The 63935-nt window shown below is 40.8% G+C and overlaps 4 protein-coding genes across 7 annotated transcripts in view; 2 read left to right on the forward strand and 2 right to left on the reverse strand.

Moving 5' to 3' along the window:
- The window catches only part of polr3e (polymerase (RNA) III (DNA directed) polypeptide E), a 16588-nt gene extending 9007 nt beyond the window's left edge, over positions 1–7581 (forward strand). For both annotated transcript variants that reach the window (XM_028568550.1, XM_028568551.1), the window contains exons 19-21: positions 2909–2986; positions 5912–6034; positions 6132–7581. In XM_028568550.1, the coding sequence (XP_028424351.1) occupies positions 2909–2986; positions 5912–6034; positions 6132–6188 (258 nt within the window). In that variant the 3' untranslated portion in view covers positions 6189–7581. The remainder of the gene's footprint in view (positions 1–2908; positions 2987–5911; positions 6035–6131) is intronic.
- Positions 7582–10683: 3102 nt separating this feature from the next.
- Positions 10684–20840, reverse strand: LOC114548278 (cerebellar degeneration-related protein 2). Its single transcript, XM_028568121.1, has 6 exons — positions 20577–20840; positions 19008–19120; positions 16788–16936; positions 16513–16683; positions 12461–12674; positions 10684–11337 (listed from the first exon to the last, which is right to left on the reverse strand). Exons 1-6 carry the CDS (start codon positions 20656–20658, stop codon positions 10714–10716), a joined length of 1353 nt encoding a protein of 450 aa, XP_028423922.1. The 5' UTR covers positions 20659–20840; the 3' UTR covers positions 10684–10713.
- Positions 20841–30769: 9929 nt separating this feature from the next.
- LOC114548270 (neurotrypsin) lies at positions 30770–58303 on the forward strand. 2 transcript variants are annotated; one of them, XM_028568112.1, is made up of 14 exons: positions 30770–30833; positions 34402–34444; positions 45891–46133; positions 47788–47926; positions 48007–48185; positions 48436–48583; positions 51018–51196; positions 51686–51827; positions 52335–52555; positions 53793–53934; positions 54015–54293; positions 56089–56211; positions 56328–56596; positions 56814–58303. In XM_028568112.1, the coding sequence occupies exons 1-14, from the start codon at positions 30783–30785 to the stop codon at positions 57410–57412; spliced, it is 2757 nt and encodes a 918-aa protein (XP_028423913.1). In that variant the 5' UTR covers positions 30770–30782; the 3' UTR covers positions 57413–58303. The 2 variants fall into 2 exon arrangements, with proteins under 2 accessions (XP_028423913.1, XP_028423914.1); XM_028568113.1 differs by lacking the exons at positions 30770–30833; positions 34402–34444 and adding an exon at positions 41967–42091.
- On the reverse strand, positions 37933–44404 carry LOC114548272 (E3 ubiquitin-protein ligase TRIM39). 2 transcript variants are annotated; one of them, XM_028568114.1, is made up of 2 exons: positions 44137–44404; positions 37933–39706 (listed from the first exon to the last, which is right to left on the reverse strand). In XM_028568114.1, the coding sequence occupies exons 1-2, from the start codon at positions 44225–44227 to the stop codon at positions 38022–38024; spliced, it is 1776 nt and encodes a 591-aa protein (XP_028423915.1). In that variant the 5' UTR covers positions 44228–44404; the 3' UTR covers positions 37933–38021. The 2 variants fall into 2 exon arrangements, with proteins under 2 accessions (XP_028423915.1, XP_028423916.1); XM_028568115.1 differs by having other exon boundaries at positions 44133–44213.
- Positions 58304–63935: the final 5632 nt, after the last annotated feature.

Genomic DNA, 63935 nt, shown 5'->3' on the forward strand with positions numbered 1-63935 from the left:
ACTGTCTTTTGGATCTAAAACTCCAATTCATTTTCACTGGATGCTCCTATTATTCTTACTTCTCTAAATCTTTCTTTGTTGTATCATTTGGGTGCAATAGTATTGTCGCTGGCTGTGTACAGGCTTACAATAGTCTTGCAAAACACAAGTGTTTTGCAAGCGGCTGTTGCACTAATGTGAGCATGTTGCAAAATGTATCGGTAAGGATATATGAACCAAAAAATGAAGTTTGAAGGATTATCAGGCGTCAAAACATCGCACAATGGTTACTGTTGCTTTTAGGCAGGAATTTACAACTCTGAATGGCAGCAACAGTTTTTTTTTTTACATTTTGACACTTGCTCATTAAACTGCAGTTGGCGCTAGTGATTAGATGATTGAGGGATAAAAATAATCGGCAAACTATTTCTGTAAAATTTAAGCAATTGTTTTTTAAGGAAAAAAGACAAAATTTACATCCTCAAATACGAATATTTTCTGTTTTTATTAACGTTATATGATAGTAAACAGGAACATTTTGGGTTGTTGGTCAGATGAAACGACGGCATGAAAACATCATCAAGGGCTTAGGGAGATTTGGCATGAATAAAACAATTAATAGGAAAATAATTTGTGTATTGATTATTGGAAAATAAGTTCCAGCCCTAGCACAATGCTGCACAGTAAACTCTACAATGTCTTTCTATCACAATTAGAGTTGAAATGAGAAGTTGATTAATCAATATGCTGATCAACAGAAAATTAATTGGCAGCTATTAATTGATATATCATTTCAGTCTTCTTTTTTCTTTTTTAAAGCAAAAATTACAAAAACTTGATGGCTTTACAATAGGGCTGGGCGATATGGAGAAAATCAGATATCGCGATATTCTTGAACAAATACCTCTATTGATATGGCAGCGATATTCTAGGGTTAACAATTAGTGCTTTAACAAAATATCTTCACACTTAGATTTTAGATAAATAATCATCAGTAATGTAGATATAATGACTAAGTGGGGAAAAGGCAAATAATAGAAGAGCTAGAAAAGTCTGGTAAGTTCAGAAAAGTACATCACTTTACTGTCATGCAGCCTTTAAAACCAGTAAAAGACAACACTTATGTCATGACAATATCCAAAATCTGAGACGATATCTAGTCTCGTATCACGTTATCGATATAATATTGATATATTGCCCAGCCCTACTTTACAGTGTGATGATTTAATGCTTTCCCCCCTTCATATATAAAAGCAAGTTGAATATCTTTGGTTTTTTTTAAGTGTTGGGTGCACAAAACGAGCCGTTAAAAGACGTCACTTTGGGCTCTGAGAAATTATAATAAGCATTTTTACTATTTTCTGACATTTCATAGACGTAAGGCAAATCAATAATGAGCAAGAATAAGAAAGCTGTTTTTTTTTTTTTTTTTTTTTTTTAGCCACTGCAAGATAATTTGATATAATTCTTTTTATGACTGGTTTAGCTGTGAGTTTTCAAACATTAGTAGTTATTAGCAGTTTTATTAGATTTCTGCTAAAATCAACTCTGATCAAAGGCCTGCACTTCAGGAACAAGCACAACTGAGTGGTCCTCTGTTTCACCTGCACATCAGGTTTAGAAATGCTGAGATGACTCCCCCCTTTTGTCTTGGGTTAAGAGCTGCTGCTACTCTGGTTCCTGTCTAGTTAGAACTGCCTGTGGCAGCTGAATAAAGGGGGTTCTCATCTTGAATGCAGCTATCAGTTTTCTCACATAGAATAACGACATTAACGGTCATTTTGCCATTGAGTGCTTTGTTGCTTGTAAAGCAGTACATGCACTGAAGCGACGCAAACCTGCTTCTCAAGTTCCCATTAAGTTCCAGGGGCCACCTGATACCTCAGTGTGTTTGCAGTGTAGTGATCTGTCCTCTGAGTTTGGACTAAGTCTTGATGTATAGATGGGTGTAATCGGTTGTCACTGTTTTTGTAGCTGTGTTTTTCTTGATGTAGTGTTTGCTCGTAGGGCGGGGCCACATCCTTTGTTTCATTAAGCAGCCAGGCCTCCTGCCAGGACCAGCCCTGTCCTGGCTTAGCTTTTATCCAATCTGTATCGTTGACATTAGAGGATTTTAACTGTCGTAGAGGAGAATATGGCTGGACGCCATCTTTGTTATGCAATGCATATTAGCCTCAAAGCGAAGCTCATTACTGCTCAGCAAGGGACTAAGCCAGTTTGTTTTGAAACGCAGGCAGATCTGGAATCAGGCGAGTCGCCTTCCACACCCCTGTGAAAATGATTGTTCCAAAGTCTGAATGTTCATAGATCAGTTTTGAGTCAGTAAATTGTGTCTGGATTGTAATCCTCCTTACTGTTGGTCCTTCTGGTCACAGCAGTGCTCGGCCTCTTTTTGTTTTTGGCTTGGCATTTTGTCAACAGACCAAATTAAAAGACAAATGAAGTGTCTGAAAGAAAAGAAAAGCCATGCTGTATAAAATTGCTCTTGAGTCAAGGTTTTGATGAAAGTACAGTGCCCGTTTGGAGCGCGTGCCTGTTCGGAACAGGCCGATTGCTTAGTTCCCAGTATTTTTTCCCACCACAATTTTGTCTGTCTTAACCGTCACACATCCAGTTAGTGATGTGGACTGGGTCACCCTTCAGCGTCTTTATGGGACACACCCGACATAGCAGCAGCTCGACCGCACAGCTGTACGATAGATGGATAGATGGATGGATGGATGGATGGATGGATAAAAATTTGAGCCAATCCAAACGCAATCTTCTAGTTTCTGACTGCTGCTGAGAACCTTTACTGACGTGTGTTTTGCTCCATTGTGCATGTTGAGAGAGGAAGGAGCATGGCTTAGCTTTAGCAGGTTCAGGGATTTGAACTTGTAACCTCCTGGTTAAATGCTTTTCTCACATGGCTGTTTCCCTCTAACTTTAGTTTCCTGCTCAGACCACAGCAGCCCCTGATGAACAGAAGGTGTTTGGTTTGTGGGAGACTGGAGAGGAATTCGACAAGGTAAACACTTTTTGGAACAAGTTAACAGCAGTTTTACAGCATCCTTCTTGTCACTCGTCTCTGCGTGTCGACTTTTGCAGCTGAAACGAGCCCCAAACCGTCGAAAAGTCGAAGCCTTCAGTGAGCACTGAATTTCACATGAATTTTAGAAACCACATGCAGTATATTTCAACGTGTGCCATGCTCTACTAGTTGCATTACTGCAAGTCAACATCAAAGAGAAAAGTAGGGCACGGTTCTATTTGTCAGCCACCATGTGTTTCTTTCTTCTTTTACTTCATCAGGAAATGGTAGGAAATGGCGGTTGAAGCTTTGTGGTAATAAATGCATTTTAGCTGCAAATGTCTGCACTAGACTTCCTCTGTTAAAAGATGACTTCAGACAAAACATGGTACTGTTTGGTCGTCCCTTTGTGTTGCTTGTTTCCTGTAAGGATTAGTACCACATTTTAGGAAATAGGTCTATTTGTTTTCTTGCAGGGAGTTAGATGAGAAGATTGATACCTCTCTTATACCTGTACGCCAAGTATGAAGCTTGAGTTTGTAGACAGCTTTAGGGATGCACCGAATCCAGATTTTTGGGCTTTGGCCAAATACTGAATCCACTGGTTAAGATTCTGCCGAATACCTCATCCTACTCCCATCCTCAGTCCATTAACACAGTAAACGCATTAATGAAGTAAACAACGTCCACAGCCTAGGGCTGGGCGATATGGACCAAAAGTCATATCCCGATATATTTTGGCTGAATATCGATATACGATATATATCCCGATATTTTTTTCCGCAAAGTGAGAGCAAATGTTCAGTCAAAGCCAAAATCAAATGACATGTCACAAGTAGTTTCATAGAAACAGTTGCAAAATCAAATAAATAATAAACCGGTTTCGTCACCTGGTTCATGATTAAATGCTCAGCTGTTCAAATAACAATAAAATGTAAACCTAAATACTGTATAACAGGAGTACCTTTTTTGAAATCAAAGCTCCATATTTGTGATTCGTTCCAAAGGTCAATTAAGCTTTTGATATTAATATAATCTACTTTGTTCAAAATGTAATGCCTCATGCCTGTAAGCCTAGGTTTATAGTCCCATTCTTCCACTTGATACTGCTTCCACTTAAGTAAACTAAAAGATGAACTATCGACTACAAAACAAAGAAACTAATTAATGTGTTAATACAAAGAATATTTATTATGATCGGTTCACAGATCTGAGTCCAAACGGAAACTTCACCCTTCTGAACTAAGAGTTTCTGCTTCAAGGTGAAGTTTAAAACAGACTGAAATGTCCAGGCTCATTCCTCCACTATTTATTTCTGTATGTATTTATGCGTTACGTGTAATTTTAACGGGCACTGAGCTCCAGATCCTGCAGCCGCAGACGGTCTCTGCTGCCCGCTGTAGCTTCTCTCCGTCCGCCTGCCGCCCGGCAAACTTAGTGGAACTTTCCGCCCGATATCGACATACAGGTCGTCCTGGACTACGTGTAAGATCCTACCGATCACCACTCTGTCTTTGGCTGGTCCGATCTGGATCAGCGGGGACCCAGCGCAGCAGCGAGGCAAAGCTGTGTTTTTCCCGGGAAGAGACGCTGCGGCCGCCACGGAGCTCTCCGCCTCCCGCTGCCGCCGGAGCTCAGATTGCTGGTCGGGCGGCATACATAATCATAAAACACATTGTCACCTGTTAAATGTTATTCATTGCTGTTTGTTCTTTTCATTTCCTCTATCGAACATAATTAAGCAGTACAAAAGTCCGGCATCTTTAGCGTTGATCTGAATGCTTCGGACCCCTGTTCCAAGATGGCGGCGGTTTTGACGTATGTTTAGAACCTCAAGGCGACATCTGTGTATATATCTATGGGAGCAAGGATCACATTTGAACTATATCGATATATGCGATATGGTCTAATTCCATATTTCATTTAAAAATATATCGATATATTTTTTATATCGATATATCGCCCAGCCCTACCACAGCCTCTAAAATGGTTAAATGTAACAACTTAATGTTGAATTCACATCACTGTCGGTAGTTGAGTGACAATTTTGTTAGGCAAATTTTCGCTAACCAGTGTATGATGAAGGCATGTTGGGTGGGTGAAATTAGAAAGCTAACGAGCAGCAGCCGGCCGTTCGGTCGCTCCGCTCCCGCTGTAGGAAGACTGATTTACCGAGAGAACAGCTGACAGCCCGGGAGAGGAACTGTCTGGTTAACACCAGTTTTTAGCTGAGACTGTCCTTCCTTTGCCGTACCTGAAGTTGCTGTCTGGAGATTCCTTCATCCACAACTCGTATTCTTTTGGATGTTTCATACGCAAATGTCTTAACAGCGGCGATGTTGTGTATTGTCTAGGGTCCTCGCCACCACGAGACTAATCAGCATTGCAAATTGAACATGTAGCTGGACTTGAATGGCCTTCTGACTGAAAGTACTGCCAAACAACACTTTTTCTGCTCACAAGTTCTATTTTCACTTTCTCACAGCCTACTGCATTGAACGCTCCACCTACGTGAACACCTTCCCGTAATCAACGGCGGCGTCATTACCTCGACCAGCGTAGCGCAAGCGTAGGGTTCGGTTCGGTGGAAAAATATTCTACCCCGTCAAAAAGCCTAATATTCGGCCGAAGCCGAATCCTGGATTCCATGCATCCCTATTCATCTTAAAGACTGGAGACCACCACCACCTCTAAAGCTCGCTAGTTTACAACTTGTTTGTTTAATCTGTACAAAAACGAGGAGTGAAAAAAATTTAAATAAAAAGGTTATGGACTGTGGGTAGTGCCAGGCTATCTCTAACCCTAACCCTGCTGGCTGAGATGTATCCATCTTCTTACCTAACTCTTGGCAGGAAAGCAAATAAGTGTATTTCCCAAACGGGCGTACTATTCCTTTTAAATTAATTGTTTTTCCTCCTGCAGCAACGTCGGCTGCTATATGACCTCTTCACCAAGAACTACAAGGTCAGGAGGAACGCGATACAAACCAGACTGGCCCAGGAGTTTGGAGACGCCCCTAAGGCGGACGTCGACCGGCTGCTCCATGTGAGATGAGACTGAACATGCACCTTTTTTTATTTTTTTTAAGAAGGTTTGTTTTTTATTTTTAACACTGCTCTAACCTGTCATCTGTTGGTTCCAGGAGTGCTGCATTAGCCACGCAGGGATGTGGTACCTCAAGGGAACAATACCGTCCTGACCTTGAGAGCCTGCTCCCCTGCGGTCACCGTCAGCCAATCAAATCCTCTCCCGGGTGTCCAGTGGGAGGGCAGCCAGAGAGATGAGAGCCAATCACAATCACAGCTCGCCAAGCTCTAAGAGTGGGCGATTGGAGGACAATAGATGTCAGCCGTCGGCTCAGAACAAGAAGCTTTTCTCGTTTTCAACCGAAGCATTTCTGGCATAGACAGGAGCACTCTGATGCAGCGCGGAGGATAGAAACTCCTCACATACCCACACTGAGAGCTGGAGTGTCTGAGGAGGAGTATATCAATATAAAAGAATGAAGAAACAGCGAAATATATACGGTTTTTGGACCTCATGTTTGGTTATTTTTGAATTAAACTTTTACCAGATCAGGATGGTGTTTACTATTGAAAGCAAACGTGGCTCAAAGTGCTTTCATTTTTACTCCTGATTTGTACATTTTGCCAGGGAAAACAATTGACTTTATCCTACCATCAACAAAGCAAACCTAGTTTAGAAAATCTGATTTGTTTGTCATCCATTAATTTAACACATTTTCTCTTTACCTGACTTAAAAAATATCAACTGAGTCGAGTATTTATTCCACCTTCAGTAAACGGATGAAAGGGCTGAGCTTTAAGGTCAGATGATACAGTTGCTTAATTAAAACGTGTTGCGACACTTGAAGAAACGTTGCCAAATTCATGAGTCAGCAAACCTGAAACAAAAAGAAGAAGAAAAAAATTTAAAAAGTCCCTGAGGTCATTTTGCTCATGTACAACTGAAATCACTTCATATTTTTGGCAATCATAGACCTGGAAACTGCTACATCTAATGTGGCTTTTCCCACATTTGGAAAGTTTACTAAAATATAAAGTTTGAGGAAAAAGTGGATTAAATGGCTGATGTTGAGGTATTATTCTTTTTTTTTTTTTTTTGGTTGAATGTACAGTTTCAAATAGTTTTTCTTTCATGAGAGACAGATTTTGATGATAGCCAATAAAGATGCAATTTCGAATAAGATTATTGTTGTCATATTTTGATCAAAAATCTGTTAGGACTTTAATCCATTTGTACAAACAAAGTGGAACGGATGTGTTGATGGACCGGATTGTCGGTCTGGTATAAACGCTGGACTACCATCTATGGGAGTGATGGGGGAGTTGTTGCTATGGATACGCTGGTGTATCACCATGTGCTGCTATCTTGAGCCTCCATATAAAAAGTGCCTCACAAGACAAAGTCCCTCCCATTCATACACACAACAGGAACATTAATGCTTTGATCCTCATTGAAATACTTCTAAACCTTCAAGAGTGGAAATGTAGTAGTACATCGTCAATGGCTGCTGTATTTCTTTTTCATTGGCTTGTTACAGTGCTCAATAAACATTGTCACCTGTCTGATTTTTCTTCTTTTGTTATTATAGTCGCCAGTTGGAGTTGGGTATGGGACCCTCCAAATGTCAGATCCTGGATAAGTAAGGTTATTCATTTATTTTTGAAGACATAATAAAGTGTAAAATTCATGTTTGGTGAAAACTGTTCCTTATGCTTAAAGAAATATGGTCTCATGATGTTTGATTCAAACCAAAACGTGTTGAAGTTCAATTTTCCTCTCCGTACTTATTACTAACGTTTTTTTAGTTTAGTTTTCATTGTTTCACAGGACATAAACAAATTACATTGAAGAAATACAAAAATACATGAGGGTGTGCTAGAAACCTGTAACGTCTTATAAAAAAAAAAAAAAAAAACCAAAGTACATACACAAATGTAGACGTACAAAATCAGAAATACATTTTAAGTGTTGGTGTGCAATTGCCATGTTCACAGTAAAAACACTTCACTAAGAGTTGGATTTCTGCTTATTTTGAAAAGGCTGGTAACATTTACATAACCTCACGTTTGTTTTTTTATTTTTTATATGCTATAATTTTGTATAATTTTTAAGATAATTTTTTGGGCATTTTAGGCCTTTATTTGGATAGGACAGCTTAGACTTGAAAGAGAGAGAAGGGGAATGACATGCAGCAAAGGGCCGCAGGTTGGAGTCGAACCCGCGGCTGCTGCGTCAAGGAGTAAACCTCTATATATGGGCACCTGCTCCACCAGGTGAGCTAACCAGGCGCCCACATCTCTAATTTGAACTGTTAATGATTCTTTTTTGTTGCCGTAGTTTTCTATTCAGGCTGACGTGTTGAGTTTGTTTAAAGTGCAATAGTGTGTCTGGATGGCTGACATCAAAGCAGTTTTATTACATCAGATTATAAACTGTATCATATCATTCTAGAAGTGGTTTATGATGTCCAAGTGGCATAGTCTATAAATGACGTTTAATAAAATTTTCCAACAGACTGACTCGGCAAAAAAAAAAAGACACAATGCTGCTGTCTCGGCTTGCTTCATGTTTTATGGCTCAGACATAAACCACGAGGTCCAATCATGAAACAGGTGAAAACACATCGTACATGCTGCAGATTATTCAGGACACTTGTTTATAACTACACAATGACAATCATGTAAAGTGTCAAAAGAGTATTGATAATGTGCGATTTCTAAAGTGCATCTCAATGTGATTTTATAGACAAATCGTGTGCACGGTCTTAAGCTTAAGGACACGCAAACGTCAGGCAGCAAAAAGCAACAGAAGTGCTGCTGAGAAAAAGCTTCTAATCAAACGTGACATATGATATATCAGGAGGCAGCTACATTGTCAAGTACATGGAGTTAATCTTTTGGTAAACCTCAATTTTTCCCTTTAATATAACATTCACTCACAGTCATCTAACCTAATCGTACAATAATCAAGTATCATTTTTGAGAAATAAATGTTACAATTACAAAAACAATCCTATATATATATATATATTTGAGCACCTTGAATCCCAAACTTGTAATGATATAAACTCCTTCACCAATATAACAAGTTGCATTTATCGCTCTTATAGGCGCAGGCAAAACTATCACCAAGAAAGGTACTTTTTTTTTTTTTTTTTTTTTTTTTAACATAGTTGCAAACAAAAAAATAAATTAAAAAGTTAAATAAGTTCAGTAAACAAATCAAAAAGCAGATACAGTAATAACATTTTATTTTATGGATCTGTAATTTCCTGATAACTTTCGAGGAGGTGACAACGTTAATTAGAGCTGAAATAGTTGGTGATTAGGTGATTGGCTGATCAACACAAAATAAATCAGTAAAAATTTAGATAATCAATGAATCATTTAAGACACTTCTTTCATCAGATATGCAACAACAAAAAATACTGGTTGCAGCTTATAAAATGTGAATATTTGCTTCTTTTCTTAGTATTGAATACGTGTTGTAAATTGAATGCACGTTTGGGTTTTGGACTGATGCTGGGCTTTTTTTTTTCTTTTCTTTTTTATTCCCTGACATTTTATAGAATTAATGATCAATTTAAAAGAAAAGAGACAGGTTAATCAGTAATGGAAAAGTTTCAACCCTAAATTAGTTTGACTTCCAGAGGACTTGAATTGGAAACTAGTATTTGTTAGTAGTCTGGCTGATACCAGACCCTTCTCAGTTGTAACAGAGTGGGTCTGGGCAAGCTTCATTCACAGCCCATTTCCAAAGGGGGCGTCACCAACGGACGCCGCTCAAATACCTCTGGGCGCAATTGGATAGTCCTTCAACCAATCAGACCAACGATCGTGGTGACGTAGCAGCGACAGCGGCATCAACGGGTTGCTGCGCTTCGGTGGCCGTCATGTTGAATGTAAACAAAAAGCTGCTCGCCATCGCTGCGCTATCGTCATCGTATAAAGCCCGCCTCAACGGTTGTGATTGGTGCCTCGATTTGGAAAAAAATGGGTTTGAATGGGCTCTTGGCCAGACTGACTTGCAGAGCAAATCCCAAATTTGCCGGGAAGTTCGTCAGGGTTTTCCCAGGCTAATTTGTTAACTAATTGTATTCCAATTTTTTTTTTAATGTTCAACTGACCTGCTGTGCATGGACTAAAACACTTTCTAGGTTACACCAGCAATGAAATGAATTATTATTTGGAAGTTTACTAATTGGACGGTCTCCATTTTCTCACTGCATGCACCAAATTACATCTTTACGTCTTTTCCAGGAACCTTTCTGTAAATTGACATCCTTTTAGTGAACTACAGGAAATGTTGGGACCCGTAGAATAAAACGTTACTGATGCAGCTTATGAAAAGGAGACCCAGAAATGATTTCCTCGGGAGCTTGTTTGTGCAAAGTGAGGTAGAGTGAGTGCACAGTAGAGACGGCTGGGTCAGGCACTGGTGTTTCTGTGCAAAAATGAGCCACATCTGAGACACGAGCTGGTGCTTCTTGTTCCTGCATTGCTCCCATCTCTTAACCCCATTGCATGGCGATCACCATTTCTGGGCGAAAAACAACATACGTGTAAAGTATAGAGTTAGTTAGCTTCATGTGCTGCTGTAAGTAGTCTTTCCAAAGACTCGCTCTTGAACTTGGAAGACAATAATTCATCTTGCAGCAGTTTCTTTTTTTTTTTTTTTTTTTTTTTTTTGAGAAGCTACTAATGCAAAATAGGCAGCACTTCACCAGCTGAGAGTCGCCCTCGGTTTTCAATCAGGTCCTCTTTGGTTTTCTGAATGCGGGAGAAGATTTCCCTAAAAAGTTCCTTATACTCCGGCTGGTGAAAGTCCTCCTCAAAGTCCTCCATGTCTGTCAGAGCAGTGGCGGCCATAGAGGCAGTCTGGTCCGACTTGTGGGTGGGCCCATCCTGCTCCTCCTCCTCCTCCTCCTTCTCCTCTTGCGGCCCTAGGTGGCAGCGCCGCAGCAGCTCGTCGTACTTCACCTGCAAGGCACTGTACTGAGCGTCGACCTCGTTGAGCAGCGAGATGCCGCGATACTTCACCACCTCGGCTCGGCGTACGCAGGAGCACTCGTGGTCGTAGATCCTGTCGGGAGAGTCGGGCACCTGCGTGGCCTTCATCAGCCGCTCGCTGTCCGAGCGCCTCCGGACCCAGGGGCTTTTCGCGGCAGCTGCATCCCCCTCGTTCTCCTCCTCGGGGCTGAGGAACACCGAGTTGGGCAGCAGGCTGTGGAGGACGTGCGGGTTGATGGATCTCGTGGAGGAATCGGATTTCCAGAGCTGACGAAGCTCCTCGGCCTCACGCTCCAGCTCAGCCGCTCTGGCCTGAAGCAGAGAGAGAGAGAGAGAGAGAGAGAGAGAGAGAGGAGAGAGAAAAAAAAAGAGGTGATTTCAGAGAGGACCAATGTAGTGATAAACCGATTTTATCGGCCGGCCGATATTTGTGTTTTTAGCAGCAGCAGCCGTGTATCGATACACAGCATGCTTACCCGGCATTATTTACAGACAGGCGTCCACAGGCAGCTCTGTATTGCTGGAGACGCTGCAGTTCACATGCAGACCATGCACTGCCCCTCCCCCACTAGCAGAGTGCTAGCAGTCTACAAATCAAGCACTTTATTTCAATGGCTACTTTTCAGGTTTATTGTTTTCTTAAATTATTTAAATGTGTTGACAAAGGACATTTTGTGAGGACCTGATTATATCTGTCTTATAATATAACAGCATCATCAAGGCTGTGTTGTAGATGTTGATGAAAGCCTTTTACCCTTGCACAGTTATTAACCATATGCAGTGCACTCCATCCATATGATGCACATTGCACACACAGTTTGGGTGATATGAATGTAAGAGGATTGCAGAAGTGACACTGATCTGTGTTTTTGTTCATTATTTTTAAAGAAATGGCAGAGCAGATTCCGAAAACAAATCCAGTGTGGCAGGGTTTACATTTTTATGATGTAAATTGAGGGAGCAAAAGCAGTGTCGGCTCCAAATATCGGCTCAAGAAAATCGGCAGCCCGTATTGGTTATTGGCTAAGGCTGATGAAAAAAAAATCCATATTGGTCAATCCATAGACCAACACAACTGAGCACATCACTGTCACGTTGTTTCAGAAAGACCGAGCGTGAGTCTGTGATGCTTTGTGACAGTGATGTAGGAGCATCCTTGCGCTGCCACTGTTGCTTTACTTCATTTTCGAGGAATATAAGTTGACAGAACAAAGAGCAACACAGCAGCTATTTTCTCTCCCGTTAAGATGTTGAATCACCCTTTATTCTGACAGTGTTAATATATATTTTAGTCATTGTCTCTATTCATTTTGTGTCCCCGAACTTTCCGGAAACCGAAATTCAAGAACTCCAGACCGGTTTGTTAATGTGTTCTGTGTGCGCGCGCACACGCACACACGCACACACACACACACGATTTATCTGTCAGACATACCTGGCAGCCCTCCATCCCCGCCAGCTGCTGCTCCAGCGCTGCATTTTCACGGGCGAGCAGCTCGGCCTCTCGCTCCGACTCCTCCCTCCGAGCGCGCTCACTGGCGAACTGAGTCTGGAGGCTGCGGAGCGATTGTCGTAGCGAAGCCTGCTCCTCCTCGTGCCACGACATGTCCAAAGACTCAAGGCCATCTGAGGGTTCGTCGTAGTCGTACCTGCACAGAGACACAGACAGTTATAACTTTTTGCATTTTTATCATATTTCTTTGTCGTCGTTGATTTCAGATTTCCAGAAATACATTCATCGTCTTTCTTGCTGGGAGTTAGAGGAGAAGAACCACTCGCTATGTCTGTATAGTGAACGTGAAGCTAGAGCCAGCAAACGACTAGCTTAGCTTAGCATAAAGACTGTAAACAACTAGCCTGGCTCTGTTCAATGGTAACCAAACCATCTACCAGCTCCCAAATCAACACGTTATATCTCGTTTTATCATCTCTTTAAAAAAAGCGTAAAAGTTGTGGTTTTAAGGGGGGGGGTTATGTGCTTGACTATTTCTTGGCAGGGTGCAGTGACTTCCTTCCAAATAAGTGTAATTGTGTCCCAAATTGTGGAACTATTCCTTAAAAGGAGCTGTAGGTAGGGTTGTGAAGATCCAGGACTTAGCCAAAGAACTTGAACATCAACAACTTCTCAGTCCCTCCCCCCTTTCTGCTAAAGCCCTCCTAAGCCCCTCCCCCCACAAGGGAGAATGAATGCATGTAAGTATTGATTGACACGCAGTTAGTCACCCCGGCCCTGATTGGTGGATCTGAACCGGGAGCTGTGGATTTTTGCAAATCGCACTACAGGCTGTAGGTGGTGCCAGAGGAGCTGGATTTTCTTTTTTAAAGGGGTGATAGAATGATTATATTGAGTATTTCACACTGTTCCTTATGGTCTCCTAATTGGGTATGTAACATTGGTTGGGCTGAAAATGGCCTGGTTGATATTTTATTGGACCTTATGCATCCCTGTGTTTTGGCCCTATTTGTAACAAGAGCTTTTCTTCCAAATATGGTATGCTCGTGAATATTTAGATGAGCTGCGCGCTGATTGGTTGAGCGAATTGCCATAGGCAGACCAAGGGGGTAAGCTTCGCTTCAGAACGCGAACCTCCGATGGCGCCATTTTGTTGCTACGAAGCGATCACCTCTTGTTAGCATTACACTGACCGCCTTTTTTTTTTTACGTCACTTGACTGCGAATAACTTCACGATCGGTGAAATACACGCCTCTTGTCCGCGAGTCTCATTGATAGCTGCGGCTGGATGGAGCTATAGCTAGAAGAGGCTAGCTATAGCTAGCCTCTTCTTAGAATTCCTCTGGAATTCACAAAAATTCATTAACTTGAAATCGGACACCGTTGTTAGCTTTATAAGACATTTAGTTAGATGTTGTATAACTGGCGTGACGAAATTCAAACCGTAAATATACTTGGAATTACGCCGAAAATGAAGCTAACTATCCGTGATTTGTAGCTACACACAGCTAGGATTGAAGGGACAGTTACAGCTAACGAAACTTGAAATCGGACACTGTTGTTAGCTTTATAAGACATTTAGGTATATGTGTGTAACATGTGGTAAGAGATTGCTGGTGTAACAAGCGCGCTGACCGCGCTCTCACTCTCACACAACGGGCCATTTAGCTAGCAGGAAGAGGGGAGTTGCAGGCCCTGGAGCTCTGTCAGGGCTGCACGCCTAACGGAGCTCACAGCAGGCCGGGCTCTGTGGAGGAAGGCATGCCAGGCAGCGAGGCAGCAGCACCGCCGCCGAAGTCCGACACACAGTCTTACCAAATTTGCAATTAGCCATCAATTTTCGTAAAACGGCCCATATTTGAGCTTTATATAGTTGATTTCTCGCATAAAAAAGTTTCAGAAGTGAATTTTGTAATGGAATAGCAGAGATCAGCGCGACCTAGATTCGGAAGACTACATGATCTCAGGTCAGTTGTGTAGCCGATGTAAATGTTTGGGCGTGACTGTTCTCTTTAGGTTCCGGATTTTGAGATGCTTGCGTAAGCAACTAGCTTTGTTGAGATTCGCCCGTTTTCAGCGGCAGTTTCAAAATATGAGATTTTCATAGTAAAGGGGTGTCAGTGGGATTTTGAGCTTCTATTTATGTCCTATTTACCCACCGAACTGTCGTTATTCAACTATGACAGAGTAAAATCGGTTTTGCATTCTATCACCCCTTTAAATTACCTGCTTCATGTAGTTCTACTGGAACATAGGGTCAGTTTCAGCAAATATGACAGAAAGTTAGTTTTATAAGTCTTACCTACTGCATCTTTAAAGCAACACTAACTTTTCCTGCTTTGGTCCACCTACAGGTTGTCTCATTGGAACTACAGCTCGCACTAAAAGTTACATAGTGTTGCTTTAAGATTATTCCAAAAAGCTTTTCAGGACATGAGGTGCTTCTCATGTCGCTTAAATTGCCTCTACGACTTCACCACTTGCCTTCCTTCCTCAGTTCTTAGTCCCTCCCACCGAGGAGACACGGGAGAGACGCGAGGAAATCATTGGAGAGAGGAAACAAGCAAATTTGTTTTTAGAGGGAGGAGACGTCCTTTCCTCTGAAGCGTCACATGAATTCGTCAGCTGTTTGGGCCGAGTTAACAACTCCTTGAGCTGCACGGCTTCCGGGAAGGCCGCTCTCATGTATCCTTGCCTATAGCTCCTAGATGATCCCTCCTCGATGCTTGCTGCTCGTGCAATAATAAGAGCTTTGAGACGGCCTTCTCCGAAGAGGGACGGAAAAACTTTCACCGAGGAGTCGAGGAGCTTTCAAATAAGTGACATGAGATTCAGCGATTTTCATCACCGTTTCCCACAGTCACACTTGTTCAAACGGTTTCTACTACTTATGTCATATTGTCAAACCTCCAGAGCAGGCGAGTACTGCAAGTGGACCTTGAGTGGATATTGCTCTGTCACCTGTTTCTATAGAACCTTTATCAAACCACGCAGGCTGATAATTTGTCTTCTCTTTCACAACTGACTTTGAGTAGTTTATATTTTGCTTGTGTGGTTCATAGTTAGGCACCAAGTGGCGACGTGTACCAAAGCTCATGAGCCAGGGTCAGATAAGACCAAGAAAAGCACACTAAGTGAGAAATCAAGAACTTATCAGTAGGACCGAGTAGATTAGAAATCAGCTGAAGAATCAAATCAGAGATATGGACACATGTCCGCACCCTCAAGCTCAGAATTTGACCTCTTTCCTTCCAACCTCATCCACCACAGTTTAGACCTGTCTCGCGGCTCCCTGGCATGTTTATCAGTGAGATTTACATCCACCTGACCTGGATGTTTTGAGGGAGCAGTCCTAACACGATCACGCACATATGAGACTAAACTCGGGCAGGTAATGAACTTGTCACACCACCGCGGGACAAGAGGAAGTGACCGCAGCATGAAACATTGGGAGTAAGACTTGCCAGCGAGAAGGATTAGCCCACAGGGCTAAAACCAGGAGGACTCCGTGGAGGATTTGCTGCTTCCCTCCTTGAAGCTTACAAAGAGCTTATGGATCAGTGACAAGGCATTTAAGATTTGTAGTTTTTACCAGGTAGCTTCATATTCAGGGTGCAGACATGAGAGGGGTATCGATCTTTTCATTTGACTCAACTTACACTTATATAAAAGTAGAAAAGTAGCAAATCCTCACACTGAAGAAGCTGAAAGCAGAGAATGCTTGTCATCTTTGTTCGATAAATAACCTAAAAATATGGATAAATTATCAAATTTATTGTCAATTAATTAATTAATTCAAATTTTTATTTTATTTAGTTTGATCTATAAAACTTAAAACAAATAGTGAAAAGTGTCCATCAGTAGTTCAATGAGCCCAAGGTGACTAATTCAAATTGCCTGTTTTGTCTGACTAACAATCCCAAACCCCAAAATATTAAATCTATGATGATATAGAACGGAGGAGAGCAGCAGTCTGCCCACTAACTGATGAACTGACTGAACTGATACAGGTGCAGTATTCGAGTCTCCTCACCTGAGTGTGTTTTGCAGCTCTTTCAGGCAGGACACACTCTGAGTGCTGCGAGGTGGCCACTTCTCTCGGTGTGGAGGCTTCCGAGGCGGAGAAGGACTGAGCTTCAGCTCTTCCACCTGATGCTGCAGCTCCTCCACCTGCGTCTGCAGCAGCTCCACCGTCTCCGTCAGCCTGAACAGAGAAAACAGAGCTCGGTTATGAGTGACACTTGACAGGTCCAAGACTTTCTATAAAAACGGGGGCGATCTGTCCATAATCCACATGTCCAGTCCTACCCCTGGATCTTCTGCTGCGCCGCCCTGTTGTCCAGAACAAGTTTTTGGTTGCTGTGCTCCAGCTCTCGGGCCGACACGTCCAGCTGCTCGTACACTTTAGCGTGCTGGTCGTTGACCTGCCTGAGGAGGTCCACCTGCTTCGTCAGGTACTGGAGGAGAGAGGACAGAGGGACACATGACTGACGGGACAGTTTGTTGTACGTCATCTGCTGAGAATAACGAGTAGGGGTCGACCGATACTTGTTTCTCAAGGCCGATACCGATTATTAGTAGTTAATGAAGCCGATAACCGATATTTGGAACCGATATGCATTTACAGTAAAGATGTGTGGGAATTTCTCCCATCTAGCGTTGAGATCATATATCACAATCAACTCTCTCACGCCACTCAGTTCAAAACACGTATTACAGCTTCGGTAGCCTTCCGGCTTCAAAAAGCCGGTCTCTTGCTCTTTTCAATATCCTGCCAAAAAACGGGCCGATAATCGGCAAGGGCAATAATCGGTCCATCCCTAATAACGACACATCCAGTCTGTTATTGCTATTATTATATTAGTTAAATTGAAATTATATATCACACCATAACAAAATACAATACAAAATTCATTGCATAGCATTTATCACACAGAAAGAAACAGGGACAGAATCAATAGTTTGTAATTATTAAAATGGTCTCATATGAGAATCAGGGTAACGGAAAAACTACTGGCCTAATTTTTATTAAACTTGGTAAAAGGGTGTAGCATTGGCTGAGGAAAGAAACCCATTACATTTGGAACAGATCCGAATAACAGGGCGGATACGCAAATTATTTTTCACTTTAGTTTACGTGCTGCATTCATGTGATGTCAGAATAATCAGAAAAAAATGAGTTCCCGGCTGGAAAAAGTCACACTGCGTCAACATTGTGATAAAGGGCATGCCTTTGACCGAGGTCTGCGCTCTCCAAGTGCCCTTCTAGTTAATTAGATGTTTTAGCTGCATCATAACAGCCAATAAATATGCGTTTGTTTTGTTCTCAGTAACACCTGAAGGTCTCCAAAAGCTCTATCAAAATAATAATTCCCTTAAGAACAAGTTATCTTATCAGCTGTTGCAGCGAGGACACTTTGAACCTTACCTCGTCTAATCTGCCCGCTGAAACTTAACAGACATAAAACATAAACTTCACAAGACACAATAGACCGGCAACAGGCTCACTGGACATAAACAGTCAAAAGTCAATGAGTAACATGTATGTACAGTATGTTAAAGTCTAACAGGTTAGTTCCGTTTTAAAAGATTGGTGTTTCTGCTTTATTATTAGATGCCTTTTTATTCCAGTAAAGGGTGACAGTAACACAGAGAGCTAATGAATTGTAACACAGTTCATGAGCTGGAATCAGACCTGTGACGTCAGAAGGATCCAGTAGAGGTCTTAAGAGATTAACTCTGAGTGTCAGCTGTGACATGTAGGGAAGGATTTAGTGCCAGACGGACCTTACTCAACTAAATTAAAACTAGGACTGAAGTCCGGAAAATCTGCAAAAGCTAAACATTGTATTTCTGTAAACTTTTGCATGAATTAAGACCTTAAACTAATCATTTTGGTCAAAGATCTACTGGAAATTCAGCATAAACCTTTCCTAAATCTGTAGACAAGAAGAGACAGAGAGAGGCCATTCATTTATACCCATGTATATTATCTGACAAATACAATTTTTATTTCTGTCTTTACTACAAAGAGCACTGCATTTACTGCAATGTCATGGATTGATGACAGTTCTAGCATCTTTTTAGGAGAATTATCTATAAATATAAGCAGTTAAGTTGTTGTTTTTTAACCCCAAAAAATGCAGAGAAGTTGGGTTAGTGTTGGAGTTGTGTCTGCAGGTTGTCCTCATAAGCTGCTGACAGCCCCCAAAAAGGTCCACCAAGAAGATAACAGCTTATATGATGCCTGAGAAGCATGTGAGGTGGACATGTCCTCCCCATCCCCAGTGGAAATTATGCTTATTTGTCTTTTTGTCTAATGGGAGGCCTTTGTAATGCAATATAAACCTGTGATGGTACAATTTAATACTGTATTTAGGAGGAAATCAGTGCTTCATGAAGGAAGCAGGTAAGTCAATGTCACTTTTCCGAGGCCGACCTTCTTATACATTTACAGTATATCCTGGTCCTTGGATAAAAAGGTAAAAAGTCAGCCAGGTAAGACAGGTGACGCTCTCATCTCTTTACCTCAATTTCCTGCAGTTGTTCCTGGTTGGTGGAGTACATCTGCTGCAGCCCTTGCTCCAGCTCCCTGTTTCGCTCCAGAAGAGTCTTCCCGAGCTCGGCTGCCAGCTGTAGGTCTGTAGGAGAGAGAGTGAGAACCCATCAGTATTTCAGCGCTCACAGTTTAGTCTCACTGATGGAGACATGAGGACTTTACTGTAGAAGCAGCTTTGGGAGGTTTTGTTGTTGGTTGGCAGGAGTTGTGCCGCAGGGTTTATCCACCTTAACAAAACTGAATACTCAAGTCTTCTGATAAATCAGGACTGCTGGAGATTTCTTATGTACCTATTCATTTACCTGACCCAGACAATTACCCCAGTCCCTTATTATTTACTCTTCTTTCATTTCACATTTAAAAGAATCCCAAATAAAAATAGTACATATGACACAATTTGGAGGGAAAGGAATTACACTCAAACACACACACAGCCATGGGTGATTTTAGACCCTTTTTAGGGGGGCTCAATTTAATCTCAGCCCCCCTAAAAAAAACAAATTTTAAATCAATTTTGGTGATTCAAGGGAGAGTTTGAGAACTTGTCTGTTAGTGACAGAGGACAAACAATAACAGGTTTAAAGGGCTTTAAAAGGGTTTAATATCCCGTGTGTCTGCCAATTCTATGCACCTGTTAACCCGTCAAGGAAAGGGTTAACAGAAAGGTAGTGTTGGCCAATCGGAGGAGGTTGTGGTCAGACTCCCGCCTTTGGCTGAGTCTCTATCTGATCTGTCAGAGGTAGAGCAGGAGACGGTTGTGAAGTTTAACATTGGTAGTCCCCAGAGAGAAGAGAAGAAGTTGGTAATTTCATGGCGCAGATTAGAACCCAAATTGTAAGCAACTAAAATTGCTAAACTAAACAACTAAAATGTTAGAACATTGTGCCAAACTGGTCGTTTACTGGACTTACAAAGTGTCAGGTTTAGTTCCATCATAGTGTTAATAGTGTCAAAAAAACGTTAGCTGATGTTGTTGTTCAGTAGCTTGCTCAGGGATTACCGGCTAATGAAATTAGCATGGGGGGTTAACACTTTTGCAAGGAACTGTATCCTCACGTTCTCATCAGGGGTTGAGCCCCCCTAAAGGTCTGATCCTAGAATCGCCTCTGCCATAAGCTTAAGTGCAAAAGCATAACAAAGGATCAATTAAGTCAAAACCCACTTCTTTATTTCAGACAACCTTTTTTTTTTGCCGCATATGTTTGTGTCCTTCTGACTCCTGCCTTTTCCTCCAGCCTGTCAATGTGCTTTCATATACACTAAAACACCTTGTAGACTAAATAAAACACCCTAAATGAAAATATTCAATATGCATGTTCAGAAAATCACATTCTTAATTTTCCTTAAAAAAATCCTACAAATGTAACCTTCTGTGCAGCTGCAGGGCTTTGACTTTGTAATGTGGCACATATATTAACTGTCCTATATTACAGCTGTAATGCCCCTATTTCTTTTTTTATTATTATTATTGTTAATAATATAAAATGATGAATGTGGTTCAAAAGGGTTCGGAGACAAAGACTGAAAGAAAATTGTACCATGTTCAAGGTCTTGCTTGTCGTACCACGGTTCCTCCTCCTTGATCTCAAATTCTTGCTCCACAATCATGTCTGTCAACATCTTCACGGTTAAAATCAGTCACACAGTTTGAGGATTAATCCGCTTTTTAAACATGTCAAAGAAAGACTAAAATAAACGGTGAGAAAAGCTTCAGTCCGCGTCCAGCTGCTGTCTGCACGCCTGCTGCAACCCGGTACCGGTGTGTGCATGCATGTATGTGTGTGTGTGTGTGTGTGTGTGTGTGTGTGTGTGTGCGCATCTCCGGACAGACACCTGACGAATCTGCTGCGTTAAAGACATGTTTCCGGTTTTGAATTTCTAAATAAAAGCAGCAGCCTTTGCGGCCAGCGACATTTCGTTCCTACTATGGCCACGCCAAGGCCCGCCCTTCAATAGCATTCACACACTACTATTGGCCAGGCGTCCATGATTACGCAAGGTAACGTAACCCGATTTGTACAGGTCCTATCCCATGACCAATCAGCTATCCTAACCTTAACCACCAACCAATCGAGCTGCTAAGCAATTGATGGGCGGGTCTTGGTGTGGCCATAGTAGGAAAAACATTTAGCTTGCGGCCAACTTCTCTTAACAGGAGTAGTTCCCTTTATATAGGGGGCATTAAACAGGAGAAGAAGCGAGCGCCACCTGCTGGTAGTAGATCGTTACCCCCTACCCTACCTAACCTTAACCCTAGGCTACCCTCGACACAACAGCCCTGCTTTCAGGATCTCAAGCATCTTTCTGAGAGGATTACAAAACATGAAAGCAGCAGGACAAGCGTATACAAACAAGGAACTGAGCAGTAGCCTATAACTTCAAATTGAGAAGAACAGGTAACGTTAGGTCTATATGTGCCTGGTTAGATTATCACACTGTGTTAAACTGTGTGGGAAATGTGAAATAGTTATGTCAAATTGTAAAAGTATACTATAACATAATAGCTTATTACTATAATAGTTTAACTCAACATATCGAACAACTCCAATGTTTGGATTTTAAACGTGCAGTTTGTGCTTTTAATTTGAAGGTTACACCGCGTAGTTTCCATGGTTTGACCGTCATTTCTTTTACTGGCTACGGTCATGGTCATTTCACCACACCTGCTCCTCCCTTGAAAACCGCAGCGCAAAGAGTGTGGGTGACCACACGGGGGCGCTGCAGCCGCGGGATTTCCACCATCGTACATTTCAAAGGAAAAATTGCACTCTACACATTTGTGTATCTGAGGCCTGGAGTAAACTGTGACTTTGGCCAAATCAGATTATAATTTTGAATGTATAAATATGATATCATGACGCTAAAATACTTTTTTAGCAGTGAGAATGAAGCCATGGGAGCCTGGCCTGCTTGTATAGGCTACCTGTACTTAACCAGTTTTACTCTATAATCTAATAATTTCTAAAGTTGCTATAAATAATAAGCACAAACAGATTTGTGATCTCACAAAACTGCTTTTGTTTTCAGTCTTATTTTCTGGAGCTGGTCGCACTTCAACAGGCTGCATCTCAGGGAAGCTGTTGACTCACAGACAGTAGTTGATTATTGTTTAGAGACATATATGTCTCTAAACAATAATCACTATATATAGAGTAAGAGGGGATGTTTTTGACTTCTCTGCTGTAGCTGAACCAACCTGAAAGTTGTAGTGGGACATCAGAGAGCAGCAAACTGAAAGATAAAGCAACACAAAGCTCCTCCAGACAGGGGGAACATGTGAATTGAATTGAATTGAATTGAATTTATTTCAGGATAATCCCTTGAGATGTAGCATCTCATTTTCAAGGGGGTCCTGCACATATATACAAACACAAAAGTTAATCATACAGTACATATACAAACAAGACACAGATACAAACATATACAAAACAATAACTCGCTCACCTGCCCTTGACCCCATAATTAACATAGCACACATATTAAAGTATATTGACAAAATAATCAGCCAAAGGCATTAAACAACTAATGCATCATATATCAATATGCCTTATGACAAAATATAACATATCTGATAACATCACATCTCGCATATAAGTATAAAAAAAAAACAAATACATAAACCATTTATATTTAATATATTTGGTATCCCTAATTACAAGAACACATGTCAATAGTTGACTCATCTTTCAGAGATTTTTTTTTTTTACTGTGAGTAGTCGAGGTCTCTGGGAAGGGACAAAGAGGGTGACGTCCAGAGATGGAGAATGAGCTGCTCAAATAACAGAAATGTTCGGGTCTTGAATTCTCTGGCAGTGAGACATTTGTTCTTTCAGGAGCAAACAGAAGTAAACCATTTGCATTTGCCTAAGATACATAGTGCCATTTATTTAAAGCCCTTTTCATTTAAAGCCCCATTTAGATGAAAAGGACTTGTAAACTGCATTATGATGATGTGTATTTCCATCTGTAGATGGCACTGTAGTCTCATAATTTGGGCTGAATTCCCTGTTCAGCTCACCATAAAAGTTTTTTTTTCAAACAGAACAGATTTACAGTAAATTATTCATTTGAACACACAAAAAAGAAACATAAAATCGTTTTTATTAGAATAAATTAATATGATCAGATAGATTAACAGAGTTGTGTTGATCCACTCTAGAGATAAGATATAGCATTTGATAAGCCATCATCTTTCATTGTCTGATGCAGACAGATGAATACATTCTCCATGGTGTTTTCTCTGAGAAACATCCTGCCAGCTGATGATAAATGATGTGCTGCTCTGGAACCCAGAGGAGGATGATGAGTACAGCAACAACCTCTCCACCCTCTCTTTCTTCTTCCATCGCTTTCTTTTTCCCTTAAATTCAAAACATGCGTCTGCTAGCTGCTGAGCAGAGATGTAGTGCATGTTTGTGTGTGTTGTGAGGGTGTTTATTTGTAATGAGTGAGGTAGTTTAATAATTTCTACATTCATTCGTGTATCTCTCTTTGTATCATTTCCATGTCCAAAGGTATGTGTTAACTTGAACAGTACACCAGATTGTTAAACATCTCATTTCAATATCATTGGCATTCATTTGCTGCTATAACCGCCTTCATTCGTCTGGGAAAGCTTTCCACAAGATTTTGGAACCTAGCTGCAGGGATTCTTTTCCCCATTCAGCCACAAGAGCATTAGTGAGTTTGGGCACTGAGATAAGGGTTAGGGGGTTAAGGTTAAGGTCAGGGCTCTGTGCCGGCCAGTCATGTTCTGTTGCGCCAAATTGTCATGTTGAAACAGAAAAGAGTTTTCCCAAAATGTTGCCACAAAATTGGAAGCATGCTTTTATCTTAAATATAATTGTATGCTGTAACATTAAGAATGATCTTAAGTGTATTCATGGGCTTAGACCATAAAAACAGCCACAGTTGATAAAAGTGTGTGGACAGGCATAAATATATGAGTCCATTTACTCATTCGCCGTAGAGTATACATGTAAAAAAAATCCTGTTTACAATACAGAAACGCCAATAATCAGGATACAGGGATACTATTAGCCTCCATGACCTTTCTAAAAAGAAAAAAAAAGATACCACAAAAAAGCTATTTGAACAATTCATCTTCAAACAACCAACACAAACCGGGTTCTGTATTTGTATTTTTTTTCCAATAAGTGGACTCCTTCGGTACATGGAACAATAAAATACTAAATAAACATATTGCTCTTTGTGCTGCCAACGAGCTTCAGTTGCCAGGGGCAAGGTACCCGCTCTCAACTAAGGACACAAGAACCTTTGTCTTCCCTCTAAGTAATAACACATGGTTCTGTGTAGTGTTCTTTGATGTGAATGTATTTTTAAGGACTTAATAGTGTTAATCAATAGCAATGATTCAAAGATTACTCAGCTGGAACCTTTGGATTTTTGGTCCTCCATCTAATTGCATTTTTAGCCGAGCTAATACAGTAGAGTGGCTCTACAGGTGGTGTTGATTTGTCTGTCTGCCACTTTATCTTTTCATCTGCAATATTTTGTGACATTCCCATAATCCTCAGCTGTACTTTGTTGTGAACATTATAAGTATTATACCTGCTAAACATCAGCATGTTAGCACTATCATTGTGAGCAAGGTGACATTGCAGCATTTAGTTCAAAGCACTGCTGTGCCAAAGTCTCCCATAACCTCACAGCCTCCCCACAGAGCCGCTCTTATTGTTGCTATAGTTCAGCAGAGGAAATGAGGTTGTGAGACATTTTTACTAAGAAGCCTAAAAGCCTCAAGGCAATTACGATTAAAAAAAAACAAAAAACAGTGTAAATCTTTCAGTGTTTGTCACAGAAAGGTTTGGCTCTTATTTCCTTAAGAGAGTATTCTGTTAGCAAACCAATTTCATCATAACGTATCATTACTATAAATCATCATTACCACTCATGAATTAAAGTCTTGGATTACCAAGTGTCCATAACCAGGAATCACAACAGAATTTCACAAACAGGTTGTGTAAGTGTTTGTGAGGCCACAGTTACATCTCATTAACTTACTAACCCCGGGTGAAATGATTCAACCAGGTTGAGGATTAGCTGCTGTAACATCACAAGCTTTTCCTGCCTCTTAACTCCAGCCCTTTCATCTCATACAGTATGTGCGCTCCTCTTTTTTTGTATGTGTGCTCCACCCTCTGTGTGTTCCCTGTCTCCCCATGCTGTCCTACGCCGTCCTCCTGATTTTGTCCGTCTGTGTTTTGCGGCTGTCAGCGAGATGAGAGAAAAGGCAAAGCAGGAAGCGAGCGCTCTCTGCAGGGATTTGGCTTCTCATAGTGATAACATAGCTGTGATCTTTTTTTTGCGGAATCAACACTCTGTTTGTGTCCGTCCCCCCCCTCCCGACTATCTTTACTTACACCCATGGCATTTTTTTGCTTTTATTGATGCTGTATTGCCTTTTCATTTTGGATTTCATGGGGTGTGAAATGTCAAATGACGGAATGGGACCCAATGCTCTCCTTTAGGCCTGCTGTTATTTTATCACTAGAAGTGACAGATGCAAAGGCAACATATCCATTAATGTTTTCTCTGTGGAAAGAAAGGCATCTTGAAGCAGCACAATAAAAGCTCTGCATGTAAAAGGAAGTCAGATAAACCAAGAGAGGAAATTGAAATATAAGACAGGGGAGGGGGGGTCAAGCAAACAGGATGATTACCACTGTGCTCACATACCCATTCACACATTCCTCCTCTTCCCTGCAGCGATTTAGGTTAGTGATGGTGTTTCTTGCTACCATAGCATGGACGCAGGGACATTAATGGGCGACAGCGTCTGATAATGAGTCGTTAAAAAAGGCATTTGGAGCTTTACTGATCTGTTTCCACACCAACTGTCTTGGGGGGTGTGGCAGCTGGATCCTCTCGATGTTTGGGGGGGGACGAGGAGGAGCAGGGGATGGGTGTAATGGGATTTGAGGAAGTGCTTCTGGGTAGAACTTCAACACACACACACACACACACACACACACACACACACACACACACACACACACACACACACACACGCTTGTTTTAAGTTAATCTTCAAAGCTCTTACATTTGGCAGAAATCCATTGTGACAGTCAGAGAGCAGCGAGCCTGCAGCAATTCTAATTTGTGATTTTTATTTGACTGATTTGCGTTCTCTTCTATGTTTCTTTTCCTCCACCGCCTTTTGTTCTGGACATGGACACAACAAACAGTCAAGAATGGGGAGATATACTCGTATTGAGAGGAGCCGCTGTGTTGCCGTGACAACCAGCCGTTTGCAAAAATCAGCGTGATGCCAACTCACATATGGGCTTGTGTGGGGAATACAAAGACGCTGGCAGAAGCAAACAGGCACACATGCTGTTTACTGTATGCGCATGCATGATATTACTTTATTATTGCACCGGTCCATATATGTGGTTTACACACTGAATGCAATAAACAGAAAATTAGAAATGAAAGATATTGCAAAACAGAGGCACAGAGATAACCAGAGAGAGAAAGATGATGATGATAACAGAAATTGGATTTGGGTTAAAGATAAAAAACTGTTATCACTAAACACCAACATCAAAGGCCTCATTGGCAGGGGAAACCATGAAAGTTACACAAAAAAAGTTTAATTTCCCAAGTAATCTCCCACCCTGGGGCCCGTGGGTAAAACAAAACTCTGTGAAGTAGATGAATTTAGCTAATCTCTCTCGCACAGCTTCAGGGGATCACAGAGGCACAGAGATAGAAAATTACACTGGTGCCTAGTTTGGCACTTATATTTTATGAAACAGAGACATCTTATTGCTGTGATATACTGAGCATAGATGGATGAATGTCCCTGCTGCCAAACACAAGAAAAAAAACATGCTTTTACCATCATCCAAGAGGAAAATTAGTCTGAGGGGGTGAAAGGCATCTGCATTTACAGGTTAAAAAGTGACCGACAGCTGTCTCCTGCCCAGGTGTTTTCTCTTGTGTGTGTGTGGATGAGAAGAGACGTGGCTGATGTTGCATCGAAACACAGTGCTGACCCAGCCGACAGGAGGGATGATGGATGCTCTGTGTGTGTGTGTGTGTGTGTGTGTGTGTGTGTGTGTGTGTGTGTGTGTGTGTGAGAGAGAGAGAGAGAGAGAGAGAGAGAGAGAGAAGAGAGAGAGAGAGAGGTGATGCTAAACTGAATGTTTTACAAAAGCAATAGTCAACCAACAAAATAAAGATATTTTATGGATAACAATGTTGGTCAGTCCACCACTTTGCTCTAGACTCAACAACGATTGGATGGATTGCCATGATTTTTTCTTTCTTTCTTACTTCGTCCATCCATCCATCCATCTTCTGCCTCTTATCTTGGGCCGGGTCACTGTGGCAGCAGGCTAAGCAAGATAGTCCAGATGTCCCTCTCCCCAGGAACATTTTCCAACTCCTCCTGGGGGATCCCAAGGCGTTCCCACGCCAGATGAGATATATTATCCCCTCAGCGTATTCTAGGTCTACATCGAGTTCGCCTATCAGTTGGATGTGTCTGGAAAACCTCTAGTGGAAGGCGCCCAGGTGGCCTCGTGATCAGATACCTGAACCACCTCCACCAAGCTTCTGACCATAGGTGAGGATTGGAACATAGATTGACTGGTAAATCGAAAGCTTTGCCTTCAGGCTCAGCTCCCTCTGCACCACAACGGTACAGTACAACGCCCGCATTACTGCTGACAGCGCACCAATCCGCCTGGCCATCTCACGCTCCATTGTACCCTCATTCACGAACAAGACCCTGAGAAACTTGAACACCTTCATTTGGGAGCAGCAACTCACTCCCAACTAGGGTAGGGCATCGTTTTGATTTAATCAATTCTGATTCCAATTCTGATTCTTCCTTTCAATTGCGGTTCATATCGATTCTCGATTCCGAATTTTTGAGGGGTGGAGTTAAAACAGATCACGTGCTTATTTCACAGATAAGAGGAGGATTTTTTATTTTGGTTCAATGGAGATTACAGTTTTAGCTGGCTTTTTCAATACAAAATAAAGCCACACTTTAAAACGCCCCTTACTGTGCTTCACAGCTGCAACACAACAAGCGCCTGGAAGTACGGTGGCCGCTATGAAAAAAAACAACCTGTGTGTGTTAAATTTGGAAGCAATGATCGGATTCGAAAAGGTTCAAAACAATTCCAATAAAGAAACTATTCCATTAGAATCGTAATTTTTGGAGGCCCAATCCTGCTCCCAACCCAGCGGGAGCAATCCATCGTTTTCTTGCAGAGAACCACGGCCTCAGACTTGGAGGTGCTGACTCTCAAACTAACTGCTTCACACTCGACTGCTATCAGAACCACACCCGCAAAGAACAGAAAGGCAAATCTAAGGTCCCCAAACCGGACACTGTCCTCCCCCCTAGGTCCCTGCCTTTATCCTGCCGTCGGCTGCCAGGCACCTGACATGTGGTGTGCCCACAGTGCTGTACTTTGTATTTAGTGTTAATTAACAAATGTTAGCATGCTGAACTTTAAATTAAGATAGTAAGCATGATATACATGACTATATCTGCTAAACATCAGCATATTAGCACGTTAGCTCAAAGCACTGCTGTGCCCATACATGTCGACAGAGCTGCCATGGCTGTAGGAAAGTGTCTTGTTAAGTATACATTAGAAACATTACCCAGGTCCAGCTTCTTAAATAAGAGTATTTGTTGCTTTAAGTTTGTCTTATGTGATAGTCGACCCTCACATTTTATTACATGTGATAGAACAAATGTTCAGGAAAATAAATCTGGTGTTTTTGCTTAACACTGCACTTTGGCGGGATTGCATTTTTTGGGGATCTGATAAATTTAAGGACACACAAAAGCTGGAAAAAGCTGAGCTGACCACTTCTCTCCAGCAGTACAGTCCAACTGCTGAGTGAAGACAAAACGTCCTGGCAGCTAGCTCTGTTATCTGTACTGAATCTGAAATGCTTCTCCTTGGATCAGCTTCAAATATACCATTTTGAAGCAAAGCACTCAGGCAATTTTGTCAACAGCTATAATCAAAATGTGTGTTTTTGGATGAGTTTTTGTCACCATCAGCCAAAATCTTTGCTGTGCTGATTTTATTTCACAGCCAGTTCCTGTTTTGGATGTTTCCTCACAAAGCAGATTATGTTTAGCAGTTATACAAACAGGAGCTGCAGCAATAAGAATATAACTGATAAATGGGTAACAGCAGAAATGTTTATCCACAGCAGTTTCAACTTTTCCCTTTGAAAACGTAGGCCTTCTTGTTTTGCAAGTCACAAATAAGTCTTTAGTGTTGGCTACGAAGTCCAGGTTGGAAACTTTGTGTTGGAATCCTAAACCTTTCGAGTCGTAATGAGTCAGTCACAAAATTTAAAGGGCAATTGCACCCAGTCTACAATATTCTGCTTGCCCTGTCAGCATTACACTATAGTCACAGACCACACCTGACAACACCCAGCTGCTGTGCAGTTCAAGAGACCTATACCTTTTTACCCCTAGAGGCCAGTGCAGATGTGTTTTTCTCATTCCGTTTTCTGTTCATCCGCTGCGCTGCATAATCTTTACATCTGAATGTGATAATCTGCTGTATCATCTGTCTGTCTGCTGCCAAAGGCTTCCTCATCGTGCAAAATGATTGGTACTCTACTGTTATTTGTGCTTTTTACTCCTCATTTTCTACCACATATCGTATGTTTTGGGCTAAATTATATCAATGCTCTGATTGCCTGTGGTCTCTTAAACTGCTGTGTTCTGTATTTGCACAAGCATGATTGAGCTAAAGAGAAGGTAGTTTATTTATTCAACTGGAAAAAGATGCAACCTCTTATATCTTGGAAAAAAAACTGTTTATCATCACCATGAGCATCAAAGGGATGTTTAATTTGTCCAAAAGCCACAAAACAGACTGGATTATTGAATGCTGACATGGTGAAGATAAATACAATCCCGTTTATTCATTTGACTGTGTGAGTAGGCCAGATGAATTTAGTGACAGTCATTTATCAGCTGAAGAGGTCATTTGCAAATACTAAACCTAAATAGGCTATACAAGTAATTAACCTGCAGAAAACAAAGTCAAATTCAACTATTCATCAATAATTAATCACGCAGCTGACAGCCTATAGAGAGAAATTGTGTGTGTGTGTGTGTGTGTGTGTGAGAGAGAGAGAGAAGGTGTGTGTGTGTGTGTGTGTGTGTGTGTGTGTGTGTGTGTGTGTGTGTGTGTGTGTGTGAGAGAGAGAGAGGTGTGTGTGTGTGTGTGTGTGTGTGTGTGTGAGAGAGAGAGAGAGGTGTGTGTGTGTGTGTGTGTGTGTGTGTGAGAGAGAGAGAGAGAGGTGTGTGTGTGTGTGTGTGTGTGAGAGAGAGAGAGAGAGAGAGAGAGAGAGAGAGAGAGAGAGGAGAGAGGGAGAGGAGATGCTTGTGGCATCAGGATTTTGCAGAGCTCAACACTATTTCAGGATTAGATCGGTGTGTGTGTGTGTGTGTGTGTGTGTGTGTGTGTGTGTGTGTTCCATCCCGTGAAGCGTTTATAGTGCCGCACCCTGTCCTCTGTGCGTAAAACCTCCCACGTACATCATCATCATCATCATCATCATCATCACACAACACGTTTTATTCTTCCAGCAGCTCGGGACGAGTGGAGGATAACGGTTCACCTCGCGGACAGGTTGGACACAGAGATGGGAGTGGAGCGGCGGCTTCTCTGGCTATGACACGGACACACCGGGCGGCAAGGATGGCTCTAACCAGCCGGGAAATGTTGTGCTTGATCGGATCCGCCTGCCTCTGGCTGCCGTTGTGGGCGGAGGTACGTACTCCTGTCTAATGATTATGATGATGATTGGGTTGATTTTGCTATGTGGCCTGATTTTTTTTTTTCATCCCTTTTTTTCTTCTGTCCCGTGACAGTCACGCTTTGATGACCTGAGCTGCATTTTTACAATACAAACTTAGGCTAATTAGGTCGATAATTAGATTGATAAGATCACACCATAATTCAGGGCAATGCAACCCATATTTAAGGACCGGCTCGTGTGTGCTTTCATACTTCACAACAAAACCACCATTGATTTATTCAGGGTGAATTCTTCAACAAAGCAGGTGCAGGTCGGGGCGGTAAAAGAGCACCAAACACCTCTAATCTGTCTTTTAGCCAATTAATGGTGCAATCAAAGCGCATTGTACAATTAAGCACACACACACACACACACACACACACACACACACACACACACTCACACTCTCTCTGTCTCTCTCTCTCTCTCTCTCTCTCTCTCTCTCTCACACACACACACACACACACACACACACACACACACACACACACACACACACACACATGCCTGGTCTCCATCACAACCCCTCCACCCTCCTCCAGTCCCCGCGGCGGGATATCATGAGAGGAACCCGTCGGTGTCTCCTCTCACCCCCCGCGGTGTAGAGGGAGTGAACCCTGTACGGGCTGTTGAAGCTTGTCACAGCATATCGGTCAGCTCAGACATGCTGAAGCCGAAAACTAGTGGAGCAGGTGGGGTTGTCAGGTTTTGGTCGGTCAGAGCGAGCCTCAGCTGGAAGTCAGGTTCAAAAGACATAATTGGTAAAAGAAAATGTCTTATTAATGTCGCAAAACAATCGATCTAATGAATGCTGAATAAATCCATGAATCATTACATTTATTATTTTTCTTTTTTCCTCTTCTCTACTGCAGTAGGTGTGTGTTGTGCTAATGTGCAGCATATGAGCTGTGTAGTCTGTGTAGAAGTCATTAGAGAACAGTGGTGTGCAGGATTTAATTAGACCCACTAACACTGGAAGCAGCCATGCATGCAGCACAAATAGCACACTGCAGATGAGTTTCAGCTTCTTCTTTTTTACATTTCAACTTCATTAGACAAATCGTTTAATCGCGAGAATCCTGAAAGCAGAAGGAGGCTGCATAACATCTTAACAAAACATCAAAGATGTTCACAAGTAAACACAAAGGAACCAAACCAACCTATGGCAGCAGTCCTCTGTAACCTGCAAACTCTGAATCACCTCCAACATCACTTTATTTTATTTTACAGATCAAAAGTTGTTAGTTATAGCTCCATGTTAAAACAGTGTAGTTGTGGGATCAAGTTCCCAACACGGCCGATCAACCATCAGGGTGTCCTGTGGTCCCATTCAGGAGCCTGCATGCCAGTGCACCCTGTGTAAGGAAAATATATATATATATATATATATATATATATATATATAACTAAATTGGCATAAATACTGTAGGTAAACCAAACAGTCCCCTAAATTAAAGACAAAATAAAATGTTTGTCCATGTTCTTACAAACCATTACAAATTATTGTTAAAAAAATAAATCTGTTTTATGATGTGACAACATGGTTACGGTTTGGTTAGGTTTAGAGAAAGATGATGGTTAGGGTTCTTTGTAGACAAACAAAACCATACCAGCAGCAACCAGTCAAGTTAACAGTTTTTATCATTTAGGATGCAAAGTCTGGACTAAAACATCACTTTGGTGTCCAGCAGTAATGTGTTTTCACCCAGAGCACTAATGACTCCTGGTTCTGCATTTCTTCCTGTCTGTTGTGTGTGTGTGTGTGTGTGTGTGTGTGTGTGTGTGTGTGTGTGTGTGTGTGTGTGTGTGTGTGTGTTTGCATGGCCAAGCACTGGACGCAGCTGTGAGAGCATCATAACTGATTTGCGCTGTAATCGAGCCGTGTGATTGATGCAAATGGAGATATCAGCACCCATGTTCACTACCACAGGTCACCTGTTCCTGCTGTAATATCATTAGACTGAGCTGAGACTTCTGGGAGGTGTTTGTGTGTGTGTGTGTGTGTGTGTGTGTGTGTGTGTGTATATGTTAGAGAGAAACAACTAGACAGCAGAACTCACCTGTGTGAAGGTGAAATGTGTTGTATTTCACTGCCCTCACTCCAGTTATTCCACAGCGGCAGCACCGTGAGCGTGTGTGTGTGTCCTCTCCTCATCTGCAAGGTGCCCGGCTATGCAGAGGTGTGACTTGATTTCTGAAAATTAAACCGACACTCCTGTCTGTTACTATTACAAATAAACAAAGTCAAATTCAACTATTCATCAATGATTAATCACACAGCTGACAGATACAGTAGAGAGAGAAAGTGTGTGTGTGTGTGTGTGTGTGTGTGTGTGTGTGTGTGTGTGTGTGTAAAATATGTTTACACTGTGCGCTCCCATACCTAGGTGACTAGTTATGTTTTTCCTTTGACTGGTGCTCCCTGCCATTAATGAATAAACTCATCCACAAGTGAGAGTAGATTGTGAAAGTTCTCTACAGACTTTGCTTTGTTCATGGTTTCTGGCTTTGACCTGAGAGTTTGTCATATTCAAGAATAGGCAGAAACACGTCCGCCAAAGTGGAAGCATAATCCTGTAATAGAAAATGGTATGAAAGTATTACCGTACTGTTTGTACAAGAATGAGTCAGGTTCCTCCTTCAGGTGGCCAGTGAGAGAGTTAGGATAAGAGTTGTGATTGTTTATGTCAAATGTACGATGCCCACAACAAGAATGTAGCACTCAGTAACAGAGTAAACAATATGGAATATTCAAAAGCTATTTTTGGACAAACATTTCTTATTTGGTTGACGTAAAATTACTACTGCATACTAGTAGTTGTCTGTACACCTCATGGTTCAGGAGTTATGAGTCAAATTGATAAAGAAATAGTTCAACATTTACGCTAATTTAGATAAGAAGATCGGTACCACTCTTATGTTTTATGTACTTTAAATATGAAGCTACCTCCAAGAGATGATTATCTTAGGTTAGCAAGACTGGAAACGGGGAATAAGCTACCCTTGTTCTGTTCAAAGGCAACAAAATCTAGGAGTAAAAATAAGACTCCAGGAAGTCAAAATGAATGACAAAAAAGAAAGCAATTAGGACAATTTGTGAATATATGATGGGGATGAGATTAATAAACATGAAGTAATATGTGTACTGTATAGAAAACATAACATTAACTCAATCATGTTTGGTTGTATTTTTTGTGATGTTAATCGATCACTATAATTCATTCACATACATTCTAAAGCTTGTTTTATTTGAGCATCAGTAAATGCATTTGTCACTAATATTGAGACTTATTTCTCTCCACATACTGCTTAAATGACTGTATGTTCCTGGACCCGATGCCTAATTTTTCCACCAAAGTTTCTGAGATATTCTGCTAATTAACAGCAAAAGGAACATAAATCATAACCTCGTGACCTCGGCAGTCTGTCTCGTTGTTATTCTGATCTTGTATCAATAATAACAAGCATTAGAATTATGAGATTATCAACTGAAATTCTGGTCTTCTGTCTAACTGGCTGCATCTCTCTACCCGTCTGCAGGTGGTGGCTGAGGACAGTTACTTAAACGAGGTGCAGAACTCAGGTGAGTGGGAGGTGAAACTCTGAACACAGCACACTCATCCTGTCTGGACTCTTACCTATAAATCATAAAAATCTATAAATCCGGCCTCTCCTCCTACACCATCTCTTCCTTTCTGTTCTGTCTGTTTTTTCCTTCCAGTTTAACCCACATTCTGACTCAGACACTTATGAAACCACTCTGTTGATGCCTCTTCTCCTCTTTTATTTATCCACCTGCCTCAGCCCTGCTCCCACACTCTGTCTTACCTCTCCTCTTCCCCCTGGCCTGCACCCCTCTGCATTTCATTTCCCTTTATCCTCTTCTTTCTCTACATCCCTGAGAGGAGTGGAGGCCATGTTGGGGGGTGGGGCGAGGAACTCCTCCTTGTCAGGCTCATTTCCAGAGCTGAAATATCTGTGCTTTAACAGCCGTGCATTGACAATGACATGCATTAAAAACATACCTCGCACCTATCTGCAAAAACCAGCTAAACCAGCTAGATTATGTGGAAACCTCCTCAAGGCTCTCTAAAAAAAAAAAAAGTATAAGAATTCAGATAATGGTGCATAAGATGCTTGTCTGTTCCGTCCAGCTCTCCTTTGTCAACATTGTATATTAAACTGGTTAAACAGTGGAAAAAAGAGAGGCCATTTTCCCATATTCCACATTTAATATAATGTGTGTGTTTTGTGTAGATGATGTCGTTTCCACACATCACCCACCCCCCATACAGCAAGCCTCAGAGTGTGAACCGTGTCAAATACTCATTGTGGCTGGGAAATGGATTATGGGTAGCTGGGAGACTGAGTGTTCCCATGGCAATGGGCAGAGTACCGTTGTCGTGGCAATGAGGATGGTGTTAGCAGCGAGTGGTGTGTGGGTGTGTGTGTGTGTGCGCTGCGGGTGTTGAGATGAATACAAGAACATGAATGAGGAATACGCAACGAGGTAGGAAGTGAAATTGATAACCTCAAAACATAAAGAGACAATTTATGATGTCTTGCTTTTACTGAAGATGGAAATGAGAGAGTGAAAATGTTGCCTGGTTTTGTTATGTAATGCTTTTTTACTTTATTAAAATTTAATCAAGCTTTTAAAGTTTCATTACCATTACACAGACCGTAAACAGGTTTAAAAATAGTTTAATTACAGCAACACATAGATATTGTGTTATCATTAAAAAAACATCAACGTAAGAACTCCGGTGGGTCCGGTAGGAAGAGCCCAGGTGTTAATAATTAATCAAATTAATGGCGGAGAGTCCCAGTGCGTCATGATAGTGAGCAATACCAGGACCCTGAAATTGAAGCAGCTAAATGGAGTTCAGCCATCATTTTTAGTATTTACACCTGTGCTTTTCCTACAAAATGTCTTCTGTGAGAACGATGAACTGATGAGTTAGAACATGGCCAACGCTGGACCCTTACAGACTTAATGTCAACAACATAAGTGCCTCAATATAGGAGCTCGAAACGCTCTCTGAGGACTAGAATAGCACTTTATGAAATCACAAAGACCGTTAATTAGAAAGATTTCAGACAGAAAATCAACAGTAAATTAAGTATGTAGTATCAAATCAAGTAATTTTGATTTGATTAATTATTTGAGACAGTTTTCAAGCAAAACTGTCAGACATTTGTGACTAATGAGGTTTTGATATGATAGATTTTCAACTGCTGCTCGGACAACTTTTTTCTGACACTTTATAGACACTTTATTTACAGTGGGCAAATTGCACCGTTATTGTCATTTTAACATTTGCATTGTGGGTTATTCCCTTTTGCAAAATATGCAGTGTTGCAGACTTACAGAACGTGTGCATACAGAACCAGAGCGCCCTCTTACACGAGCCCTCAGGTCATAGTCTGGAAGGGTGGACATTGGAACTGGATCAGTATCTCCGTGTTCTGTTCTCCAGAGTTTTGCCTCTTGTGGTTTCTTTTGCCAAAACAACCATTAGTTGCCCAATATGTGTTTCTGTATTTTGGGTTCACTTTTCCACATCTGTGTATAGATAGACTACTAACTCATTTGTGTTTTAATTTTGTGTTAATACGCCCAATGAAGGCAAGATACATGTTGGTGTAATGTAGAGTCTTTTATCCACTCCTACATTAGGCCAATACGGTGGGATCAGGGGAGAACTTGTTTGGATGTGTGTTCTGCATGCCAATATAATCATTGTCCACAATTTGTCTGCATTTCGGTGCTGTGACCCATTTATTTTCCTTAACGGCCTGCTAACCGTCACACAAGCATTACACTCCATTTCATTTCATTTCTGGTTTAGTTCCATTCATTTTCCTTGTCAAACAAATCAAACACTTACACGACCGACACAACAAACACGGTGAAAAGCTGTCTGCTTTCCCCGTTTTCCTCACACCTGTGTACCTGTGGCTGATTTCCTTTATGCCTTCCCAAAGGCAGTGCTCCACCCAGTGCTCAAACATAAAACTGCATATTAATTGGCATAACCAACATGATAGCCTATATAAACAAAACAAAGTGGTGTAATGGCTCCAACAGTGTACTTCTGATGTTTAAAGGAACACGCCGACTTATTGGGAATTTAGCTTATTCACCGTAACCCCCAGCGTAAGACAAGTCGATACATACCATTCTCATATCCGTGCGTGCTGTAACGCTGCCTGACGGTTCCAGCATTAGCTTAGCCCAGCACAGATCCTGCAGGTAACTGGTTCCAACTAGCCTACTGCTCCAAATTGTGACAAAAGTGACAAAATAACGCCAACATGTTCCTATTTACATGTTGTGATTTGTAGAGTCACAGCATGTACAAAAAACAACGTAACATGAGACACAGCCGTCTTCTGACAGTAAACAAACCGGGAACTATATTCTCAGACAGGCTTGCTGCGAGCATATCACTCCGCCCAAGTATTATATTCTTCCGCCTGAGAATATAGTTCCCGGTTTGTTTACAGTTAGAAGACGGCTGTGTCTCATGTTACGTTGTTTTTTGTACACGCTGTGACTCTATAAATCACAACATGTAAATAGGAACATGTTGGCGTTATTTTGTCACTTATTCGGAGCAGTAGGATTACTGGAACCATTCACCTGCATCTCCTGTGCTGGCCTGATGCCGCTGGAGCCGTCAGACAGCATTACAGCACGCACGGAGATGTATTGATTTGTCTAACTCTGGGGGTTACGGTGAATAAGCTAAATTCCCAATAAGTCGGCGTGTTCCTTTAACAATCCACCAGAGAGCTCTGGAAACAGATTTTTTTTTTATAAACTACCCATATCTGAATTAGAATACTTTTCCTCTTTAAAATAACCATTACTGAGTATTTTCCTGCAACCACACCAAACATAAACAACACATCACTTAATCAACTAGTGATAATCTGCACATTTTGCAGTTGTATTGTTTTAATGTCTATAACAATTTCTCCTTTTATGCATTTACATCTCCTGCACCTGATTAATTAATTAATGCATGCTATATTTACTCTTCTGTTTTTTTTTTTTTTTTTTTTTAAAATTGTTCCATGCAATCAAACAAATCAGTTGCATTTTAGTAAATATCACGGAATATCACAAATCACTGAGTCTCTGAAACTTCTATTCACATCGTACGACTAACGGGAACGATTATCAACGGTTCCAAGTTTGAACCAAATTCATTATCACAAGGATTAAAGTACGGATGCAGTTCCTCAGTAAAGACACACTCAGTAAACGAGTAAATGAGTGTTGGGGTCTGGACGTCATAGAAAGAAACTTGCCCTCCGTCATAATCCACAAACACACCGACCCGCTCCACTTTGCCCAAGTGTACCGGCACATTTGGAGACCTGAAGGTTTCAAACTTATCCTTTAGGAACCAGATGGCCCAGAGTCCACAGTTTGGACTCCTGACAAGCGCCCCCCTCCTCTGGACCGTTGCTGTGGCCACGCCCAGACACCACTCAGTCTTTCTACCCACAAACACCTCAAAGTAAAACCTACGTGATGAGAAGCCTCTCTGTCCCAGAACTGCGAGATGTTCTGTAAAACTATTTGGGTTCTGGTTTACCCACAAACCGGAATCACTTCTGTACCTCACCTGTTTCCTGTCATTAGATAAGATCAGCAGAGGGTGAGCTGTATCAGGATCGAGCACAATGTCCGCCTCATACTGCTGCACATATCTCAGCGTAGCATCGTTTGACACATCTGTGCCGTCAGGGAACTGCTGTATTTCTGTGGTCATTTTATTCAGCAATATTTGCAGTTGAGACATTGATTTGTTCAAAGTTTTCCGTATGTGGTGTATCTCCACTTGTCTGTTAAAACTGAATGTGGACAAGTCCATTGTGTGTGGTAGGATGGATGAGTTTGGGAAGCTCTGGAGGAAACAAAGCTGGTCTTCAGTCTGTTTCAGCTCCCTCAGCTTCATGGTTGTCCTCTGCAGCTCGGTGATCTCTCGCTCCATACTGCTAATAAACCCATCTGCTTGTTCTTCTGCTGCTTTTTGCTTCTCCTCGATCACCTTCACAAGCTCCGTCTGACTCTTCCGGATCTCAGAGATCAGCGCCGTCAAGTCCTGCACGATGTTTGCTATCACATCTTTGGTTTCGGTCTTGCTTTGTTTTACTGACTCCTTCATGGCTCGGACCTTCTGCAGTCTTTCCTGGATCATCTGCTGCACGCTGGCCTCAGTGTCCCCCAGCAGAGCCTTCTTCTCTTCATACACTCGCTGCACAGGAACGACGCCATGGTTCACGTGGCACAAACTGGCGCAGACGTCACACAGCAAAACCTTGTCTTTTCTACAGAACCATGCCAGTAGTCTGGTGTGCTCCTTGCAGATCCTGTCCTCCAGGCTCGCCAAGGGTTCAACCAGTGTGTGTGTCTTCAGGCCCGCAGCTCTGTGATGAGGCTCTAGATGGACGTCACAGTAAGAAGTCAGACACTCCAGACAGGAATTGACAGCCTCTCGCTGGGTGTTGGTACAAATATCACACAGCACCGCAGCAGCACTGCGAGCCTGATGTTGGTCTGTGCTCCAGGTTTGAGTGTCTACTTGAAGCGTAATGAACTGCGATGCAAGTTCGGAGATGAAAGTGTTGACTTTAAGGTCCGGTCTCCTTTCGAAAGTTTCCTTACAGACGGGACACTGGCTGACTGGTATGTCGTCCCAGTAGGACGTGATACAGGACATGCAGAAGTTGTGTCCACATGGAGTGGAAACTGGCCGAGTGAACACATCCAGGCAGATGGGACACAGAAACTGCTCCTCAGACAAGAGACTGTTGCTGGAGGCCATTTCTGAAGAAAAAAAAAAAAAAAAAAAAACATACAAAAATGGTTAAATTAAGACAGAAAACATTCTTGACCTTGGAAACAGCAATTGCAAAAGAAATATCTTCCTACAAGGTCTATTTAGTAGCTGTTGTGGAGTTTCGATCATATCACTTTTAGAGCAGTTAGAAGGCACCCTGTGGGGTGTTTATTTTACACAGTTTCTGTTTTCATTCAGTATTTCTTTCCAATGCATTTAGAGCTGACATATATACTAATAGTTGATTAGTTAATATACTTTAATTATTTGCAACTATTTTGATAATAGATTAATCGTTAGCAAAAGCAGCAAGAAATAACAGGCTCCACTTTCTCTTTTGTGAATATCTGATATATTGAATACCTTTGGGTTTTGGACTGCTGGTCAAAACAAACAAAAACTAAAACCCTATTTTAAGAGGTCAACTTGGGCTTTGGGAAATTGTGATGGAAATATATAGCCTAACTATTTTCTCACATTTTATGTACCAAATGATTAATAATGAAGCAAGAAAATAGTTGACAGAATCGATAATTAAAATGAATTGTTAGTTGTAGCCCTAAATGCTACCTAAAACATTTGCAAAGCTAATTTCTCTTGAAATAAAACACCTGCATTGTTTACATGTGTAGTTTGCAGTCCATTGTAGGCGCATTACTACATTTGTTGGCTGAAAAAGTGTGAGGACACAGGGTTAGAACCTGGAAAATGTATTGTTATTGACTTCCCCCGTCCACGTCAGCTTGGTGATATTTTGAACCTTTTCAGTGGTACAAAATAGCGATTTGGTTTTACTTTCCCTGTGCCCCATATACTAGCGTTGGAAGCAGTGACGGACTGGTAATCTGGCATTTGGGCAGATGCCAGAGGGGCCGCGGGCCCTCATGGGCTGTTTGGGCCAGCCAATCAGAGAGCCGCATGATTGTCACAGTCATGCAGCCACTTAATTGTAAACTGCGGCCCATATAATTTCTCTCGGCCCCCTACCAAGCATCAATAACAACGTTCTTTTGCTAAACGATAGCCAAATGTGTCCAATTACTTCACACTTACTGTTGGCGTAATCTGATTTGTATTTATACCACATATGAGTCTCTCGATATTACAGTCATGGTTCTCTACAGTCACGAACTTTTACATCAGTCTGCATTGTTTTGTAGCAAAATTACTTATTCAGATGAGATGTTCAAAAACGTAAACGTGCATGGTTTGAAATAAACAAATCTACCTGCATTTCTTTTATTTGAATATTTGTTTGCAAAAGTTTAAATGAAGCAATGCCTTCTGGGAATTTCAAGACAGAATCAAGTAGAGCCGACAGGACCGCGTTTGCGTCTTTATGTCTATGGTCTGTGTCAGTGTGGTGGTTGGAAGTTGTTGACAAAAAAATTAATCGAGGCATCAAGCGACACAAATTGGGGGGGGGGGGGGAGAACAGATAAAAAGAGTGAGAAATATAAGAGAGCACTGTTGGCTGACGTTGAAAAATGCTGCAAACTGACTGATTTGTTTTTAAACTCAAGTGCAGCTTCAGCTAGCATTAGCGCTAATACTGCTAGCATGTTAGCAACACATCTGAGCCAGCACACCAGGGAGAAAGACAGGACAGTGAGGAATATTAGGAAGAAGAAGAACAAAACGAGCAAGAGGAGGATGAAGAGATAGACATGGATAACAAATCTATGGAACTAACCAACACAGAACAACAAGCCTGCTGTGGGTCTGAATGTGGATTACCAGAAGCAACAGAGATGGAGACCAGTAACCGCAGCCGAGCTGACAAACTTGGAGTTTGACTACTTCAGAACATTATATTATTATGGAGCAGCTGGCTCTGATAATTTATTCATTTTTTTTTTATAAGTCTATGTTTTGGTGCAGTTGTTTATAGCATGGGAGTTTACGTTCACCATCACTGGGGCTATCAAAAGTGCGTGTTCTTTCCGTGTGCCCCCCCACCGGTGGGCCGCTGGTGGGTGGAAATGCCAGGGCCGTTTTTTGTTCCCAGTCCGTCACTGGTTGGAAGCCAATCAGCGGTCCGCGCTAGCTTGTTTCAAGCTACAAATTCTTCGTAAAAGTCGTTATATTGTTTTGGGGACAGTGACATGGCTGGATAGCTAGCTTGTCTTGTTGTTCAACATACTGTCAAATTATTTTTACTGATTGCCAACTGTACACAATGTTATTGACTTTGGATAGCGTTAGCTTTCTGGCTCGTAGCTAAACTTAAGGGTTCTATCAGCTGAGCGGACTATATAAATATCTCCGGTTGCTAAGGGAGGCAAGTCGTATCTAAGGTTCTTACTAATTCCTGGTGGAGAGAACAACGTTTGCTTTGCATAAGAACCTGATGGATGGGAATGACGTTCCAGGTATTAGTCAAACCGTCAGGCGTAACCAGCGAAACGGAGTTATTGTTTGGATAAACTTTAGATTTTGATTGTAAAACTAATTAAAATATGAACTAATGTTTTAAAAATATGTTATTTGGCAAGTGACCATGGTATAAGCGGGTTAATGCCCTTCGAGGTGTCCATTGTCAGGTATTAATGGACTTCGGCAGACAATGGACACCTTACTTAACCCCTAGCTAGGTTCCTGGTGGCTAGGTGAGCCAGATTCTCAAAAAGTCGCGGGTGTAGTATGTTCAGAGGGAGACACTACATGGGTGGACTGATTTTGGAAGAGCTAGACTCAATAGCATTGACGGTATTGAATTTTTCCCCAATAAAAATATATTATAAATGGGCTGATCCAGATTTTCAAAACTTAGCGGTTGTAGTAAGTTCAGAGGGAGGCCATAGATGTGTGGAGTGATTTTGGAAGAGCTAGGCTCAATAACATTGACGGTATTGAATTTAGGCAGAGCCTGCTTTCCCAACATAAGAAGGTGTAGTATGTTGGTAAGAAGCCCCCAGATGTGTGGAGTAAATTTGGAAGCACTAGGCTCAGTAACAGTGAAGCTATTGGATGTTATCCCCAAAAAGAATTATTTAAAAATAGACTGAGCCTGCTTTCCCAACATAAGAAGGTGTAGTATGTTGGTAAGGAGACCCCAGATGTGTGGAGTACATTTGGAAGCACTAGGCACACTAACAGTTAAGCTATTGCATTTTTCTACAATAAAAAATATAAAAAAATAAACTGAGCCTGCTTTACCAACATAAGAAGGTGTATGTTGGTAAGGAGGCCCCAGATGTGTGGAGTACATTTGGAAGCACTAGGCTCAGTAACAGTGAAGCTATTGCATGTTATCCCCAATAAAAATTATTTAAAAATAATCTGAGCCTGCTTTCCCAACATAAGAAGGTGTAGTATGTTGGTAAGGAGACCCCAGATGTGTGGAGTGATTTTGGAAGAGCTAGACTCAATAACAGTGGAGCTATTGGATGTTATCCCCAATAAAAATTATTTAAAAATAATCTGAGCCTGCTTTCCCAACATAAGAAGGTGTAGTATGTTGGTAAGGAGCCCCCAGATGTGTGGAGTACATTTGGAAGCACTAGGCACAGTAACAGTGAAGCTATTGGATGTTATCCCCAATAAAAATTATTTAAAATTAGACTGAGCCTGCTTACCCAACATAAGAAGGTGTAGTATGTTGGTAGGGAGGCCCTAGATATGTGGAGTGATTTTGGAAGAGCTAGACTCAATAACATTGACGGTATTGAATTTTCGGCAATAAAAATTCATAAAAAATAGGCTGAGGCATATTGTAAACAATTAGTCGGTGTAGTATGTTCAGAGTGAGGCCATAGATGTGTGGAGTGATTTTGGAAGAGCTAGGCTCAATAACAGTGAAGCTGTTGAATTTTATCTTTGTATCCACTTTCGGTTTTGCACTTTGCAGAAGGTCCCTAGACGCTCGGCTGAAAGCATAACGCTCACAGGGATGCATTGTATTCATCCACATAAGTAGACGGTTCTTTCGGATGAAAACCGGGTTGTAGATTTATTGAACCGCAAATCTGCCAATTTCTGTCTAGCTAACTTTACCGAAGTTAAAGATCACCACATTTCGTGGAATTATTTCCATAAAGACGACGTGAAAGTTTCAGAATCGCTAATAAATGGAGCTAAGCTTGTTAGTTTAACTAAGTTTGTTTTTGTCAACAGCTGTTTCCAAAGTGAAGAATCAACTTTAAATCTGACAACTGGGCAAACCCAATCTGCTGATGAAGACTATGAAAACTAATTATAGCTAATGATACAGGCTAATTAGCTAGATTTCACCGACTACAACACATTTTCCTGTGCTTCAGAAAGCTAGCCTTGTCCTGCCAGACTCTCGAAGCAGCACTTCTCACCAAAACTGCTCAAATAGCAGCGAGTGGGATTAAACTACAAACTACACACGCCATAGATTTAACTTTTTATGTGTCATAATGAAAGTTGGGCTTAGTAAAGACTTACTTACGTCTGTTGGTGTTGGTCTGCAAAGAAGAAATAATCGACGAAGATCCTGGTTGTTTGGTTGTTTCCTCACTTTCAGTTTCTTCCTGTGTCATGCTTCTTAAAGTTACAGGCACTTTTTTTGTCTGTGAAGTCAGGGGCTTTTTGAGGTTTGTATTTTGGTTCCAATGTCTGAGTGTGTTCTGTATTATTTATTGTTTGAGGATAGATTTCTGTTTTAGTTCAGTACACGTCTGCCTGATTGATTTCCTGTTCCTCAGACTCTCATTGCTTCCCCCTTCTGCTCTCCCTCTTATCTTCCTCCAAATTGGACCCTGTGTGTGTGTGTGTGTGTGTGTGTGTGTGTGTGTGTTTTTTCTGTGTGTACTGTACTGTAGTGTGTGTTCTTTCTCAGTCACTATGCAGCAAATCTTTGAGTGTATATGTGTTGGCGTGCAAGTTGGGCATGAGGGTTGCACTGCGTAGATAATGTTCCAGGACGGCCAAGCTGTGTGTGTCGGAGAGATAAGACTGTTGCTGGTTACTGAAGCACCTCTGCCATTAATCAAAGTTTTGTAGCCGCTTGGCCTCAAAAACCCTTCAAGCTTCAGTTTGTGCAGAGAAAGACTGAAATCCTTCAGAGAAAGTAGCAACACCACAGGGGAAAAATAGTCCATTACAAGTAAAAATGGACATTCACTGTTGGTTTGGGGGATCAGTTGATGAAGGAAAGGAAGGAAACAAGGAAATACAGAAACAAATAAATGAAGGAAGGGTATAAGAATAGGTGGAGGAAAGATAGAAGCAACGAGAAAGACAGCGAGAGAGAGAAAACAAGATAAACTAAGTTAGTAAGACATTTTTTTGTTGATGTTTTCAATGATCTCAAAAACTATTGTATAGATTGTCATTCAATTTTGTGCAAACATTTTAGCGTTCCAAGAGGATGAATCCTAATAACTTTAGTAATTCTCCGATTTTTCCTCTAATGCTGTCAGCAGGTATTTTTTGTCTTTTATTAAAATATCTCAACAACTAAGTACGATGGATCGATATGAAATCTGGTGCATCATTTACATAATAAAAATGTCCTATAAACAACACAGAGGTTGTCCAGCTAATCGGACATCCTCGTTCTATAAATCTAGTCGAAACTACCTCTGAGACTGAGACCATTAGTACATCTGGTGCCTTCATGTGTACCACGCCGCTTGTTAAATTCTGCAATATAATTCTTTTTCATTAATGCCTTTTATTAGGCCGCAGTATATATATATATATATATATATATATATATATAACCTGCTCTATATTTTGTGGCCTAATTTTGATTCACTTTGATGTCAGCAGTTTTCCTTTCAGTCTGTCTAAGCTTCACTCACACATTTCTCATTCTCAGAGAAGATTACAGAAAAGTGTCTGATCACCACCATGTTAAGTAAGGGGCTGGGTTAAGGTTATGGATATTTCACCAGTTCAGCATGGATCAGCAGGGGTAAAATGCATTAGGCAGAATCATGCTGTGGCAGTGGCGGCATATGAGAATCATCCATATAAGCCTTTATGCTCAGATAAAATACAGACATGGGGATAATGTGACTTGAATAAAGAGCAGTTCCACTCATCTTTACTCTCATTTCTACCAAACTTTCCCTCCCTTTATTCACATTGTCCTCTCTGACCCAAATGCTCCTCCTTTCATCCAAAACATCTTCTTCTTCCATCTTCCTCCACATTTACTCACTCTCTCTCCTCCCCTCCCTCCTTCTCTGTGTGCAGTGCCTCTGTCCTGCTCTGAGGGATTCACAGAGTTGGGATACTACAACGGCACCGTGTCTCAGACGGACTCTGGCGCCCCCTGTCTAAAGTGGACTGAGTTTCCAGACTACGTCATGCAGTACCCGGGCCGAGGGCTGGGTGACCACAGCTACTGCAGGAACCCAGACCGAGAGTCCAACCCTTGGTGTTTCTTCAGACAAAACTCTGGAGCCATTGGATGGGCCTACTGCGACTGCCACCAGGGTACGACCACAGATCACCACGATTTGACTGATACTTTACAATTTAGAATGAAACACACAGATAAACAACAAAAGGCATTATTAAAGAACTGTAAAATATAGAAAACATGCAGTAGTTCTTATTCAATAAATGTAATGCTCCTCTACCAACTAAACCAATTTCATTTCTTTCAACCATTTCCAAAATCAGAGAAATTAGTCATAACAGCATAACACAGGAAAATATATTTCTGAAAAAAAAAGGGTTTATTTTTTTCTAATTGTTGTCTAGTGTTTGATTTTGTTCTTGTGAAATACTGTTTAGTTTTACTTCTGCTCGCCTCTAAAATTAATTCAAATGATACACAGAGAGGGAAATCAGTCTTTGGTTCAACAGTCCACAACTTGAAGAAATACTTTATGTATTTATCCTTTATTTAGCCAGGAAGGTTCCACAGAGTCCTTAACAAGACAGCAGCTCAAGTAGTTCCACATAAAAACAATTTCACGTTGGAACGCATACAATACATAAAAGCAACACAATGAAAATAGTAAAAGAAGAGAGGCATACAGCCCATACCGGCGATATCCATAACACATTCCACCTAAATCAAGGATTATGTGAAACAGCAACATGTTTCCTTCAGGGCGGTAGGAAGGGAAGGGAGAGAACTTCTAAGGTAATCATATTTTTGCAGACCATTCCAGGCCCAGGGTGCATAAAAAGAGAAATCAGTTTTACTAAGCACTGAGTGCACCCTGGGGACATTTAAAAGAGTTGGATTAGCAGGTTTAGTGCTATGGTAGCTGGTATGAAAGGATAAAAGGCTATACGATATAAGCAGGTAATTTACCTAACATTGTCTTGGCAATAAAATGCAGAGAGGACCATCCTGCAGATGCATATAAAATGTGAATATGCAAATTCTGACCAAGTAGACACTGCTTTCTTCAAGGGCTCACAGGCCAAAAAGATTCTGAATATGCTCATCACATTTCCCCTGAGTTCAATGTGACGTCTGCAAACTGATTGCAGAAATCCAAAACCCAATTATATTCAATTTACAATGATACAAAACAGCGAATATTTAGCCTTTATGCTTGATGAATAAGTTATCTAACTAACCAATCAAAATGTATTTTTAACAATGAATTAAATGGCTATGTGCAATGTGACAAACCCACAGAGAATTATCACCCCACTCTGCAGTTCCCCTCAGTTCTACACAATGTTTTAGTGTATTTTGGTTTTCTGGCCCACAAACTCTGCTCACATCAACCTTGTTCCCAGCAGCCGCAGGCAACAACCTAAAAACCCCACTGTACACTTCCTGCTTAGCACCAAATGGCAGACAGACAAAGTTAGCGACTAGCTGGTTAAATGGTGAAACTTTTAGCAGCTAGAGAGCCAGATATTTCCGGTGGAGACCAAAACAGAGCTAAAAGAGAGTGAACATTCAAATGAATGTTAATGCTTCTCACTGTCAGCTGGATGTGTAAATAGACAACTGCTACTTGCTTATTATATATACTATATATATATAAAAAAAAAAATCAATGAATGCAGCGTAAAGCAATTAATACATTATCAAATTGTGATACAGGTTTCTACTGCGTCACTCTGTAAACAAACGTGACGACTGGTGAGTTATTGTACGCTGCTTGTTTTTTTTTAGGTGCAGCACGTCTGGTGGGCAGCTCGTCCTCTGGAAGTGGCCGTGTTGAGGTCTACCTGAACAGCCAGTGGGGGGCGGTGTGCGACTCTCACTGGTCAGACAGAGACGCCAGTGTGATCTGCAGGCAGCTGGGCCTGGGGTAAGAGAAAACAAAAAGTCCTTATTCAGTATTAATGTTTCACAGCTGTGATCCATTTGCTCTTATTCTTCTGTTAACAGGGACATTGGCACGGCGTTGCAACACTCGCAGTTTGGCTCCGGCTCCGGCCTCTTCCACTACGAGCGTCTGGGTTGCCGCGGTGACGAGAACACTCTGAGTAAGTGCCGGAGCAGGACGTTCGTCACCGGTGACTGTAGCCATGGAAACGAGGCAGCAGTGTTGTGTGCGCCACCGGAAGGTCAGTGTGACTTCCACAGTGTCATGGCAACCAGACCCGAAAATTTCCTCCTCACACCTGAGAGACACAGAGCGAGATGTATCTTTATTTTTGATAACAGATTTATTGAGAAGGATTTGTTTTTCTTTCATAGTACACCGTGTAGTAATATTTTATACATTCCTACTTTGTTGAAATTGAAAGAAATAAAGAATTTGGAGGAGAAGGATGCTGTTTGACCTACATATATATTTCTACCACCTTCTCTCAGGCAATGGCTCTCCGCTGCGATTGGTCGGAGGCGAGGAAGACTTTGAAGGTCGAGTGGAGGTGTTTCACGCAGGAAGGTGGGGGTCCGTCTGCGACGACCAGTGGGACGACAGAGATGCAGAGGTGGTGTGCAGACAGCTGGGTTTCGGGTACGTACGTCAGGGATTTTTCACACCCAGTTAACATATGTGTGGGAACATTTAGACCCTTTCCCAAACATATCCTTGCCTAGCAGCCCTTAACTACCGGGTTTACATATTACATCACATTTGGCTGTGGAGGGTACTCTGCATTAATGGATATAGCTGGTGTCATTCTGTCAAATCCCATTAAAGACCAAAGCCAACAATGTGCTACCAAAGTCACATATACACATATACAGTACACTCTGTAGTGACTAAGTCCTATGCTTGCTAATTGCGATTAGTGTTTCTAACGTGTACTCAGACAAACAATATCCAGTCCTTTCATTTAGGTTGCATTTTGCGTCGTTTATTTTGGACGTCCACAGCGTTGAGTTATAATGAAAAAAAAATCATATAAAGTCCCATAAACAACGTAAGCCGAGCACAGTTAAAAAACTGTTTGCTCCTCTTCAATTAACAACCCCTGTTTGCATCAATACAGGAACTTAAATACCCAAGCCAGTCTAGGCCTTGGGAACACAAGAAAATATTATGCCCCCTGTGGCTCAGAGGAAAACCACTCATAGCCCCTAATTGCGTCTGGCAGAAGACAAAGCAGTTATTAACAATATGAATAAAGGGGCCATAATATAAACAAAATAATAACAAAAAAAAAAAATTAAAACAAACCCACACTTTGGTTTGAAGAACACAGAACACAAATGTCACAATGTATACTGTCCCCAAAATGAGCATGTGCTGTTAGATGGTTGCTAATTGAAGCCTGTGTTTACTTTAACTGAATCAGATGGCCTGGAGAAAGTTACATTTGTAGGATGTCTCCTCCTTAACTTCATTTTAATTTAGAGGTAGTGAAATTCATGAAGTCAGCTGGTGCTGAATTGCTGTGTGAGGGTTTTTGTTGTCCACTTTTATTCCTGCCTTGCTGGTTTGGGAAAACCTCCTTGTTCATGCTCAATTACGGGTGGAGGGCAAAGGGCAAGAGAGTAGGGGCCAGACATGTATGCTACCTTGTGCTATCCCTACTTTGGCTCATTTGGAGTGATATAAATGGGACACCTTGCAGTTTTGGTATTTTCACTAGATAAAGAGAAGCTTTCTCTTTAAAAGACTAATAAGAAATAAAAATGGAGTTATTTTCATTTCACTTAGTCAAACATGTAAGACAAATCCCTGGTAAGCACGTCCAGGTAGCTTGTGTTTGTGTAGAAGCAGGTAGATTGTGTTTGAATCTGGGCAGGTGTCTCCCTCCTCACACTCCGAGTATCCCCTGCCAGAGGAGGTGTAGCATTCCAGACAACTTTGAGTGTCAAATGAAAGATGAAGCTGTAGTTGTGACGGGAAATGACTCCCTTCATGTTCAACATTAGGTTGCATCTCCTCTGCCACAGTGGGACATCTCACCATCTGTGTTTGTGCTCATGAATAATAGATGTTCAGATGCTGATTCACAGGTTCTCACACAGCTGCACTCTGTTTTGACACTTAAAGACAAAATGAAGTGATTTGATTTCCCACCTTGATAGTTTTTTTTTTCTGCATTAGGTATGTGTGTCAAAAATATTTACACTCTTCTCATATTTTACACTCTTCTCATATTTTTGCCAACTGAGATCCAAACCTACTCATACTGTATATTGTTCTACTAGTTACTACACAAGCTAACAGTCAAATGTGGGTTATATGATGGGTGGAGATTTTAATTTTAAAAACACTAAAAAGTGATTTTGACAATATTAAGGAGAAGCAAACAATTACCACATGAACACAGGATTAGAACCTAGGAAATGTATTTATTTTATTTCACTGTATCTTTAAATTCTCCAACAAATGTGATTTTTTTTTTACAGCAGCCAATGATTTATTTAGTTTTTTTTTTTACAAATGCAACTTTACAGCATTCTATATGAAATGAGTAACAACACAGATTACAAAGCAGTTTTCTGATCATTTTGCCCATTATTCTATTTTAAAAGCTCCTTATTTATAATAATAATAATAACAACACCATGAATGTGTTGGAAGGAGCGTGTGGTCTAGTACAGTGTGGTTACATGGTACAGATTCTCACGAGTCATTTTATGTTTTATTTGCTTCAGTATGTTCATATTTTCAGCTTAAACATGAAACTGTACACTGGAGCAGAAATGCATGGAGCCACACGAACACACACTTTTGTAGCATTTTAGCATCAATAAATAATCACCACATGAACATCTTTGTACGAGCCATTCATTATTTATGGATGATTTGGTTTATTTTAGATGTTTGCTTTATTTTGAGAGCGTGATGGATGGATTGCCATGAAACTTCATACAGATATTCATGTTCCCCTCAGGATGAAATGCAATAACTTCGATGAGCCTTCAACTTTTTATCTTGCGCCATCATCAGGTCAAAATCTTAAGAAAAAAAAAAGTACATATGTTTGTTGTAGGGGTGTGGCGAAGGCCTGGTCGTGGGCCCACTTTGGTCAGGGTTCAGGCCCGATCCTGCTGGATGCTGTGAAGTGCACAGGAAACGAGCTCTTCCTGGATCAGTGTCCCCATGGCGACTGGGAGCAGCACAACTGTGACCACATGGAGGATGCTGGGGTCTCCTGCAGCCCTTATACAGGTACAGGCACACATTGTACAATTAAGCGGGCTTGCGCACATACGTACGCACGCATGCACACACACGTGCGCAGGCACGCACACACACACACACACACACACACACACACACACACACACACACACACACACACACACACACACACACACACACACACACACACACAGAGGCTACTGTACACACTGATAGGCTTCAAACTGCTACATCAATAAATCATTACTGCATGAAGCAGCAACATCCTCTTTGTGACAAGCAGAAACACGATTTATGGGAACTGAGGAGTTACTTATCTACTGGCATAAAATAACAATTACTATTCATCAAAGCAATATAAGATTAATAATTCATCTGAAAATGATACATTTGCATCTATAACATTTAATCTTGCCTCATGGTCACATCAAATATTTTTTCATGTCAAGCGTATCTGCCTTTAATCACATTTAAGGACTTTAAGACGGCCACAATATCAATACAATACTGTTTCAGATGGTGTGGTGCGTCTGGTTGGTGGAGACAGTCCATGGGAAGGTCGGGTTGAAGTTTTCCACAACGGTGACTGGGGGACGGTGTGTGACGACCACTGGGCCCAGCAGCATGCAGAGGTGGTCTGCAGACAGCTGGGCTACAGGTATGGAAACACCCAAAGAGATGTACACCGACTAAACACAAACTAATCCTTTTCCGTTTCTTGGGAAATGATCTAATGACGTCAACAGAGGTTTTGTGAAGACTATTTTAATTATTAATTTAAGAAGAAGAAAAAAAAGTCAACAGTCTGGGGGTATCGCTGGGTAAAAAAATTGTTTTTCCTTCTCTTTCTCTTGTTCGTTTACTTTGTTTATTAGCCGTTTGTTTGCTTTGCTGAATTTTTGAGGAAAAAAATGAGTACATAAATAAAAGAAATTGAAAAAAACATCTCTATATTATTAGTAACTTATAAAAGCTTATAAAAACATTTCTTTGATACTATGAACACACTTTTTGGTGTGTTACTCATAACAATGTTTTTTTGTTATTTTGAGTATTTGGTTAACTTTACCTTCACATTCTGAATAAGGGGAAAACTAACAAGACAAAAATCTTTGAGTTGGTGTCCCCAGTACAAACAGGGTAAAGACTTCTTCTCTTCCTTCAGGGGTCACGCTGAGCTCGTATCAGACGGGATGTTCGGCGAGGGCGTCGGCCTGATCCTCTTGGATGACGTCCACTGTGAGGGATCAGAGACCTCTCTTCTGGACTGTCCACACGGGATCTGGGGCCGGACTGACTGCTCCCACAGTGAGGATGTGGGTGTTCGCTGCAGGAGCCGACCCAATCAAGAAACCAATGAAGTGCCGGTTATCGCACCCTCCGCAGGTAAGGGATGAGGACAAACAAGGCCGGCATGCATACTGTTTTGAAATGGGGTGCTAACTATTCTACAGTACTTCACCTGTTTATTGTATGAAGTCCTAAAACCTACTTTATAAATTATCAGACCTTTTTGTCACACGCTCTCTTCTTCAACCTTTAGGCCAGATATGGATTGTATGTATAGATATTAATTGACAATTTTTTATTAAAAAAAAGGGTCTCTTGAGTTGGATCTTTAAAAAAATGAATACACAAAGTGTGGAGCTTTTAGTTTGCTGTACATTTGCTTGTTGTAAGAAGAGTGAGAACAAGGATTGGTGGAACTTAATTTACTTACAGCTACTATGTGCCACACTTTAAAAGTTACCAGAGGATTAACGTTGTGGCCCAACTCTAACTGTTCTTTAAAAGCAGCTTCAAAACCTAGTTGTTTTCTGCTGCCTTCTAATATTGTGTATATTGCTTTTATTCTGTTATGACTTTATTTTCATGTTTTTATATCTGTTTCGCCTCCAAATCTGTCCACATGTTCACACTTTCTCTTATTCAATCTCTGTTAAGCACTTTGAAACTGCCTCTAGCCCCGACTTTGAGAGCACACCAGACTTTTGTGTGATAATTTGTGAGTTTTTATTAATTGGAAAGCAATTGTAGCAAGGAAGGAAGAAAGAAACCAGCAAAAACAATAGGATCATTGCACTGCACTGCAGAAGTTTGGTGACTGACTGTGCAACTGCAATTCATTTTGGACCAAAAGGGCAAGCTGTCCCTGCAGAGTGTTGGTCTAATGCCAGGCTGTGAGCTGTTTACTTTACTTTATTAAACTCTTGCGGGAATTGCATCAGACACCATTTAGGACAAAATTCAACCATACTGATAATGAACAAAAGATGCAAAAACTAAATTCTATCTATGCAATCTATTTATCTATTAAAGACTTTTGTCTTTTGTGGCACTGTATCTTTACCTCAGTGTGAACACACCGGTGTTTTTCTCTGTCCAAAGAGTTTAAATGCCACATGTTGACAGCAGAGAGAATAAAGAGGTTTTTACTGCGCCTCCTGTAGACACGCAGTCCATTAGAATGAGAATAGAGGCTGAATAAAGAGGCACCAGGCTGCAGGATGACATTTAACAGTCAGTGGACACAGAACTCGCTTTCAGTGAGTGACGACTGGACTATGTATGTGCACCAACATGAATATGAATGAGGGTTGTGTGTTTTTTTTCTTCCTGTTAGGTCCCCTGGTGCGTCTTGTGGGTGGCAGCAGCAGAAAGGAGGGTCGAGTCGAGGTGTATCTCCATGGCGACTGGGGAAGTATTTGTGACTCAGGCTGGAACAACTTGAATGCAGCCGTGGTGTGCAGACAGCTTGGACACAGGTTAATATTAATATGCATGAAAGAGACAGTTTCTTACTTTTTTTTTTTTACACAAAAAATAATTTTTTCTCCCTCCTCAGTGGTGGAGCAGTAGCAGCTGGAGGCTTCGGTCAGGGGAAAGGGCCCATACACCTGGACCAGGTGAGGTGCACAGGGAAGGAGGAGTTCTTGGGAGAGTGTCCCTCTCTGGGCCAGAGCATCCAGGGCTGCAGACGCAGGGTGGATGCAGGGGTGAAGTGTGACGTTACCCCGCAGGAATCAGCGGCACGGGCCAAGCCTCAAGAGCTGAGCTGTGGGCTGAGGAAGCTGGTGGAGGAGGAGAGCAAGAGGAGGAACCAGGGGGAGGAAAACATGCTCAGGTAGGATTTAGGACCTAATTTGATAGTATGTGTCCAAATCTGTGGCTTTTACCTGGAACTGACAATGAACCCTTATGAACACTGTATACCCAATACAAGAAACGAAAAGGAAAAAACATACATACTGTACTATGACTTATTTCGACATACTATACTATGACATTTTTTGACATACTATACCATGACTTTTTTTTTACATTAACTATTACTTTTTTTCGATATACTATACTATGACTTTTTTTAATGACTTTTTCTGTAACATGCTATACTATGACTTTTTAGTCAGTATAGTATGTTGGAAAAACAAACTGACTTTTTTCAACATACACTGACTTTTTTAATGACCTTATTTACGACATACTATACTATGACTTTGTTTGACATTTTTTTCGACATACTATATATTAGGTGTGACCCTGACTAAGAATTTTTCACTTTTTGACTCTTTCTTCGACATACTATACTATGACTTTTCTTTATCACTTTTTGGACATACTATACTATGACTTTTTTGACTTATTTTGACGTTCTATACCAGTTTTAATGACTTTTTTGGCATAATTTTTTGACTTTTTTCAACATACTATATGACTTTTTCATCACTTTTTTGGACGTACTATTCTATTTATTTTTCATCACTTTTTTGGACATACCATACTATGACTTTTTAATCCCTTTCTTCGACATACTATACTGTGACTTTTTTTATCACTTTTTTCAACATACTACTCTATGAATTTTTTTGACATAATTTACTATGACTTTTTTCGACATACTATACTGTGACTTTATACAACATACTATATTTAGAGTTTTTTACTTTTTTGGCATAATTTTTTGACTTTTCGACATACTATACTATGACTTTTATAATTTCTTTTGACATATCTGCATTACTTTTTATTACTTTTTTCGACATTCTATACTATGACTTTCTTTAATCTTTTTTTTGACATACTATAGTATGACTTTTTAATCACTTTTTTATACTATACTATCACTTTTTTTGACATACTACACTGAATTTTTTTAATGACTTTTTTCCAACATACTGTACTATGACTTTTTTTTATCACTTTTTTGGATGTACTATTTTATCACTTTTTAATGACTTTTTTTGCACACTATTCTATGACTTTTTTATCACTTTTTTGACATACTGTACCATGACTTTTTCATCCCTTTCTTCGACATACTATACTGTGACTTTTTATCACTTTTTTCGACATGCTATACTGATTTAATTACTTTTTTTCCCCTACATACTATACTATGACTTTTTTTTCAAAATACTACACTTTTATGATTTTTTTCGACATACTATACTATTACCTTTTTATGACTTATGAATTTCGACATACTATACTACGGCTTTTTTAGAAGTTTTTTTCTGACATACTATACAATGACTTTTATCGACATACTTTACTATGATTTATTTCTCATTATACTGTACTTATACAGTCTTTTTTCATGATATTTTGACTTTTTTATGACATACTAGGACTTTTTGACAAACTATACTGGGACTTTTTTTTTTTTTTACTTAAGGTACTTAAATGTAGCTAAATTGATTCATTATCTTTTAACACAATGTATTTGACACAGGGCCCTCTATAAAACCGGGTCAAGTTAGGGTAATAATGCAAAACTTAGCTTAGTTGGTATTGTAATTTTATGGTGAAAAAAACACACATTTGCAATTAAAGGTTGAAGTTTTTATTAATAACAGTTTACAGTCAGTGTTACTCATACAAAAACATTGATTGAGATTTTTTTTCCCCGTTCTCTGCAGGACCACGTGGCCATGGCAGGTGTCAGTGTGGCTTCAGTCTCAAGAAGAAGTTGCCAGTCCTCTCTGTAGCGGCACCCTGATCAGCCCCTGCTGGGCCCTGACATCTGCATACTGTGTCAGCAGGTAAATCTGTCGCTGAACTATAAATCAGTTCCTACAATGAAGCCATCTTCAGTCAGACCACAGAACACCATGAAGTGTTCATTCACCTTCAGATTCTTCTCTCCTGTCTCCCGCAGGTTTGGCAGCGACCCGTCCAGGTTTGTGGTGCGTGTCGGGGCTTCAGAGCAGACTCTCACCCCGGAGCGGGTGGTGCTTCACAGGAAGTTCAAGGGTCAGAGTGGAGGTCACGATCTGGCTTTGTTGAAACTACCCAGCACCAAGGGGCACTGTCTGACCTTTGACCTCGAAACCAACGCAGCATGCCTTCCTGCTGCAGACGCAGCATCAGGAGGAAATGCGCCACCTTCTTGTGTTGTCATGGTTACCACTGGCTGGACAGGACCAGGTATGTATTTTTCTCTCTAGTGTGTTTAGTGATATATTTTTAAACATCTAACAATACTCAGTGTATCTAAAAATATGTTTAAGATGTTTTTGAAGATGGAACATTTTTCATAATTCTTTGGTTTAAGGTTAATGACATTCCTTACAGACTACTTGTTTTCAGCATTTCTGACATGCCGCCTCTTTAATCATCTCATCCATCTTTTCTTTTCTCCCAGACTCGGTTCTTGCGTCTTGGGTCCCTCTTATGTCGTCATGGCAATGTAAGAAGCGCTATGGCGACAGCTTTTCCAGCCACGGCACCCTGTGTGCCGGCAGTCCTCCAGACACTAGCCTCCTCCATGACGACAGTTGTCAGGGCAACTCTGGAGGCGGGCTGGTGTGTCAGGGGGAGATGGGTCGATGGGTCCTCACTGGGGTCGTTGCCGGGGGTTACGGCTGCGCCGACCCCTCCTCTCCCGCGCTCTACACTCGAGTCAGCCGCTTCAGGAGCTGGATCGAGGAGGTCATCGACACGCGAGCACATCCAGAGGAGCTGCACGCACACACAAACACACAAGAAGATCTGACACACATTGACAATGACCTAACACACACACATGAGGAACACACACACGGAGAGGGCAAGGATAAATACTTCGACGTGCATGACGAGCTTAAACACACACACGATCAACAAGAAACAAATGAAATCAATGATATTAAACAAAAACACACACGTCATTCACACACCAAACAGCACGTTAACACACACACTAAAAGCACACATGGCCACCGTGTTGGGGATGCCGACACAAACACACAAATTCTGGTCTGATTGAGGCCGTGCCATTGGCTGACCATCTGTGCCATGTGACCGCCTGAGGAGGAGGAAGATGAAAGTAACCTTTAAAAGAAAAGAAAGATGCTCCTAACTTAGGTCTGTGCTCATTTCAAATCTGAACTCAGTGTTGTGTTTGCGGTTGCTAATCGTCGGACGAGTACAGCGGTGTGGGTAGACCTTCCTGAGCTGCCAGGATGACAGAGTGTGTGGGGGATTTGTGGTACTTTACATGTGAGCTACAGCCTGTTGAGAGGCAGAACGATAGCTGGTGGGGTCTGCAACGTTTAGGTTGAGCCTGGCATGCTGATCAGGGCCTTTCACTGATACTGAAAATGAAAAAAAATCAGCATGGCATGTATTTTAAGGACAATAGTGTTAAAAGATATTCTGGTGGATATTTCTAAGACGGTCACACAAGAATCTATGCTAAAATTCACCTATTAATGTGTGTATTCAGTGTGTTTCGTTAGACAAATCAAACAAACAAACCACCAGAACATCTAGAATAAAGGCTGACTGTATATCATCATCGTCCCTCTGAGATTATAAACACAGATTAAACTCCTGCATCACATGTCACAATTGAAAAGTTGATTTTTTTCCAACAGGGCTCATCTCTTCAGGCTGTTGTCTTATACCTTTACTGGTGAAAGTGCTGTTTCGACCCATGACTAAGCTATGTAACCTGGGACCATACCAATGATTCTTGATGTTTTAGTGTTAACATTTAAAATTGCAGGCTTGATATCAGAAAGTCTCTGACTATTAATGACTCACCAACCTGAGAGATTTTTCACAACCTGACAGACCAAACGTTTTGAATGGCTTACAACTGAGCTATAAAGCAACAATTAATGCATTAATAAAGTCATTACTTACAATTTATATGATCCCTTTATAAAGGATTTCTTATTAGAAAGCTTTCTATTGAGAAAATGCTCACAACAAGGTCTACAATTAAACGCACACAATGTACATATCAAGTATTCCCTCACTTTTCAAGAAGCTATTGGTTTCCATCAATTTCGCTAAAAAGGCTCTTGAAACTTGTGGAATCCATCACAATAAATGTTAAATCTGCATTTATTTTTCGTCAAAGTCAAATTACTGTTCAGAGGTCCCAAAGTGCATTTCTTCTCAGATCAGATAAACTGTATTACCTCACAACAATATTGGTGATGGATTTCACAAATGAAGCAAGAATCTGCTAATTGATTTTTTATCCCAAAAGGGAAAACTATATTTCCAGTTTGCCTGGAATAATATACACAAAAAAATCCTGAAAAACTACAATATGGTTTTCGTCAGCAGTTGAATCAAGTGTATCTATTTTGTTGTTATTGTAGTTAAGGAGCTAAAACTTGCAAAAAACATCGGTATGGTCCTTTTTAACTGTACAGGAAATTCTTTCCTTTCAAAGCCATTGGAAGCTGACTGTCGGGTCGTAAAATATCTTTTTGTACTGATTCCAGCAGATGGCTCTAGATAGATAGATGGATAGATAGCTACTATTCCTGAGATTAGATAGTATGTGTTACTGCATTCATTCTTGACTGAATTAGATAGCCGAACTCTTGAAGTTAAATGTTGTTTGTTCTGTTGTACTGTGAGCAGATGTGCAATCTAACCAGAAGATGGCAATATTGCTCTATTTTCACAGGCTTGTTGGATAACATTGCCCTGATGGGTCTTTTTATACTGTTGCTATACGTGTACGAACTTGACTTGTGCTTTGATGTACTGTGAACCATTGTGTCATGAAGCATCTTGTAACCTGCAACTGCTGTTTCTCCACATGGACCTCTCCAATGCCTGTTGTTATAATCCTGTACATAAACTCAATCCTATCACTACTCTTTCCTTCTTTCCTTCCTTTCTGAGAATTGATGTTTTACCATGCAGATCCTGTAGGTTAATGTAAATAATGTATGTCTGTGGCTGGACGGTGTGGGATCAGTGTAAAGTCTTAAACGCCTTCTTTACCTGTGTTAAACCCGTCAGCTGTTCCTCAGTGTAATGTGCTGAATCATGGTTGAGTATTAAAACATACCTGGTGTAAACAAGCATTCAGTGTTGGTGTGGCCTCTTTTCTCTGTCTTATTATTTCTTAGTTTGTTAATGTTAAAGCCACCAAATAAGGATAATTATGCGATATGCAAAGGGATAGCGCCATTTTCCACACTCAAAATAAATTGATGTTTAATTAATGTATTTACAGAATAAGTATAAGTAAAAAGATAGCTTACAAAATAATTAATTGCCTCCTAGTAAATGAAAAGTACATTTTCTTAGCTGCTGCTGGCTAATTCTTATTGAAAACTGTAGAATAAGTGATTTATAAATTAGCATAAATGACTCAGCTTTTGGGACATGGCTCAATATAAAAAAATAAAATAAAATTATGAAATGATTAGGAAATATGTAATGACGGGCTGCAGTTATTGGAATAAAAGTATAGCTGTTGGGGTGTAAACTTATGAAACTGCAAACAGATTTAGCCTTTTCCTATATGTTACTCAAGCTCAGACTCCCCAAACAAGTCCCCTTCTTCATAAAAGAAATACAGCTATCAGATACATGTAGGGGGAGTAGAAGTAAAAAATCTAATACAATTGAAATACTCAAGTACCTATAAGTACAGTATTTGAGTCATATTCCACTGCACCATTTTATAAATATTTATAAATGTGTTGTATTATTGCCATTTTGTGTATAGATAGATAGATAGATAGATAGATACCTTATTGATCCCCAAGGGGAAATTCAAGGTCCCAGTAGCTTTAAGACATCACACACAACATACACATACATCATAAACAGGATGATAAAATAACAAATCCACATGAATAATATGGACAATAAAAGAAAAGATACAAAAAATAAAAAAAATCCACATGAATGTACTAAGGGATGTATAAGCATGAGACGCTTGCAGTGACAGGGCAGGGACTGACTGGTAAGGTGCTCTATGTAGTGTGTGTCATGGTGGTAGTGCAAATAAATCCAATAGTGCAATACAGTATAGTACTTACATTATATTTGTGTGAGCCACTCCTTCAAAGACTCGTGTCTAGAACTTGATCTACAGCAAGGGGTGGCAGGACTGTCACAAAAGTAAGAGCAAGAGGTTCAGAGTTGGGCTGTATTCACACCCTTAGGTGAGTAGAAGTAAGAAATCTGTGTGAAGTAGTAAATACTATAAATGATCCTTCAGTATGATAATAGACAATAGGTTTGTCTGTACACCTTTAACTCAGAGTCGGGAGACCAGTGATTAAGTGGAGTTACTCTAAATTAATCTGGATTATTCCATGTGTTGAGAGTTTTATGGGAAAGAAAACACAATATTCCATATTAGTCTGGGAGATGAAAAACAAAAGCGGATATATTTTCCAGGAAGTAACATGGTTCATGCAATGTGGAAGGCATGGCTTCCTGCAGCAGTTGGGTTATGTGAAGAACAGTTTCTGTTTTCCGATCTGCCCGGAGGTCTTCACTGAGCCTGTGGCCACAACTTCTGCAGGGCCTGTATCATGGGATAGTGGAACAACAGCAACCTCTGCAAGGAGACGTTCACGAGAAGACCAGCGTTAATAACCAACACGACAATCCAAGAAGTCTCTGATCATTTCAAAGGGATGTGAGAAAGAAGCATTGATGAGTCTGCTGCCCAGTGTGGAAACAAAGCTGACATCATTTTGTGAAATTCATCCAGAGCCTCACCACAGAGTCAGCCAAGGTTAAACTGGACAACAGGATGAGCAAGAAGCACAATGATCTTCTGGACATGTTCTGCAGGATAAATAAAAATATCTATCACTAAAGACTCTGATCGGGGTGACGGAGCACAAAGTAAGACGGATGATCCAGGAGAAGCTGCAGAAGGTCCATGACCATGAGGTCCATTACCTGGTGGAGGTCAGCAAGAAGGAATCCCAGAAGGACATATTAGACAGTGCGAAGGTGTTCGGCACTCTCGTTGCCTCGATTGAAAGGAGACAATCAGAGCTCATTAAGTAGATGAAGAAGAAGCAGAGGGCAATCAAGAGGACAGCGAAGGGCTTTATTAAAGCTCTTGAGCAGGAAATAAGTGTACTACAGCGAATATGCACAGAGCTGGAGCAGCTCTCACACACGTTAACGACCATTTCCATGTCCTCCTGAGATTGTCATCTCTGTCCAGCCTTCCACACACATGAATGGACAGCAAGAGTTCAGCATCCAGAGTAGTTAGTACGAGCAAAGAAAGTTGAGAAGACTGCGAGATGAAAACCATCCAACTTTGAAGACTTTGAAGTTAACAAAGAAGTGGAGAAGTTCGGTACTACGTTGTTGATGTAACTCTGGACCCAGACACTGCACAGTGCTCCCTCGCTCTCTCTGACCATGAGAAGGTGGTGAGGGAAGGCAAGTGGCAGAAGAGACCTTTCAACCCCAAAAGATTTACAGGATTATTGGGTTCATCGGTTAGCCGTCAGGAAGATTTAACTTTGAGGTGCAAGTGGAAGGGAAGAACAAATGGGCCATTTGAGTTGTTAGAGAGTCTGTCAAAAGGAAGAAATGGTTTCCTATATTAACTGAATATATATACTGGATGACAGAGTTTGGAGATAGTTGTAAAGCCAACACTGCTCCCCTCTGTTATTCTCTACCCACGGAAGCTGAAGAAGGTTGGGGTGTTAGCAGATCAAGAGGAAGGGTGGGTCTCCTTTTATGATACCGAACGCAAGTCTCATATTTACTCATTCATCGGCTACACTATCAACGAAAAACTCTACCAATACTTCTATTGCGTCACTGATGATAGTGCACCGTTGGTTGTAATACCTTTAAATTCTGACAAATCCCACGAAAAGTTAAAATTAAAATTTGTTTGCTTCTCAGCACTTTTTCAACTTTGTTAACCTGCCTGGGGCAATGTAGTTTTTTTTATTTAACAAATGCTACTAAAACATGAGTAAATAATGCATTTATTGGTGACTATTTTCAGCCACATATTAATAAATTATTTAAGTATTTACGGCAGCAGGATGCTGAATGTGGGATTGACTCAAAATAAACGACAGTACCCTTGTTCATAGTCACCCAGTGCGACAGAGTGGTTCATTTATGTTTTTTAATATGGGAGCTCTGCTGTATTTGACAGAGTAATGAAGTTTAGCTAAGCCAACAACACTTGGTAGGATCAATGTATTGTTGCTTATGTCCTTTTTGAGAGATTTTTTGACAATAACAAAAACTGAATAAAATAAAAAAAAAGGGTTAGCCTATAATATCATAACAACTTGTAATAAAACTCTTCAATGCTGCTCATCACTTTAGTAGCTCAATTGTGATGTTTCCTTTACAGTTTTGTTTTCAGTTCTGATCTAAATCACTCCAGTATTTGTCTTTGACAAAATGAACAAATATCACACGATAAACATGTTTTCATGAATTGTTGTTTGAAATTTGGATGGAAACTCACCTCTAATGATGACTTGAAGACTTGTGAAACTGACTTTGGAGGATGAGGAAGTCTGTCAATGGTAAACTTGAGGGATTGGCCTATAAATACAGAAACAAAGTTTAATTTTAATGATATGATATGACGTATCTATATTTAATGGAATAAAAGGAATCCACAACAAAAAAGGTACCTTTCTGTTACACTTTCACAAGCCATGCTCAGACAGCTCCGACATCCTGTACAGTAGAACTATTTTGTACTGTTTGGTGTACTTATGAAACTAAAGACATCAATAATTCTGTGTGTTTTAATCGTTTTTAACCGCGCTTTGTTTTAATTTTTTTAACCTTTTTTCTTTTTTTCAACTGCTCTTTAATGTTTTATGTAAAGCACTTTGAATTGCCCTGTTGCTGAAATGTGCTATACAAATAAAGCTGCCTTGCTTTGCCTTGTGTGGTCTTGATGTTGTAAATAAATGCTATAATCCCCAACTTGAGAGTATGGTGGTGATGGCACAGTGGATATGATACATACCTTTGGTGTGGGAGATCTGGGTTCGATTCCCACTGTGATACATCAACCAACGTGTCCCTGAGCAAGACGCTTAACCCCTAGTTGCTCCAGAGGTGTGCAACCTCTGATATATAGCAATTGTAAGTCACTTTGGATGAAAGCATCAGCTAAATGACATGTAATGTCCGGTTTAAGAAAAAACAAAGATGGCAACGGCCATATTGCTAAACTCCTTATAATACAGCCATGCTAAACTCACGACTTCAAAACCATTGTAGATCCATGTTCAAAACCCATGTAAAATATAATACATTTAATAAAAATGGCAGTCAACAAACCAATGGGTGACGTCACTGCTGCAACGTCGATTCTTTTTTACAGTCTGATATTTACTGTGGGCCTTGTTTTATAAAAGTACATTGTCATTGTTTTTTTAAGGAAGGAGCTGTGCCTGAATAGAAATTATTGGAAAAAATAAAAACTCTGAGATGAAAAACAAGGGAAAATGTCCTTTAACACCTCAACAAAGTCAAAAGTAATTTAGATTCAGGAGAC

Source organism: Perca flavescens, chromosome 21, assembly GCF_004354835.1.
Source record: "Perca flavescens isolate YP-PL-M2 chromosome 21, PFLA_1.0, whole genome shotgun sequence".
NCBI classification, from domain to species: domain Eukaryota; kingdom Metazoa; phylum Chordata; class Actinopteri; order Perciformes; family Percidae; genus Perca; species Perca flavescens.

Bases quoted from the DNA above. Each gene is read 5' to 3' on its own strand.
- LOC114548270 (XM_028568112.1), top strand. From the start codon at position 30,783: ATGTTGTGCTTGATCGGATCCGCCTGCCTCTGGCTGCCGTTGTGGGCG. The intron at 51,197-51,685 runs GTACAGGCACAC...ATACTGTTTCAG, and splicing joins CTCCTGCAGCCCTTATACAG to ATGGTGTGGTGCGTCTGGTT. The intron at 51,828-52,334 runs GTATGGAAACAC...CTCTTCCTTCAG, and splicing joins TGCAGACAGCTGGGCTACAG to GGGTCACGCTGAGCTCGTAT.
- LOC114548272 (XM_028568114.1), bottom strand. From the start codon at position 44,227: ATGACACAGGAAGAAACTGAAAGTGAGGAAACAACCAAACAACCAGGA. The intron at 39,707-44,136 runs GTAAGTAAGTCT...TTTTTTCTTCAG, and splicing joins GCAGACCAACACCAACAGAC to AAATGGCCTCCAGCAACAGT.
- LOC114548278 (XM_028568121.1), bottom strand. From the start codon at position 20,658: ATGTTGACAGACATGATTGTGGAGCAAGAATTTGAGATCAAGGAGGAG. The intron at 12,675-16,512 runs GTGAGGAGACTC...GTCTCTGTGCAG, and splicing joins GAGCTGCAAAACACACTCAG to GTACGACTACGACGAACCCT. The intron at 11,338-12,460 runs GTATGTCTGACA...TCTCTGCTTCAG, and splicing joins CGGGGATGGAGGGCTGCCAG to GCCAGAGCGGCTGAGCTGGA.